This window comes from Neodiprion virginianus, chromosome 4, assembly GCF_021901495.1.
Source record: "Neodiprion virginianus isolate iyNeoVirg1 chromosome 4, iyNeoVirg1.1, whole genome shotgun sequence".
Lineage (NCBI taxonomy): Eukaryota > Metazoa > Arthropoda > Insecta > Hymenoptera > Diprionidae > Neodiprion > Neodiprion virginianus.
The window spans coordinates 5,001-58,000 of record NC_060880.1 but is presented as its reverse complement, the minus strand read 5'-3'; the positions used below and the strand labels follow the sequence as shown (position 1 = coordinate 58,000).

At 44.6% G+C, this 53,000-nt stretch overlaps 4 protein-coding genes across 13 annotated transcripts; 2 read left to right on the top strand and 2 right to left on the bottom strand.

Moving 5' to 3' along the window:
- Window positions 1–13,204: 13,204 nt before the first annotated feature.
- LOC124302223 (insulinoma-associated protein 1a-like) lies at window positions 13,205–16,655 on the bottom strand. Its single transcript, XM_046758150.1, has one exon. It carries the CDS (start codon window positions 16,116–16,118, stop codon window positions 15,009–15,011), a length of 1,110 nt encoding a protein of 369 aa, XP_046614106.1. The 5' UTR covers window positions 16,119–16,655; the 3' UTR covers window positions 13,205–15,008.
- A 6,480-nt stretch (window positions 16,656–23,135) lies between these two features.
- Window positions 23,136–31,052, bottom strand: LOC124302191 (chaoptin-like). 2 transcript variants are annotated; one of them, XM_046758056.1, is made up of 7 exons: window positions 30,926–31,052; window positions 29,383–29,545; window positions 29,121–29,265; window positions 28,707–28,817; window positions 25,444–27,871; window positions 24,857–25,373; window positions 23,136–24,732 (listed from the first exon to the last, which is right to left on the bottom strand). In XM_046758056.1, the coding sequence occupies exons 2-7, from the start codon at window positions 29,543–29,545 to the stop codon at window positions 24,398–24,400; spliced, it is 3,699 nt and encodes a 1,232-aa protein (XP_046614012.1). In that variant the 5' UTR covers window positions 30,926–31,052; the 3' UTR covers window positions 23,136–24,397. The 2 variants fall into 2 exon arrangements, with proteins under 2 accessions (XP_046614012.1, XP_046614011.1); XM_046758055.1 differs by lacking the exon at window positions 30,926–31,052 and adding an exon at window positions 30,116–30,308.
- A 224-nt stretch (window positions 31,053–31,276) lies between these two features.
- LOC124302194 (NADPH oxidase 5) lies at window positions 31,277–43,655 on the top strand. 3 transcript variants are annotated; one of them, XM_046758060.1, is made up of 20 exons: window positions 31,277–31,799; window positions 37,014–37,108; window positions 37,176–37,287; window positions 37,370–37,467; window positions 37,663–37,783; window positions 37,878–38,028; window positions 38,122–38,332; window positions 38,415–38,641; window positions 38,873–39,061; window positions 39,479–39,672; window positions 39,798–40,119; window positions 40,696–40,858; window positions 40,927–41,072; window positions 41,177–41,318; window positions 41,401–41,618; window positions 41,722–41,879; window positions 42,036–42,245; window positions 42,347–42,550; window positions 42,621–42,717; window positions 43,415–43,655. In XM_046758060.1, the coding sequence occupies exons 1-20, from the start codon at window positions 31,629–31,631 to the stop codon at window positions 43,507–43,509; spliced, it is 3,324 nt and encodes a 1,107-aa protein (XP_046614016.1). In that variant the 5' UTR covers window positions 31,277–31,628; the 3' UTR covers window positions 43,510–43,655. The 3 variants fall into 3 exon arrangements, with proteins under 3 accessions (XP_046614016.1, XP_046614015.1, XP_046614018.1); XM_046758059.1 differs by lacking the exon at window positions 43,415–43,655 and having other exon boundaries at window positions 31,278–31,799; window positions 42,621–43,399; XM_046758062.1 differs by lacking the exons at window positions 38,873–39,061; window positions 43,415–43,655 and having other exon boundaries at window positions 31,278–31,799; window positions 42,621–43,399.
- A 2,139-nt stretch (window positions 43,656–45,794) lies between these two features.
- LOC124302371 (phosphoribosyl pyrophosphate synthase-associated protein 2) lies at window positions 45,795–48,823 on the top strand. Of its 7 annotated transcripts, none has more exons than XM_046758497.1 (6): window positions 45,795–45,943; window positions 46,465–46,554; window positions 46,693–47,101; window positions 47,189–47,464; window positions 47,547–47,693; window positions 47,826–48,823. In XM_046758497.1, exons 2-6 carry the CDS (start codon window positions 46,478–46,480, stop codon window positions 47,982–47,984), a joined length of 1,068 nt encoding a protein of 355 aa, XP_046614453.1. In that variant the 5' UTR covers window positions 45,795–45,943; window positions 46,465–46,477; the 3' UTR covers window positions 47,985–48,823. The 7 variants fall into 7 exon arrangements, with proteins under 7 accessions (XP_046614453.1, XP_046614454.1, XP_046614452.1 ...); XM_046758498.1 differs by having other exon boundaries at window positions 45,806–45,943; window positions 46,441–46,554; XM_046758496.1 differs by lacking the exon at window positions 45,795–45,943 and adding an exon at window positions 45,950–46,089.
- The last annotated feature ends 4,177 nt before the right edge of the window (window positions 48,824–53,000 follow it).

The window sequence follows — 53,000 nt, the reverse complement described above, 5'->3', positions numbered from 1 at the left end:
GACGTGTTATTCCATGCTTCTTAGAATTTTCTTTTGTCTGGAATTAAAAAAAAAAAAAAAAAAAAAAAACATCTCTCCGGATAATTTTGAAAGAGTTCTGTATGATTAGGGGAAGAGAAGTTTGAAACCTGTATTCAGGAACGTTGTTTTCTTTTGAGCAAATCTAACAACGAACACGGGTGTTCCCCTGCGTAGTGCAGCAGTGTGGGGTTTCGACATCCTCCACGAAAACTGGCTCAATGGCCCTGTGCGCGCGTAACTCAGACCAGACGAGTAATCTGGTCGCAGGGCAGTACCGGCACGTGCTGACCACGTGTCCGATTGCAAATTTCCCACCTCCCGAAACATGTTCAGAGTACTCGTGCGCCCGTGCGTTGTATCGTGTATACCATTCCCATAATATGTTTCTGCACGTCATTCGAATCGTCTCCGACGACACTCAGTTAAAAGACAACTTAACTGGGCCGACCATCAAACAAACATACGACGCCTCTAGTCAGAAGGGAATAATCGTTGCTGCTATAATCGTATTAGATCAGGTTATTAGAAAAATCATCGCCATTACATTTTCCGAAGTGAGAATCGGGGCGTGAATACCACTCCGCTAAGAGAGTGCGTGGAATCGAGCAGAGCGAACCCCATAAACGTGAACCAATTTGTAAACTGCGAAGCCTCGATGACCGTCATCCCGGTCCATTCAGGGGTGGAGATATTTCCCACAGGAATTATACGGGGTCCGTAATTCCCACAGGATAGCGAGAAAACGTGGGCATGGGAACTCCGCGTTTCATCCATGGATTCAACATGCCTGCCTGCCGTACGCACGCCGCAGCGGCGGTGAAGACCGAAAACTGCACTATAGGTTATACGTGTATTAATTATACATCGGTGTCGTCAAAACAATTGCGGGGATCATGCTTTCGAATGGAACATCCTGAACAAACACCGTACCGTTTTACGTTTGGTCGAACATTAAGAAACGATTTGAGTTATAAGGCCCTGTACGGAAATTTTATGAGGAGTAAAATCAAGTGTAACACTCGGAAACTTGAGGCTTTAAGTAGAAAGAGACAAACATATATATCCGTAGGATTGAACGCGCAAAAGAATGAGATGGAATACATTACACAGCGTACCCTATACTCGGGGTCTCCTCTTTGTGCGTTGCTTCGTAGTCTCACTGCATGGTTCACTACCTCTGGCCCGAGAGTTGAATGTATGCGTATGTTTGTACGTGTGTGTTGTGTGCCTGCGTATTACGAAGTTCTGTCGCAACTTGTATACCGCTGCCGAGTACAGGGTATGCATGCTGTATAATAAATACATATAGTAGCATTAATTGTATCGATACAATGCACACAACAAACAGCAACCTAACCATCAACTTTCAATGTTGTTATTTCAAAGTTTTCTTGTACCTCTACGCATTGATAAGTGTATTTTTATGTACTACGTTTTTGCTTGAAGTAATATAAATAATCCGAATAATTACAGATATATGTTTGTTTCTCTCATCATTTTGGAAGATGCGTTCATTTACCCTCTTTTTCTATTCGATATATATCATAACTATCGTTCGTAAGGAGTAAACTCCAGTCGTGCGTCGGAGCTGACACACACACTCTTTTAGTTCGCTTTTAATTCTAATTTTCAAACCTTAAATCGCGAATATCTCGAGAACGGTGATAGATTCGGCAAAACTAACGAAATTCGGGGGGTTTCGTATGGGCGAAATTACATCGGGCGGGTAATTAGACCATTATGAAGACTTCCCTCGATTTTTTTTTATGAAAAATCAAATGCATTCAAGTTACCTTATGTATTCAATATTAAAGCTATTATTAAATCAAGCATATTAGGAGATATTTTCTAAAACTTATGAAAACATGACTTCAATTAGCGCCTGAGATGTTGTTGGTTAGATGCTTTAGCGGAGAAGTGACAGTATTTGAACAGTGATAAATGAACGTTGCCAAATGGTCGATACCTTCAACCGATTGGTTATGGCTGGAGATTTTTTTATTTTTATTTTTTTCCGCCAAGCATCTAACCAACAACATCTCAGGCGCTAATTGAAGTCATGTTTTTATAAGTCTTACAAAATATCTCTTACTATGCTTGATTTAATAATAGCTGCTTTAATATTGAATATACAAGGTAACTTAAGCGTACTTGATTTTTCATAAAAAAAAATCTATTTTTTGTTTATACTAAAGTAAGAGTAACAGCAGTGTCAATGGTCGGTGATGAGGCGGAGGGGCGCCGAGTTTCGCTTGCGATAGGGAAAAAATTGAGAACAATAACTACCTAAGCTATAGTCCGCCTATATCTCTGCTGGCATATTAGCATGCAAATTCTTTATGAGAAGTACGGTTGGTATAGAGTATGAACAACGCGCGCTCCGTACACCCAACAATTATACCTTATACTACGACGTAATATTTAGTAATTACACAAAACGACCGCGCATGTATATATATATATATATATATATATATATACATATATTATAGAAACGGTGAACCGCAACTCGCGCAACACGTTCGGTGCCTGCGGTCTAATTGGTGCCTCCGCCTCTGCAGCTGCACGGTGTGAGGAGGACCGCGATAACTGATTGCCTCTTTCCCATACTAAGTTTTATAATTTATACACATAGGTCGTACAAGGAGCGAGTTTTCGGTGTTGCACATGCGCCATGCCGACCTTTGTTACAGGCGTACGTACATCCGTGACCTTCCTCCCTACTGCAGCAAAATCAGTAGGTCGTAGATTGTTGGTGGATTTGGTATAAACAGGAATATTATACAAGTGGTCGATGTGCGGAATTTCACATAAATAATACTCGACAGGTAGCGGCAAAACGAAGTCTATTTAATAGATCACCGCCGCAACTGCAGGATGCATCACAGTCTAAAATGAATGTAATCGCTCCCCCGAGTGACGTGATGTGAGAAATACCCGTGGTGCCGGCAGCGTCGCGACGCTCCCACATAATACCCGACACCCTCCAAAGTGGAGAGTCGACGCATCGAGCTCATTTCAACCTTTACACTTCAAACACTGCGGAGCCAAACAATCGCTCACCCCTGTAGGAATAATTACAACGCAGTTTTGTTATATTTACGTGGATTAGAACTCAATGGTATTGCAACACGTATCTTATCAACGGTATACGACCCAACATTGCCGGAGGAATGAAAATTATAAAAAACTATATTCGTTGATCTAAATTAATCTACACGTATTGAATTACGCTCCCCGATGTACGTATAACGTTTCTTCGTTACCTCTAGCGAGAAAGTGGGGGTGGCGTCGAATTCAGAGTTGCCAAGGGCTATCTAGGTAAAGCGTTGATGAGGTTTCTCGGTACTCTATAACCTCTCGCCACACTTATGTGCATAATGCATTAGTGGAGGAAGTACGAAGGTACTAAACTTCGCCAGGAAGGAACTATTAGAGCTTTTCAAATTAAACATGGATGGATTCTCACCCTGCTACACAACCATCACCGACAAAACATAAGGAAAAGGTATAATTACACGTATACAACTGATACTTATCATCGGATGCACAATTTTGTCTTGTCGCATTGCCGCAAACTGATACTTGTACTGTCTCGAAAAAACGAAATCCTACTTTACGTAAATATGTTTATCGTCATTCATGCGATTAAGATACGTAAGGCATTTCACCCCAAACCGACCTACCTCTGACCGTCGCTGTCGGGGATTTTTTTTTTTTTCTCCCAAGTACGGTGTAGAGTGTATAAAAAAAAACATTGTTCAACGAGTTTTGAATTTTTTCAACCACGGGTTTGATTTTAACTGCTTCCAAAACCACAGAAACCCAATTTTCAAATTGAATAGTCCCAATCTATTGGTTTGAAATTTTTCTCACAAATTCGTTGTTAAAAAATGAAAATTTCTTAACAAGGTAGTCACCGTCACCGTTACCGTCGTCTGCTAAAATTCAATGCGCAAGGGTTACAATCCGAGAGCGGCTGTGTTTGCCAGGGCGCCCAACCGTCGTAAATTTAGATGACAGATCGCCTCGATATGTGTAACCTCAACAAGTGGGCTTACCGTGAGCCAGCTGTGAACTCCCCGTTAACAAACTCTTATTGAGCTGAGATAATAACAACAACAACAACAACAACAATAATAATAGTTTTTGGAACTCATGTTGATCATCTCACAAGCGTGATCGTAAATTCCACTACTTCTGAAATTTCGAATCGATTTTGCCACTACAGAGGACAGAAAGAGAGTTTCAAACGCGATATGCTGAAAATCTCGGTAGAATTTAAAAAGGTTCCAACTACCCTTATATGGATCTTGTCTTACATAGATGTATATCCTTATTTGTCTTGCAGCTATATTTTTTTGTTGATTCAAGATAAAGAATCTATACAATGCAGCTGTGATGCGCAAGTATTATAAAACACGTTTAATACGTGCCACGCGATGTAATTTAAGTAATGCGTTGCTTTGTTTCAGGGTGCATGAAAAACGGCTGTATACTTCCTTCGCTCTTGACGTAAAGGCAACAACATCACCACCACCACCAACGCCATCCCTATAGTTTTCCTTTCGTTGTCAATGCGCAGTTTACGGAATACGGAGAGGAGAAAGAGAGGGAGCTACTGGAATAACGATAAGGTATAAACTTTCTTCGAGAAAGTAATTAAAAATCAACAGCACGATAATCAGCCACGCACACTTTCACACTTTTTCCCCTTACCCGATGATTATACCCGACGACCATGTCTCTCCGTGCAATCGCCCACATCTTTCTAATCTCACTTTATCTATTCGTGAACATGCACACCCCACTTTGCCCTAACAATTCTGTCACGCATCCGCTTCCCTTCACTGCAAACCGGGCCTGACCGACCCGCCTCCGCGTGCTCGGCACTACCCGGAACTGTGTTCCCAAGCTTTTCTCTCAATCTTAAAACTGGACCAAGACCATTTCAACTATTCTTTTGTCCGGGCTGCTGCCACAAATTCGATTCACGCAAATAGCAAAACTTTGCGGAGGTGTTGCAGGTTATGCGACAACCGAGAAAGACTTGTCATAAGCATGGGAATAACGTGTATGTGATTGGTCGGTGAAAATACGTTTTGTCAAGGATTGGATCACCCTTCATTTCCATTCCACGCACACCGTGGGGGACATAGGGACGAAATGAGATGAACGATTTCGAAGTGGCGGCATGCAACAAGTGCCTGAAAGTGAAGCAAGGCCAGGGTCGGTGGGGGTTTGAGTTGCCGAGTTGGAGCTGGGCGGACGAAACAGCAAACCAAACACGAGACCGTTCGTCATGCCATGGCGTGCCTGCCAAAGAACTAGTCACGGCTCTCTTATCCGTGGTATTAATCCGGGATGGTTTGGTCAGCAAAGTTATGCTACCGGTACTAGCCACTACGGTATACGTATATTAGGAGTGTGCGGTATTGGAAATTAGATACCGATTTTCGGTACGGGTTTCGTATTCGGTAGTTTCGGTTAACCGAAATATCGAAATTTCCGAAAATACCGAAGAATTTCCAGTGCGTAGAGACAAAATGTCACTGCTGAGCTTCAGTCCGACCCCAACTACCCCTGTAAAGGGTGTCGTCGCTGTTGTATATTAAATGCCGGAACTAACCACCCCTGTAATTCCATCGCGCGTCACTGACTTTGAGGACCCCGGACTTGATAGCAGCCTGTTAAATGCCCATTAGCAGCTCTGCTCTGAATACCAATATCAGTGACCGGCTGCATTGTTCAAGGCACTGCCGGAGGTAACATACTCGGCGAAGCATGGTTTTCCACTGACAGTTTGCTTGCGACTTTCAGTTGTTTCCACCAATTTAACCTAAGCATCCGACTCGATTCCAATTTTTTCATAACGCGAGGAAACGTTGCAACTGTAAAATTTTGGCTGACATAGATAAATCACTCCAATTCACAGTCATCGTGTAACAACTGTGCTGCGGAAGTTGTCAGAAAAAGTCTTTCCAGTGGTATCAAATCAACGCCTAGACCCCAAATAAATCATCAGTGAATGATTTGATCCCGGTACTCCGTATCTCCCTTGTGATTTTGTCAGTCCTTCTTTCGTGCGATGATAATATCAGCGTCTGTAGAAATTCGCAAGGTGATAAGGTGCGCGATAATAATCTCGTCTGAAACATCGATCAGGCTACTACCGACGGGCCATATCCAAATCCTTTTCGATTATTTTGCAAGCATATGACTCTCCGAGGATGGAATATTCAAATCCAAAAGTCAGCGAACGCGACGGGTCTGGTCCAGTCGACTCGTTATCGAGCAACTGCTCTCTGCAGAGTTTATATGACGTTTGCTGTCATTGTGCGAAGAACCGTCTGAATCGTGGAAAGAAGTCGACATCGTCGGTGATGCCAAAAGCGAGTTCACAATTAGGCAGAGCTTACAAGTTACTTCACGGTGAGGATTCCGCAAGCGAAACTACGACCGAGTCCCAACCTGAAGCCTGTTATTTTGCGCGTAAGAAAAAATGTGCTAGACTTCTTGCCGGTGAAAAATCGCTCTATCAAACAGAACAAAGAATTTTGGAATGAGTATTTACAAATCAGGCGTCAAGACGTCATCGTATCAGAGTGCCAATCGTATGTGCCAAAATCGTCTTTCAGATATCTGAACAAACTTGGAGAGCTGGAAATCGTTTGATTCAAGAAAGAAGAGTCGAGATTCTCGTGTAAGCAGCTGGACGGAGACTGAAATGCGGGTGAAATTTGATCGAGGAGTGAGATTCCCAGGTCGGTCGAAATCGTTTTCGGGTACATTCTTCGCCTCTCATCCTGTGATGTTAAGCATTCAGAATGAGGATCACGCTCGAAGAAGATCGGCCGAATCACGTTACTTAAGTCATCAGAGAAATCGATTCGGAACCGAATCTCATAATCCTTCAATGCGCGACGTCAGCGTGGTGCGAATGACTGATTTAAAAATTCTTTGTTCCAAGCTCGCGGAACAACCCTGTTCGGATTAAAAAATTTGCAGCCATTGCAGGTTCAAGTACTGTTATTTTTATGCGGAGGGTTTTGAACACAGTTTATTACCAACAATATTTATAGAATTTGACGGAAAGAACCTTGTTCCTTCGTTTCAGTCTCGCAAGAAAATCCATTTATTGAAATATGAGAAGAAAAATCGCATTGCGACAAGAACGGCGGAGAGTTTCGAGCAAACATTGACCCCTGTGGCGTTGAATGAGAGTTCGAATGATCGTGAAGTCGACGAATGGTGGATTATATCGTCGTCGTCGAGGTCGCGGCGGCGAAAAAACAGGCCGATGTCGTCCTGCATGGTATCGGGCAGAGGTAGTTGTTTTGGATTGAATAAGGGAAATTCCGTGGCTAACAATAAGTGGAATCTTGATGACGGTAACGAAGCTACAACATTGCCTGACGGAAACAACGGAGCTTCGTTGAATGACGGGGGCGTCCTGCCAGAAGTCGCTGAAATCCTGCAGGGTAACCTGTGCAAAGAAAGGAACCGCTGTACCGTAGAGACCGTCCTGCTTGAGGGGAAAATTGACGCCCCGGCGACGGATTCGAACCCTCTATCCGGCGAAGAATACCCGGTCGATAATCGTGCGACAGAGGCGAAATTGCTCGGCGAAATAAAACGACGGATAGACCGGGATTTCGAACTTTCCTCGTACGCCAACGGTGAAATCTCTTGGCTTCGGGGGACGTGGAAATGGTCCGAAAATGCGAAGCCCTGGACAGGCGTCGATTTGATCGACTCGGGGTAGTCGACGGACATTTCGCTCCACGAGTCCGAGCCCCGGAAGCACGACTACGACGGAAGAAAGGAGGCACTTCTGCCAGGGGATGATCGGAGCCTCGCGGCGATGTGCGTAGGACCGGATGACAGATTCGTTGACGATGTCATCGATGAAGAGGTCGAAAAAGCAGTCCAAAGGCTCACCGAGGAGTTGATTATGTGCGAGAGAAGGGCCGCAGAACGGGGCCTGATTACAGATAGGGGCCAAGGCCCCAGCGTCTATCGAAACAGGAAGAAACCTTGTCGCAAGATTATACCCGCACAAAGCAAATAGAACCTTTCTAATTTTCCGCTCCTGGACCTGAGAAGTTGTATCCTTTTTCAGGCGAAGCATCATAACCACGGATATCTCGCTGGGGGCAATTATGCCTTCTCCTACAGGATACGTCAACCGTCGAGCGAGCTCGAATACTTCAAAAATATTTCTCCACCTTCACTCTGCTCCGTATCTGACCCCCCTTCGACCCCGAGGACGAATTGATTAACTCGAAAGCAGTTGTTGTTTTTCAATCCGCAATGCGGTGTATTGCAATTATAGGCCAATAAGTTGAACAGCGCTTGAAAGAGAAGATCTGCCAAACGGACAACTATAGGGACGGCCCGACCAATTCGCACCTTAGACTTTCGAGGGCCTGTGTCGCACTCGGGCTTGACCACATCGTTAGAGAAACTCGAGTTATCTCTCCTCGTTGTCGATCTGGCTATGGGGCGAGGACGCGGTCTCCTTTGAGGGTCGTTTCTACCCAGCGCAACGGGTGGTTTTGCCCGATGGTCATTCGGGCGGAAATACAAAACGATCCTGGATTCGACCGTCCTCCCTGCCGAGCAGGGAGCAAGGTATACAGGGAATCGGAGCGAGGGGACATTCTTTCTGGTAAATCATATATCCGCACAGGAAATAACGGAAAGTGTGTTCATCCTGTCCCATCATGTTCATCCGTCCAATGTTCCCCCGCTCTCGTTGCGCCATTTTAAACAATCTCATACCTGCAGCAAACCGTCAATCTTTTTCCCTCCGATACGGGTAGCGAGCATCCTTAATCAATTTTCTGCCGCAAGTCTTGAAGTGATTATATTTTACTATTGTATATATTTGTTTTTTTTTTTTTTTTTTTTTTTTTTTTTTTTTTTTTTTTTCCTGCAACAACATCGTCTACAGATTTTTACAAATATTTTCCGACAAATTGTACGAACCTCGAGGGATGGAAAGAATTCGCAATAGGCGGGTCTCTTTGTTGTTGTACCGAGTCGAAATCCGAGATTACAGTGACATTTATTTCTTTCTTTTCGACGGGATCATATTGATGGTGCATGAAGGCCGCGGGAGAAGGACTGGCGTAGGTTATCGTGATTCGAGGTATCAAAGAGCGAGGGGGAATTACGAAGACGCTCCGTGCTCACCGCTGTTGGGCACACACGCCCACGTCTGTATTTCAAGAACCCTGCATGGGATTTACGAGACGGTACATAGAGGCGCACACGCTCCCCTCGCGGCAGATCTATTCGTACTCCTGGTATAGGTATACCCACTTTTTCTCGTTTCTTTCTTTCTTCGATTCGGACTCTCTCATACCGACTGCACGGGTCATGCGAAACCCGCTGATCTCTTTCTCATGAATGCGGAGGATTGAAATACATTTTCTTTAATTCCTTTCGTCTCCACTCCTCCCGCCTCCGTCTTTGCGAAAATAATCATGCTCTTTGAAAAGACGTCGCGCTATACCAAATCTCCGACGGTCCATATAACGCGGGCGTTACTGATATAGGTACACACCGTACGTATATATCCTTAGAATTCCACCGGGGTTTCACCCTCCTCCCTGCTTCGCGTGCGCGGTGATCAAAGACGTAATTATCCATAAAAATCTATTTCTTCCTCCCTTTTTGCGTATCTCTTACCACCTACTTTTCCACTTCACCGCCGTTGCTCGCCATCCTTTCCAAATCCGCGAAGAAAGATCGATCCTTTCGTCACTCGAGTTTTCCGCTAACATATTCCAACTTCCTATGATTGACACGTTCCGAAAACCCGATCAATCGTCTCATTCCGCTTGCTGCAGCAGAAACCTGCCATTTGTTTATCATTTTGTTTTCATCGTGATAACGGTGATTCCCGTTGCGTACCCTCCATTCGTTCATGAAACTGTGGCATTCTCCCAATATTCTCGGGAATGCTTGCCGCGTAATTTGGCACATTCTCGCGAGCGAGGCATTTTGATTATCGTAGGCCACGTGGTGACAAGGAGACTCCAAGGATGCGATGAAAATCTCTCGGAAGAAGTATAGCGCGGAAAGAGGAATAAAACGAACGAAAGAAAGAAAAATCGGTGAAGAAGCTTTACTCTCTCCGTTTCCCTCGCTCGTACGGCATTACAAGCGCAATAGATAGCGCCTTTCCTGAAGCTTTCACGGTTATTATACTTGAGATATTTACCGCCGTCTACAAGGATCAAAGTGATATTGTGCAATAGCTCGCGTTACGGTAGCTTATACACACTACTCCTGGTCGGCCCATCGCAGCGGCTGTCCAAACCTCCTATTATTGTTTGCCGAGTGATAAAAGCTTCAACTCCTGTTTGTACGTCTCACAAATCCCCCCCCCCCCCCCCCCCGATTTGGCGCTGCGCATCTCAGCGAGTTCGGTTCGGTTCCGTTCGGTTCGGTTTGCCTTACTTTGCGGGCGAAGGACCGTCTTGTTCGTGCAGTGTGTATCAATTATATACTTCGAAGGAAAAAGTTAGCAAATGATCAGTTCCAGGCGTGAGGAAAAAGATGGAAATTGAATAGAGAAATGTTCGCATACAATATCCGTGGACAATTATTGTCGTTATCGATGAGAAGGTACCTTTTATAACAATCATATTACAGGTACATTGGTATGTATAACACGATCGAGAGATGCCGGCAAGTTTTCAGGATCTACGGCCGGCAGGGGGGATAGGTGGTGATTCTCCGCTGGAGCTTCAGCCACTTGAGGCTGAAATTCTATTTCACTGGGGCAAGAGCGAAGCGAAGATGACAAAGTCGAGGAAAATTGGAAAATTGCTTCTTCTAGTGGCGGGTTCCTCCACCGATGCAGTAAAGCGCCGTCTTGGTCCGCTGGGAACGAAATATAAAGCTCCTGCAGGGCTGAGTAGATTCTCGGCTTCTTTGTTGAGAGCTCGAGACGACAGACACGGGAGAGAAAGAAATTCCAACTGCATGCGGTTGATTCGCGGAGAATATTGATAAAATCTTTGCGAAAGAGTAACCTGACGTGACAATTTTAAATCAAGAATAACGGTAATAACGACGAGTCGAAATTCTGCCGAGAGACCTTAATTCGAAAGGACTCTATTTATTTCTCCCGATTTTGTTCACCCTTATTCTCACCGGACTCGATACAGACCCTGCTCCGATTCGGCGGGCCGCCGCCATGCCGCGACTTACCTTTACGGGATTTTCTGATTCGGTCACATAAAGGTTACCGGACAGGCAGGGTGCTCGCGTGGCAGAGCGTACAATAGGAAGACGAGCCTGATCCCTTGGCAATGCGTTGCGAGCATATAGGCGGAGATCTTTTAATACTTTATCAAGTCAGCCGAGCTGGACGTCCCCAACCGATACTTGCTTCGTGCAACCTCCGAACTGCTTTATCGTGCACCGCTTTCGGGATGAGATTTTCAACAGAAACCTAAGTTTCATACGTAACGTCAATTTCTTCACTCTACCTGTCGATTCACCCTCATGGAATATGAAAACATCCTTCGTACAATGGGCCGGTCGGACGTTTGTTGATGCGGCGATGGAAGGAAATGGTCGGGATGAACAATCGAGCACAGTTGATCGTGACCCGGGAAATGGAATTCAGGAAGAATTGTGCGGGAGCAGTATCGACTCAACTATAATGCTGACTTTCAGAGTATATTTATTTACGAAATCAAATCTATGTACAAATAGGGGGGTAGTCATGTTTTCTTTTGCTTATATTTATTACAGTTGAATAATAATTCTTAACAATTGACGATGAAATCGCAATAGTCGTAGGTATTTTATTTTACGCAGATGCACACCTACGAAGGTGGACGGCTGCAGGCCCGTTAAAGGCGATCGGTGCTGTCTGTTAACATCTATTTAACGTACAAATGACACGTGCGTCCTTGATAGGCCAAAATCCACCTCTGCAGATGTATGTTAGACAGGCTATTCTAATAATCCCAAGTACGCGTACAATTTTACCGTTAGTTTGGGATATTCGTACGTTTCGATACATATCACACACACACACTCATTGTATATCCGGTATACTTGTACAACAATATCGGCGCGTGGGTAGCCGCAATATGAATAAATTAATTGTATCGGTTATTTGCGCTCGGAATTAGTCGTATGTCAGCCTGTTGCACTTTATTACATTTGAAAAATTTTGAATCGCGACTTTTCGGTGATAAAATTAGTACGACCGGCAGATGCATTTCAAGTATGTTAATGCGATTCGGGAATGGGACGTTTATTATGAATAATAGGGATAATTCGGTAATGCAAAGTAAGTCTTATGTGATATCATATGCTGAACGCGACTGCATTAATCCCAAAGTAAGTTTGTTAAATATGATCAGACCGTTGTTTTCGGTAAATCATCAGTCGACGAAACTGACTAGATTCTCGATAGGTTGAATATCTTATTGCTCACATTTGATCCGTATGTTAGCTGATTTCATCGTGAAGCCGATCAAGTACAATAATTTTTATTACGGTTACTTTTTTTCACCAAACGCTACCATTCTGACTAGAAATATTGTCGCCGATCTGATATGCCTATAATTGAATCATCTTTCGATAGATGAGAGATATACTAATCTACGACACAGGATTAATTATACCGTACAGCTAAAGCTAAACATTTACGATGATTCGGTCAGCTTGACTAGAAATTATACTTGTTTGATCTACTACTGAATAATTATCCCGGTCGTTCCCGACCGAGCCGCTAGTGAATAGCTCATTGTCATCAAAACATTCCCAATTGTATATTTAATTGTATTCAATGAGTTTTCAAGGGTCTGTAGTCCCAGTTGACGGGTAAGGCATCCTCGCCGTACCTTTTAATTTTGGCAGGAATTTCGATACCTCCGCGTCCAATCCAGGGAAAGCCGGAGAGAGACAATAAATTTCCCTCTTTTCCTAATTTTCAAATCTCGGCCATAGAGGCATTTGCTCGAATTTCAAGGCAGGTAGTGAGAAACATACAGACACAGAGAGCAGACACGCGTATTCAAAAACTTTACCCAACATGCCACATTCAATTTGCAAATAGCAATTACATGTATATAGTAATTATAGATAATTACTGTCATAATTATTTTCAACCACTGTATGACTATCAACTATGTATGTACCTTTACGATATGTCCTTGGGTCGCCCAGACCATCTGTTGTTGGGTTTTAGGTCGGACGATCAACTTCTTGGCCTCTGCACCGTGTAATATGCACCTATACGTATCGTAGTGCGGTTATTCTTCTTTGATTAAAATTACGCCAATGCGATACGACTAGACAAGAGATATTTCTTTAAATAATTTACAGAAACTAGACAACGTTACACCTATGACAGACTAGACTTTTACTTTGACTAGACGTTACCGACTAGATGCGCATTTAGACGCTGAAATCACATATATCGCAGATTTTACAATTAGATCCGGTGATTCTAAGGTCGGACTTTATACGTTAAACTGTTATATGCGCGGTTGCCTTAATTATCTTTGATATCGTTAGCTGTACGACCGTGAATCAATCATCACTTACCAATCTGCATTCATTATTATCAGTAGGTACTCACCCGCGATGATTGACTGGTCCGGGTGAAAATATACGACTAGAAAAAAACGTTTTTACATACGACCATAAGAACGTAAGGTCTGTTCGAGAAGCTTCTAGAAAATTTTTGGCTCTGGTTTTTAATGGATCTACGTAACATCACCTTCCGTCAACAAGAATACTATATAATTGTCATCGATTCTTGATTATTTCTAATAATATTTTTCTCAGTATCATACTCTTGAGTAACCCACTGCGATGCTATCTACACATTTACAATGTACAGGTACTATTACCGCGTATACTATTTTATAATCTATCAATTTTTCTCGTTACAACTAATCAATGTACAACGATTTACAATGTTTCACACTCATTTTAGAATTGTTTTTCTTTCATGTTCCACAATTCTTCTTGAAATATAAAATTTTATGAACAATAATCGGGTGACAATGTCGATCCCATCGTTATACAACAGACATACGTATATGACTCTAGTGCTGACGCTGAACCGTATGATCGTTTTTGAAAAGTTGTTTATTCCCCTTATTATAAATCAGTTCGGTTGACCAGCATTGCATAATTAAACATACAGTATTAACACGGAGAGAGCAATCGGAAAATCTGGAACGGATAACCAACTGAATCGTGAAAAATAAACGATCGATGGATACGATACATGTAATTTATTCGATTCGTCAAGTCCGAATAACGAATAACTTTCAGAGCGAATGAGAAACTTATCAGCCGAACGCGTATACAATGCGCTGAATTTGACTATTTACATTTGCTTACGGGTAGATGCGATGTTTGTCTGTTGCTCAATTGAAGCGTGGCATCTCTCTCGAGAATCGCTGTTACGAAAACTGCCACAGTTGGCGAATTTAGCAAACGGGCCGAAAATATCGCGAGCAAAGGTACGTAAATGAAAAATCTGAAGGTACCGGAATGACATACCTATGCTATAATGCCGATGTGAACGTGTGGCCTAGAACGATACTTACTACACCCCGTTCGAAGCGCCATGCCAGTGGCGTACGGTGTTTCGGTAATTTGTTTGTCTCTCGGTTGACGAGAGCAAAGCATCCGGAGCTAAAAACGACTTTATCTCAAGAATAATAGAAGCAATAAGAACAGTAACGATGTAACGATAATGACAGCGTTGACGGCGGCGCTATAGCCGCGAAGCCCCTGCACGCCAGCCGAAGTCCGAAAATTTTGTTTCAGTACTCACGACTTGTTTCGAATGCCCTGAACGTCCGGTAACCCCCGCCCCTTCCACCCATCCGAAAAACCGTCCGCCTCGTCGCCGTCCGGTCTCACATAAGATCAAGACCGAATCTCCAGTAGGGTCCCGGCCTCCTGGGCAATGGTCTCGCAGGAAATTGGTGTCAGGGTGCTTCGCAGGTCAGGGCCGAAACTGCAAGGTGCGCGCCGTTTGTCCCGCTGGCCGCGGGCGCCGGTGCCGCCGACTCGGGATGCTGTGCGGCGAGGTGCTTGCGTAGGGCGGCCTGCCGACCGAACTTAGCGTCGCAGTTCGAACAGGCGAACTCGGCCCCGATGCTCGCGGGCTGGCTAGAGGGGCCGTCGGGCTGCGGGTTGGAGGTCCGGGGCTTGTGCCAGCGGCGGTGGGAGGCGAGGTTGGCTGGGCAGGAGAACCGCTTGTCACACTCCGGGCATCGGTACTCGACGTGGGCGATACGGGAGCAGCGGTGCTGCGCGAGCTGGAAGGCATCCCCGTGCAGCTGCCGGCAGAGCCTGCACTGGTAGGGCCCAAGCCGGTTCTCGATCTTTGCCAACTCGGCCCGCGCCTCCACGGTAACCTCGACGACGTTGAAGGCGGGATCGATGTCCCCGGTAACGACCGCCTCGTCGGGACCGAGGATAACGGTCCCGGATACGGGGCTGCTCGTGTCCTCGTCGAACTTCAATCGTCTCGCGTGCTTCTTCTTCGACCTCTGCGGCCCCCCCTTCTCGCCCTTCTCGCCCTTCTCGCCCTTGTCGCCGTGCAGGGCCAACGCCGGGGAGCCACCCGAGCCCGGATCCTCCCTTGGCCGTTTCCTCGGGCACTGCGGCGGCGACGGCGTGCTCGGCGGTGTCATCGGCGCGCTGATGCCCTGAAGGTGGTGTTGCGGTGTTGTCGGCACTCGCGGCGGCGAATAGCCGCTCGACTCCGGCTGGAATCCCTCGGCCACCACCGTCTGCTCCCGACGCAGATTTACCTCGGGCTCGTGGTCGATCGTGCTCATCTCCGCTCTGCCGGGGCTCGGCTTTAGCGACAAGTCCAGGGGGCTCGGCGACGCTGGCCGCTGGACCGTGTGCCACGTGGGGAACGCGTGGTGGTGCTGATCCGGTATAACCGAGTACTGCTCCGCCTCGAAGGACGAGGTGCCGGCGTAGGCGGCCGCGTATCCCGACCCGTCATCGCCGTACCCGTAACCACCCGCGAGGTACTTGATCCCCGGCGATACGAACGCCCGCGGCAAAGTCCCGTGCAGCATCCTGACCCCTCGCTCGGATCGCGGCTCGTTCCGAGGATCCTTGCGGATTTCGCGCTTCTTCTCTAAGATTAACGTTCCGACGTCGGTCGTTCGTTCGCCGTTACTCTCGAGTCACGAGCCTCGCTATCTGCCACGGGTTTCATCGAACGCGCGTTCTCCGCATTCCCAATCTCCGCTCTCGGCCAATTTCTGCACTTGACAGAAATCGGTGCCACCTCTTCCCTGATCGATCTTGTAATCTTCGACAGCCTTAGACCCGCGGTATAAGGCTCCGAGATTCAGTTCGCCGATGCGTCCGGGATGCGTAGTTCCTCGACGACGGAGCAGAATTGGAAAATGCAGATTGTCTCGTATGATTTCTGGTTACTTTGGTGGTAAAACGGCGTCCGTCACTTTTGCACTGTCTTCAGATCGTCACAGTATTCGTTGCTCGTCCTGCCGGTTCCAAGAAGAAACCCCCGTGATAACGTTCTGCAAAAGCCTCGTTCGGCTTTGCGCCACGTCGGCCTGCCTCGAGACGTGCGACGTGCCGGCGATGGCTAGACGCCGTTTGACGCCTGTACCGCGCGCGTCACCTCTCCTATACCCCGAAGCCCCGCCCCGGAGCTCCCGGCTCCGGGCTACGATTGGCTCAGCCCCCCTCCCCCCCACCCGCCGCTCCGCGGCTCGGCCGTGTCGCCGCGTCCAACCGAGATCCCCGTTATGCCGATCTACAGTAACAGTTTTGCGACGCGCCGAACCTGTAGACCCGACAGGACCACCGCGGGACACGGGGCGAAGGTTGAAGACTATTTGACAATTTTCGAACGACAGTTCAAGACTGAGCCCCGTCGGATCTGTCGGCTTTGGAAAGAAATTTTAGATTCATAATGAAACCGATACAAGTATAGGTACAGCCCGGACTTTATTCGGCTCCGATCGTCTGGTTATCGTGGCGTTTGACGTATTTCAGGGGAAAAAAACCGAACATATGCCTATGTACGTACATACGTGTATATCGCATGCAGAAATAAGATTCACTAATCCAGCAGACAAATAAGAGTCGGTACGGAGTCTGCAGACGGATAAATCCGTCGTAACGTTAAGAATTCTTATCACGATGCTCGAAAATCGAATTGTCGAATTTCAAGGTGCTCATTCAATGTACCTACATAAGTATATTATAGAAGACGCAAAGTTTTGAGAGCGATTCCAAGAGGTTTCGTTGAAATCGGTTTGTGTTTAGGGATTGCGAAACACGAAAATGTATGTTTTTTTGGACAATTTTTGTCATTTTCAGACATTAAAATTATTGCTCCTGTATGCCACATCGTCGTTACAATTTATTCATAAAATTTGATAAAATACACGACATTCAATAGTAGAAGGCTGTCAAAGTGAATATCCGTTCGTCATTGTGAACGTTTGATGCAATTTCTAAAGACGCTATGGGGGTCGATTTTCGATTCTTCAAAAACACGCAACGTTTTCTTATCAATTAATTTTCTCTTACGGCTACTTTTAGTCTTGGCATAATCCACGGTGCATAGTAGAACAGCGATTGATAAAAAATTTCTGGATTCAAACTGTTGCTGATACAAATAATTTAACTTTCGGGCAAGGTCAAAAACTAATTTACGTATACCAAAGTACGTTCAGTTTTTTTTTTTCCATTACCTGACGATTTGAAAAGGATTCAAAACCCAAAAGTTGTATCGAACAGCAAATTATATTCATTAAATTATTTACTATTACATTAGGACATGAGCGAAACAAGCGGCGATGTTGCAAACGCTCTAGTTAGTCAGTGGAAAAGTTATACCTAGAATTGTATATCCACTTTCAATTCCTTTTCTTTCTCTCATCTGTTCCATAACTATGTAAAGTTATACCGCTTCACCCGGCCCATATCTCATGACCCGTCAAGCTCAGACCGTATGTATATGCGAACGCTTTAATTTTTTTTGTAGAATTTGATGCAGCTTCAGATACCGAGGTTAAAAAATATACTTTTCCATTGAGAAAGAATAGATAAATAAATGAAGTAGAAAAATAAAAAAAATAAAAAAAAAACAAGTCGACTCGTGCACGTGTTGCTAATGGTTCCGCTTGCAATAAACGTGATACAACCAAATTTTTCTCCCTTCGAACTCTGAACATTTTTTATCCAACTTTTCTCCCCGCATCACGTTTTTTCCTGAGATATCGGCTTGGGGTGGTTGAAAAAAATAACCCTGTACGGAAGAATCTCGGACTCGCTCGTGGATGTATCTACTGGACAGTCCGCGATTCCTTCACCGCCGAGTGTCGAAGTTAAAAATGGTGATAAAATGTACCGTGTAGGTATATCTCCTCGGCTGTAAGGTTATTTGAAAATACGGCTAATCAGACGGTAGACCGGAATTTATCATCGGTGAGTTGTGACGCTGGGGTGCGTGAGTCGAGGCGAGCGGACGCGGTGTCCGAGGCGGCGGGCTGAATGACGAGTCCACCCCAATTGCCTTGGCATGCGTTATCGGGCGGCCTACGGCAACGTACGAATGTAAGCTGCACGGTTACAGCGTGATTAGGGATGCGGTGAAAGAATAAGAAAGCGACGAAGAGATGGCATGAATGCATATTGTGTGTATATAATAACTGTAGTCCACGATAATTATACCTGTACACGAGTGTAATGGATGTACTTGTACTGCAGATGCATCGCGAATTTCCCCTCCTTGGAAGCCAGCACCTAATACAGATTTCTATCTCCCAGCCGGCCTCGCTACCGGAATTTATATCAACAGGCACAACGGCTCGATACGTTTGTTTTATTTACGCGCATGAACTTCCAAGCACGTACAGTATAATTGTTCAACGAACGTCGCCACGCGTGGGTGGATGGTCACTCGATGATTGACGATCAGCACAAGCAACGAGCAGCGTGCATTCCGAAGAGCCGTATACTATACGACGGTTGGCCGATTATTGACTTATAGATTCGAGACACTCGACAACAATCTTTCTTCAGTTCCGCCGGAATTTTGGATTCGCAACAGTTTCAGTTTTACCAGTGATACCATTCGACGGTTTTACTCGTTCGATTACGCGTCGGCAGCTTGCATATATCCTCGGAATCGACCAAGTCTAAATGAGAGATAAACGGAGAGGCTTGCCAGTTATCAATGCATATGAATTATGCAGCTGAATCCACAGTCAAGTCTGGGGACCTGGACTTTTTGCAGAACTCGCTGGCTTTCCGTTAATCCGGGTCTCGCGGGAGACGCGAGACGAGAAGATCGTGCAGATGTATGTGTGCGAGACCAAACAATTGCTCCGTAATTGGACTAGGGCTGAGACCAAGACTTTGTTCTCAGGTTTTGGAATGACGAAGGAGAGGAAATGACAACTTGCGTGTTTCCCCGCAATTACCGTTGCCAATTTTGTCGCTGTTTGGGGTGAAAGAGGTGCGGTAACCCGGTTGATTGTCGACGTTTTTCAAAATTTCCCGCACTGCCTGTGATTCCTGATTTCGGTTGTAGTGGTGCTTTTTTGATGCCGTTGATTCCTGCTACCCTATAATCAGGCCAAAAGCGCGATTTTGAGCTGCTTATGGGCTTACCCGATGGATGGTGTTTACGGTGCAGCTCTCTGCATAAGCAATAACTCGTCGTTCCTGCAAATTAAAATTATCGCGGCTGAGGCACGCATAGACGGTAGATTTGTTTCGATTCCGATATAAAAAAAAAACAGAAAATTTGTAATACGACAGGGACAAGGGCTGGAATCGCTGAAAAGCATGCAGCGAATATGAAAGGCCAACTCGAGTCAAAAACAGCTACCTGCCATCGGCTTGTTTCGACGATCCGGAGAAACGATTGTCGCTGGTACTCTTATACAGAGCCGCGTGTGATTGATTTTGTTTACCAATTATACTTTGACCCTCGGTACTCGTGAATAATCGAAAACGTGTAAAGTCTAGCCAGGTTCGGTACTTTTGATATTCGCAGCCCAAATTTTGCCAAAACTACTTTGTCATTCCGCTCTTAACACTGCAGTTCTGTAAATTAAATTTATGGATGTGTAACCTATTTATTTCGCAATCCCAAGACTAAAATTTTCACACTCAGCTCCCTTTACTGTAGGTTATATTTCTTACGGGTTCGCTTGCTGTGTTACACGTCATGTGTTCCTTGCTTCGCATTATAAAAACGTATATAGGTATGCACCATTCGTCTCGTACAAGTTATACAAATTGACGAAATTATGGTATAAATAAATTCGCAGGCGGTGTTTGGACGCGTGTACATATCGTTCGAAGAGTAGATTACACACCAATTTATAGTCAGAGCCAACCCTTATATAAAAAATCACTAAAAAATACTTTTCGTGCAATACGTTTATCTCATTATAGGGTATAAATAACGGTTCTCCAAAACAGTACTTTAAAATATCCGCCCACCGCGAAGCCGCCTATAATTAGCGTATAGAGAGACGCAATTACTAACAATACGCGGAGTCGTCTATTCGGACCGTTCGTGTGCTTTGTTAATATCGGCGTAATAACCCCTCCTTCAGCCCTTAAACATTTCATACTTCGCGGCACATGTTAAAAGCACTTTTTCCTCGCGAAGATCGACGCCGCATCTATGTAGCACGGCTCAATTATGGCAATAATATACTGTAACCACACGGAGAACAATTACCTTGTACCGCGTATGCGCGTGTTTCTTTCCGGTCGTTCTCTGTGCCTTTGTGCAATTTCATCCCCGTGCACTGATTTCGCCGAGGAACTTACGCACCGAAGCCAACCTCCAAGGAAAACGTTCATGTTGGATTCATAATGCAGCAGCGATTAGCCATACGTTAGAGAAATCGTAAGCCCTTTAACGTTACACCCATACCGGCGTACGAAGCTAGACCGGCGTCGGCTCAGACGCCGCGGAACCTGCCGACTCTCCTGTAGGCCATGCATATTTGATGCGATTTTAATGTGTCTCTGGTCCATCCGCCTCCCCTCCTCCAGCATCCCATAGCTTCGACGAAGAGCCGGGAGAGTGTGCTGTGATGCTCTAATCGGCTTACCGAACCGCCCGCCCTCGCTCCCTGCGACCGGCGACCGGTGACCGGGTGTATATACCTATAGTTCATCCCTATACCTACGTGCAGATACGTAGGGCGACGTATATTTTTATACGCATATGTATACATGTATGTATAATATCTACATGTACGCGCACGCTCGGATATACGGATTATATGCGCATGTCTATATACGTGTGTGTGTGTGTGTGTGTGTGTATATATATATATATATATATATATATATATATATATATATATATATATATATATATATATGCACCTAGGTAAACACGTATACACGAGGACCCAATCTCCTCCGAACGACAGCTATTACTTTGTGGTTTGCCGGGGTGTAGCCTATGCGGGTTGGCTTACTTGCGGGATATATTTGAAGGATATGGACTCGATGCGACCCGTAACCCCGACAGCAAAGCCGGAACAGTTCCAAGACTTTTACCGAGATCGCATAAAAATTTGTTAGTGTATGCAGAGACTATTTGATTGTCGCGATAACGGTTAATTTGCAAGAGGTTTCGATGCGGCATGCCGCGTGCTGAAGTGATTCGTCGTGTTCCTTCGCCGTGGATCTCCCCCACTATCATGAGAAACTGTGATAACAGGCGGGTAGAGAAACGAACTGGATGTATCTCTCTGTTATTGTTTTCAATTGGTACCTGTACATAATTGTGGAAATGTTTTGTTACAGTGGGTACTGTACTGCGAACCCGCGGTGCCTCGGGCCAGATCGAAGACGCATTATTGGATCGTGTTACGATAAACACTTGCACGAGCCCTTTTGCAGCTTGCCAATCAGGCCGCCTGGCTTTCCTTGTTTCCACGTTCACCCCTCATCTCCGTTGCTACAGAGGACAACAACAAAGGTAACTGAGAACGATAGCAAATAAACAGATCGTAATGCAGACGGCAATGTTGAAGTGAATTAAAAGAGAATAGTACCTAAGTATCATGCAAGGTCGTCTATTCGCGGATCGAACGATCTGTAACGTCATTATAAGATACCATTAGGGCGTAGCCGGTGAAATAGATGTGTTCACATTGCTGTGTTGATCAGTACTCTATAAGTACTGGCTAGCTCGTCCGTAGCAACTTGTGGTGATCATGGCATCGCTCAATTGTTGGATGCAAACTTCTCGAGGGATGTGGTCGAGATTGCTTCTAGTTATCTCTGAAATAGCTGGACGCTTTCAGCCACGCGGCCACGTATCGAATTTCTAGAGGTATATTTGCATGGTTTCAACGTCCAGCTGCAGGGTTGTAAGATTACCTTATAACGATTTTTATCTGGAACCATTCTACCAAGAATTCTATAAGGGCCCCTCGCATTTTGTGAACATTTACTCGCGTACAGGGGTACGTTTCATAATTCGTATTGCCTGCACGGCGACTGTTAAACGCGAAAGATATGTCACGTGGGAATGATGACAAAATCCTGGTTTTCAATGCGACAAAAGGATTATATTCTAGAAAAAAAAAAAATCACGTAAAAGAAATTGTCGAATAACTCAAGCATAGCCAATCGAGATCCGGCTGCTCGGTCTCCATCCGTGTTGATCGTATAGCGTAAATTTCACACTAACAATAAATCTACAGTGCTCCGCGATTTACGCTCGTTGATGCGGACGAGCCACAGAAAAGGATCCCCATTCCCAACCAGTCGTTATTTATCACTCGAGCCACGTTCGTCTCGTGCGGTAACATGCTTCCTGCATTTGGAAAGCAGCTGTCGGTAGGTACCTGTTTCACCGACGTACGGCTCGAAGCAAAGGCTGAAAAGTGAAAGAACAAAATCTCCCCCTTGAAAAGCAAATCAAGGTACAGAAACTCTGCAGGAAACTGTGCGCGGTAATTAATTCACGTTGCGTTGTGCATGAGGATGAAGTATGACAATGCGCCAAGTTCATGTAATCTAATAATCAAACTAATGAATCAGTCAAATACCAAATAGGTGAAATTTTATTTTTCAGCTTTTTGTTCGTATGATTTCACACAAGTTGGTTGAAATAGCCTGGTTCGACACGAATGTTTTTTTTTTTGTTTATTTCTATTTTTTTTTTTTTTTTGTTCCGAAAAGTCGATCATTGTTATGTCGTGTTTGTGTTACGTGTGCGGAAATACCGCACACCGGCTCATCCTTGAAAACATTCACCTACCCAAATGTCACACCTACGTATGACAGAGCAGTGAATATTAATATTAATTCTTTCTGGTACTGCTGCGAAAGTTATACTTGGAAAAACATGTAGTTGATAATACAAGTGGTGATTTTCTTGGACAAATTGCCCGCGATATTCCCGTATGGTAACTTTTGATACAATCGTTACAACTGCTGGTATGGCATAATCATGGTCTTCGACACAGGTGTGGGCACTCTGTCTCTAAAATTGTAGCGAAGGTGACACCGACGTTGTGAACTTTTGCCGCATTTTTGCCGCTAGCGCCAGTTAGGGGGAGGTCAATGCATTTGTAGTGGTAGAGGCACTTATTGGGTGCTTTCCATTTACTGACTCGAGTCGACTTGTGTCGCTATTTCTGGTGTATTCCTTTGCCCAGATTGGCCGGTTACACCAGAAATAGCGACACAAGTTGACTTGAGTCAGTAAATGGAAAGCACCCATTATAGGCATGCACTTGTAGTAACCGGCCTCCGAGTTTGCAACGCTCCGGTCTTTGGTGCAAAAACTAAGAGACACAAGCTTCGACAAGATTACGCGGCGTTCAACGGTAATGAGATAGGAGTACCCAGACCTGTGTAGAAGACCGTGGGTATAACGTACCGGGACAATGCCTAAAAGGTTAATTAACGATGCGAACGACGCTCGCTGGCAGACAGGCAACTGAGCTTAAATCTGGGGTGCTTTGCTGCACGTAAGATGTAATTTCGGTTGCCTATCTGCTGGCGATGCGTCGTTCGCAGGCGCAGCGTTAACCTTCTAAGATCCTCCCGGTTACGTATGTACGTACATACATTATACAGATGTGTATGGTTTCAAGTTGGAAGAACTAAGCTGGGTAGCAATTATCATCTGCTTCATCTTTGATTCCGAAATTCCTGAAACAGTTCTACTATCACTGTTATCACTGGGGCGTAATAACAATTAACAAACCGAATGAAGAGAGAAAGAGGAAAACAAATTCCACCATCCCGCGCACAGTGACGCAAATGTTGGCGAACCTTTGAACAATAATATAGGCATACAGATATCACAAGGTTTTGGTTAATCCAAGATATTAACGTAAACTAGTAACGGTATGGTGGACAATCCGAGAAATCGATGCAAAGTACTTCCGTGTTGGTAGTGGCCAGAGCTCAGAGCAGAGGCCTGACAGGCAGTGTGGGGCGTCCCGAGCGTTAGCAGGACCTTATCGGAAGAATAGGAGGGTTTCGTCTCCGTGCATACGGCCCGCCCAGCCATCGTCCGTAATTGCCTAGCGTCGGATTGCGACGCTGTGTGAATTTGTCGGGATTCCCTCAACCATCTGCGGAGCCAGAGACTCAGCCATGCGATCTCACAGTCGCATTCAAGTGGGTTGCCGGATACCTGCAAGCCACCTGTAAGAGAAATTTCATATTTTTCATCTTCTTGAGGTGGTCAACACGAACGGGGAAAAAGATGGAGAAAAATGTCTGCAGATCCCGTATTTACTCGTTACGGAGGGCCAAAAAATTTAATCACCAGCCACCATGTTTGTCCCCACCGCTTCCCACGAAAGATTTCCGTATATTATTGACGGGCTGAGCTCGTTTATGTGGTTGTCCCTCAGGTCCAGAGTCAGCTGTGAGAGTCGTTTAGTCAGGGACAAAAAAATATCGGACTGGAACCTCTGTACTCGGGTGTTTTTTATCCTAAGTATAAGCTCGCCACCTTCAATGGTTGAGAATGCCTCCGAGGTAACGGTCTCTAAGTCACTCCCGGTTATTGTGAGTTCCTTGAGCTGTTTCGAAAACGCGTTCTCTATCTGGTGCTTTAGCACGTTTTCCTTTATCTCTATTTCCACGAATTTCAACGGCAGACCGCTGAGCAGAAACCGCAAGTGAAATCCCTCCGCCTGCGGCCATGTCTGCACCTGAAGGTATTTCAGGTATCGCAAGTGACTCAGCGCGTCCCTTTCTACACTTCGAACGCTATTCAAATTCTTGATGTTCAACTTCTCCAGCCTTGGGTACCTTGAGAACATTTCCTTCGTCAGTTCCTGCGGATAAATAGGAAAAAACATCTCGCGTTGCCGTTGGACTTGGCCTAAATAGAATACTGATTACTACCTCTATAATGTTCCCCGAGACGTCCAGTTCCCTGAGATGGTCAAGCCTGACACCGGGCATGAATTTGACTAGATTTTTTACGAGCCTCAAAGTCCTCAGCTCCTCGAGGTACTGGAAATCGTTATTAGAAATGGAGCTGATGCTATTGAGCGACAGGTCAAGTACACTTAAATTGGCCAGGGGTAGGATAGGCACTTTTCCAAGACTGCATTTGGCTAGGGATAGCTGTCTCAGGTCCGGCAAGTAGTGGAAGAGCTCTTTGAAATTTGCCTGCAGACTGTTGTGGGAAATATTCAAGGTGAGCAGTTTTCCAAGTGCGACGAAAGAGTTGTCGGGTAGTATAGTCAGCCGGTTGTGGGCCAAATTTAGAGAGTTCAGAAGGGAGGTTGGAAACGAGGCTGAGTCGAGATGGTCAATGAAATTGTTTCCCAAGTTGAGGTCGCGCAGGGTGTAACCGACCTCGGCGAACGATGTCGAGGGAACGACATAGAACATGTTGTTACTCAGGTCGAGTATTTCGATTTGGGTGCCTTCAAAAACGTCCCTGGGTAAGGAACGGATTTTATTTCTCGCAAGGTTGAGTACGCGGAGTTTTTTTAAATTTCTGAACTGCTCCATCATTAACTGGTTTATACTGTTACCGCTGAGGTCGAGCTGCTGCAGCGTTTCGAGACCATAAAACGCCTGCTTACTCAGCACTTGAATTTTGTTGTTCCGCAGGTTCAGGTACTCTAGATGCTTCAAAGTGAATGCGCCGGACTCAACCGCTGTGACAAAGTTGCCGCGTAAATCCAGGGTTCTCAGATTCGGTGTGCCGTTGAACGCCGTTCCGGGCAGAGACGTGATGTTGTTGAAGCTCAGGTCCAGGTGTCGCAGGGTGGGCAAGTCCCCGGGAATAATTGAGCTGATGGCGTTGAAAGAAACGTTCAGGGTAAAATCGTCGCTGCCACTTTCATGGATCGAGTCCAGGTTAAGCTTGCCTAAGTAGTTGAACTCGAGGTGCAAGAACTGGAGACTCTCGAGCTGGCTGAACGTCCCGGGGCTTAGGTGGGCTATTTTGTTCTGCGCGAGGGATACCGTGACCAATTTCCGGCACGAGCTTATCGACGATGACGTTAGAAAGTGGATACGGTTGCCCGACAAGTCGAGTGACCGCAGCTCCGTCAGGTTGTGGAACGTGTTGGATGGTATGGTCTCGAGGAAATTATAGCCGAGTTTGACGTCGCGAAGCTCGAGGTGGATCGACGAGTGGATTATCTGCTCTGGTAGGTACTGAAGCCTGTTCGACTCCAGGTTGACGTACCGCAGTTTCTGGAACGAGTAGAAGGCGGTTGTGTCGAGCACCTGGAAATTGTTGTTGTCCAGCACCATCCAGAGTAGATTCCTTAACTGCTTGAGAGCGTGACGAGGGAAAACGTCCATCGCGAATGCAAAGCTCAGCTCCAGAATCTCCAGGCTCTCTTCGAGTCCTAGGAACGCGTCATCGTCCAACTCCGTAATGTGGTTGAACGAGAGGCTGAGCTCCTTCAGCCTGTTAGCGCCCCGAAACGTTTCCGGTTTCAATTTACTCAGCATATTGTTACGCAACAGTAGGATTTCCAGGTTGGTAGCCCACTCGAAGTCTCCCGGCTGTATTGATAAAATGTTATTGTAGCCCAGGTTCAAGTGCAGCAGTTTGTTGCACTCGCTTAGCGCCCCGACAGGCACGTACTTAAGGTTGTTTGTGGCCATCGACAAGGCACGGAGGTTATTGCCGAATCCGAGAAAACTCTCATCCGAAACATTTGATACCTTGTTGTTTGCCAGGTATAGGTACGTAATGCGATTCATCGAGCGTATCGCCTCGGGGACCACGATTAGGTTGTTATTTTCCAAATTCAGGTATTCAAGGGTCTCCTCAAGGCCCTCGAACGCGTTGACGTTGATCACGCTTATGTCGTTCGACGATAGGTACAACCGCCGCACGTTTATCTTCTCGAACATTCTGGCGGGGAGTGAGGACAGTTTGTTACTGGCCATGTTTAAGTCCCGGATCTGCAGCGTCGGGTAGCTATTCGTATAATTGATAGTGCTTATCGAGTTGTCGCTTACATCGATAAGTTCTAATTTCGGGCTTTCGAAGTGCGGCAGCACCAACGTCTTCATGTCGTTTCCCCTCAGGTACAGCCATGTCAAATCCTTCAGATTTCCAATGCTCGCTGGAAATTCTTTGATCAGGTTGTTGTTCATACTTAGTGTTTGTATGCGCGGTGGTAGCGCGGACGGTTCGATGCGCTCGATATTGTTGTTGTCCAGGTTTAGCCACATTAAAAATTTGAACCGCTTGAAACAGTTCGGTAGCTCGGCAATCGAGTTGTCCCCGAAGAACACGTTGGTTAGCGTGTTCGGCAGGTGGCCCCAGTTCCCATCCAAACTCGTCAAGTAATTACTGAAATATTTCTAAGTGATTACAATATCCATCTTCGTGGCGCGTATATTTCTATTCACAAATTTCATAACGCCAGCTCGTCCCTCGCTGGTTCGGCAACACCGAAAAAATGTTATTCTTCAACTTAGTATCGTATAATAAAACTCGATCTGTTCAACTCTCACGTAGGAGCAACTATATTCTCTAGGTTCTCAGAGGACACTACCGTGAAGGATGCATGCTCTCAACCAAACTTACTTTAGTTACCAACGAAGGCCTACCACCTAAGAATTTGCTTGCAAGTAAAAAATTGAATTAACTCTCCCGTCCGTTCTCATTTGGCCAGGGTTTTACACGTTGTTACCAATCGCATTCATGCTCATAACGGCACGACGGCGTTTACACATGTCCAGTCTAAATGCCAAGTAGGATATCACATACAACGCAAACAGACTTGAAATGAATATTCTATGGTGCTGTTACACTTGGAAGATATGCCAGATATTATCGCGCTTCAGACAAAAATTTGCTACATACTTCGAGCATATAGTTAGGCAGGTGGCATTAGTTTACAACCATGCTGAAACTGAGAATCACATTTTTTTAGTGAGCTATCAAGGCAGCACTGCCGAGCATCGTCATCAAGAATCGCTGGAATGCTGTGAGTAACGATGAATCGTTAATGGGCTTATTTTCAACGATAACATCTAATGAGTATACTTCCTGGCTACCGCCGGGCTCACTCCTACAGCCGGTCCAGTCGGTCCGGGTGACAGATATAGGTATGTACGTTATTTACAATCAGTATCCCGAGTAAGCACGGTGTATCATTTAACGCGAAGTCTTCACAATTCACCTGTGCATGTTTAGCCAGGTCAACTTTTTCAAATTTCGGAACGCCTTGAGCGGCACCTTCGTTAAGTAATTGTAACTCAGGTCCAACGATCTCAGGTGGTCCGCCACTCCGCTGTGAGTAGAAAAATTACATAAAAAAACATTTCGTACAGCATTTTGAATTGTATACAGTGAGTTTTCATTGAATTTGGCCACTAAAAAAGTCCTGTAGCAAGTCCGGCACAGACGGTAACGCTATACCTGACCTGCCTGCGGCGCTCGCTACCATTCCCACGAAATTGAGCCCCACGTTATACACGGTGTACGCTTGTGGTCGCCTTGCTACCGGGTGTGGTCCAATTAATGGAAAACTCACGGCGTACGTGATTGCAGTTGTTTGACGGAGAATAGAAAAACAAACAAATTTTATACTCACGACAGCGATTTCTCCCCTACGAGCATCAGACGGTTGCTCATTAGACCGAGTGCCTCCACGTAGGAGCTGACCAGGGCCTCGTTTTCCAACACTTGCATGCCGGAACCCACGATGTCCAACTGCGCTACGTACCGAATCGGTATCTCTGAAACATACCGGCAGTCTCGTTTGATTTTTTGCCTCTTTCATTTCAAATTCGTTGAAAGGTTACGCGATTCACGATATTTCTTTCGAGAGAAAGTAACGAGGGTCACGTCCTCACCGGGAAAACGCGCGAAAGGCACGCCCATGCAGCTTACGTCCATCTGGGTATAATCGGCGTCGTCCTGAACCCAGCAGAGGCACATGGTGTTAAAGTTGCAGAGGACGTTGTAGGACCAGGCCACGTGCAGTCCCCAGTAAAGTGCGAAAACTGCCAGCCACATCTAAAACAATCGCAACGGTGCCCGTAGACACGCACGCGTAAGATGCGGGTGTTTTTCACAATATTGTAGAGTTCACCGAAGCGCAGCTTTTCGCAGGTGTAACGTGAATTAAAGGACGGGAAAAATAGAGAAAAGAAGCGGAGGACGCGGGGTGGGCCGAGGGGCCGTTTAATTAATGTTAAGCATCAAAGTGGGTCAGTACATTGATACGCTGCACCGACATCTCTGAAAAGAAAACATTATAATTATAATACTACGGGCGGGTGGCGTAAGGGTTCGGTTTTTTTTTTTTTTTTTTTTTTTTTTCTTTTACGCGCGCACGTATCGAGTACGTTTCAAGAATTAGGCGAAACCGAACGGAGCTCCGATACCGAGGTTTCGATCGTTGTCATTTTTCTCTTCGCCTCGCTTCCGAACCCAGAGATATGCAGACATCGTCCCGTAATTACAAGGCACCTTGCACGCTCTCCCTGCAGCGTCTCGTACAAGGAGCGCAGGCAGGGCATAATATACACGTAACACGCCAACGTCTCAGTGCCTACTTGCATCACGAAATTGCTCGGTACTAACCTTGACTGGTATATAATTCCTTCGAATGCCTCGATAGTTGCGTTATACACGTATCGTGCGCGAGTGAGCGCATTGGTTCACGTGACGTGACGGGCCTCGCACATTCTACGGTTACCGTGATTTTTACTCGCCCCCTTTTACTCACTCTCGAAATTCGGACTTTCCACGACAATTCCCCAGTAACGTCTCAGCACTGTAGGGCGAATCGTTGCGGGGGCGCAGGCGCGCGTTATATGGATCGCGAAATAACCGACTTTCCTCACCTCTCCACCCCCCACCCCTCTCCCGCGGATTTACCACCAATGTCGAATTGACGGTGATACTTGAAAGCTATCTCTACACTATTATGCCGTTTTCATTTCATACCGCAGCCAGTCCCGTATTAATTTTTTGCCTTCCACAATAGGTGGACGGGCTCGAGGCCCCTTAAAACTGCTTGGCGGTGATAATTGGTGCGCTTAATGTTTTGGTATTTTAGGATGGTAGTTTTCCACCGTTTCGATGCAGTGGATTTCGTATTCTTTTTCATTTCGAAATTACCGCCACAATTTTCAATATCTCTTTCGTTTTCGGCATAATCATTGTACTTTGATTAATACACTTTTTACGATTGACATCTCACTTGCCGTGCATTAATTCGCATTTATGTCACTTATGTGCTTATAATCAATGCGCATGGTCGATCTAATTGTGAGACATGTGTAGGTCGTATCCCTAAACACGGTCGTTTATGTCTCGATTGCAGTCAAAGGAAACAATAGGATTACATTAAATTTTCGTCGATCGTTTTAATACACTCTTTTGACTTACCTCAATCCGTCGATGTCATCGATATAGAGCGTTTACACGGTTGTTGAACGCCTTCGGAGATAAACATGTTGAACAATATCGCAACTGCATACGTACGAGCAATAAGTTGTTTACTTTTGGCTAATCCCGCACTTGTGCTCTCAATTATTGTCTAAATCTTTACACGCGCACACACACATTGAGATGGAATGTTGAGTTACATTACCACCATAGCAGGTCGGTCGGTGCTGTCAAAAAGTGAAAGGTTGTCTATCCCCACACACAATCTAGATTCCCCTGTCGAACAACCGACCGATTCACGGCTACCGATGCAGACATATTTTCCATTCAGTCTTTCGCTATACGCGGGTAAACTCTGTCTCCGATAATAAAAATATACTATAATGTAATACAGTATAAAAAGTGTATGCATCCACTCGTGTGACCTATATTCATTGATGTTTCACTGCGAAGTAACGCACGCGGCAATTTTTCGCGCTCCTTTACCTGGAATATAATGGAGAACCACTAGCAAGTGTCTTTCAAAATTCCCTCTCCCTTTTCCTTCCCCACCGTAAAGCCCACCCCGACCAGGCTCTGTGCTACCCGTGCCTGTGGTATAATAAAAAATAAACTACAAACATAACTACAAAGAATAACGAAACGAAACACATATCGCAGATACCGAATTTCAAAAACATCTATAGCAAACACAACCGGCGCCATGGCTCGTACGTGCAGTGCGCGGAAAAAGCCTTTCGGTCAGATCAGTATAATGGAAGAAGAGTGCTTGATTGAGCGTCGAAGAACAGTGACGTTGAAGGAGTGTTCCGAAATAGTCAACAGCAACATTCGTTATAACAAGGACGGATTTAGGAGATTACTTCAAGACGAGGTAATCGCATGCACTTAGCCTCCACCTTTATCGCTGGTATGCGATATACGTTGGCTTGGTAACGAGTTGATTTTGTTGAAAAAGAATCGTCACTTCGAATCTCACCTTTTAAACAAATTGCATTGCACGTAAAACGAGGCACGAGATTAGACGCCGCAAGGAGAGATGCTGAAAATTGTATACGTATATGTGCAATAGCGACGGAATCGATATCACGAGTATGACGCAAACAATCGAATTATTGCGGTTATCATTACATCCGGCAGCTTGAGGACGGTTACCCTACACATTGTCACGTAAGCGTGATTTCTGGTAGGTATTCTCGATCCGTAGGCAAACCTCTGCCCGAAGTAAATTGTTTGTAGCTGCGCTCTTGTCCTTGTCGTCGCCTGAACCCACGTGTCCTCTTTTCTTACGATGCGATCGTCGCTCCCAGTTTCTTCTCGTTATTCTAGCCGAACTAAAAACGACGCGAAGACAAACACGTAGCAATACGTTCATCATTCGCGGGTTAAATCAAACTTGCAAGTTTGCTCCGTTAAACATCCGAGTAAGCGTCGTCAATATCGTATACTTCGTAAAAACTAGTTCAATCGCGAATTTCACGAAATATTGACCAGCTTGATGAATAGCCAAAAGCATAACTGCGCCGATCGGTGCGGTGTGCAGTACTGTAATGGTTTTCTAAAATCGTTACGGGTTTGACGAACTTGGCGCAAATCTTGGTCACGTTAGAACCATATACACGATAGACGCAACGCGCGTCGGAATCTCGACCCTGTAACCTTTACGCACGCTTGTATGAAATTACACCTATACCTATGTAGCCAACTACGCTGTACCAGCGCGTAAGTAAATGCAACACACGCGTATTGAGAAAGTTCGCAGTCAAGTGAATCTCGTTCGTTAGGCTCAGACTTGACTGAGCACTTAAACACACTGGCCTTCGAATTGGTCAATCTTTAATCAGCTCAATCCCTGCCCGGGTGGCCCTGTCGCTTTCGAAGTTTGAATCCTAATTGCACTACCTGCCGTATCGGTGGCTCTCGCACGTTAATCGGGGCTGGGAGAAAGGACAATTGTCGCGGTTGAGGCTGAAACTGTGTACGGAGTTTACGGCGATTATTTATTATACATGCAGCTCTTCACTCGTGCGGTGAAAAATCGGATACCTAGCGAAACGAACCGGTACGACCGAGTTCTGGACCAATGTAAAATGTCTAAAATCACTTTCTCCGATGGATCGATCGATGCTTTATTGTGGCGTCAAATTTATATTATTAACACCACTTGACGCCGCCGACCGAGCTAGCTAGCGAAGTACTGACAATCGACTTGAAAGAAGTAAACGTTGGGAAAAGTATTGTTCGGAAGGACGAATGCGCGGTACTTCTTGAAAAGAAATCGTGTTCTGTCCCTGCCACATCATATTGTAATATCGACACTGATCGTAAGGCGCGAAAGAATTTGCTTTGCTGAGTGTCGGTATACCATGCGTTTTTGTTGACGCGCACCAGGGGAACCCTTATAATTATAGACAATTGAGAGTACAAGTCCATTCTGAGCAGCTCCGAGTATCGCATCAGCCGCGTGCCGACAAATAAACAGCGGACTTGTTTGTCAAGGGTAAACCTGATGGTGCGCATCCACGAAAACGCGCCGTAGGTATACACATACCTATACATTGATATAGGTATATATATTAGGGTGAGCCAAAAAAATTAACCTATCGAATCTACGGTCTTAAGAGGATCTATTTACTGAGAAAAAAAAGATTTCCGTTTGGAAAAATTTGTAGCAAAATTTTAAAAGGTATCGCTGACCATCTGAAAATTCCCACTTGAATAATACGCAAAAAAAAAAAAAATTTTCATTAAAAATGCTGTAACTATTGAAGCGTTTGGGTTGAAAAAAATCTTCAAGCATATTCTTGCAGGGCATTAAATTTTCCACAAAAAGCTCCCCGAGCTGATTTTTTAGACTCCAAATTCGTATACTTACGGGGCGTGAAAGTCGAAGAAAAGCGGAAATGTGTAGTATAGCTTTAATACAAAATTATAATCGAACTTTAACGATAAATGAAGAACAAAAACAATTTATTTTGCAAGTAGTGCAATTACATCGCCAGCAATATCCTGCTTGTAACAGACAAAATTTTATCAACAATTAAAAAGAATGGTAACGTTTAAAACAGTAATAAGAGATAAACAAATGAGTTAAAACTCTACTCCTTTGACGAATCCAGTTTATGAACAACATCTTTCGCACACCTTATTTCATTTTAGTTTGAGGTTATTCGTTTAGTATGAATATTTTCAATCGTAGAGCCCTAAAACTGCATATTTCTGCTTATCTTCGACTTTCACGGCCCGTACGAATGCGAATTTTTGAGTCCAGAAAATCAACTCGAGGGTCTTTTTTAGAGAATTTAATGCCCTCCAAGTATATGCCTTGAAAACTTCTTTATCCCAAACGGTTCAAAAGTCATAGCATTTTTAACGAAGCAAAAATTTTTTGCGTGTTATTCAAATGGGATATGTATACACACACACGCACACGCACACGCACACACACACACACACACACACGCGCGCGCGCGCGCACGCATATTATTGATACATATGTTATAACTATAACGGTCCGAAGGACCCAGGCAGCCTGCAGTGATACATTAATTATTGTGCAATGGAACATATTCGCATACGATATACAGCTGCAGTGTGCGGCAGGCTGGTACTTTGTCGGGGAGACCGGGGCTAGAGAAAGTTCGTAGCAGTTCCAAAGTAAATTTAAGTAGGGTTACTCGAATTTTCAAAAAACAAGAAAAAAAAAAAAAAGAAGCGGAGCAACGACTTGTTGTCCCAAGTATTTTGAATTACAAAAAATGGTAAAAATTATGAATATTTTTCGTACCATTGTTCTCTTGTTTCTGCTTTAATGTGAGAAACTCGGATTTTAAACGCATACTTTTGAGAAACAATTCGTTTCTCCATTGTATTTTTTCCCGGAAACCACAAAATATTCGACCTAGACACCGAAAATCCCGAAAAACTTGACCCGGACCCAGACAACCGCGGATGTGTCGTGATGGGGCAAGTTGTTGGGAAATTGTTATCACATGTGACAACTTGCCATAACCCACGATTTCCATTAAAACTGTGCATATCTTGCCGATCCGTTATTCAAACACCAGAATCATCGACCAATCAGAGCTATTTTGCTGCTGCTGCATTCAGCTGCATGATGTTTGCTGCACGTGAAAATGCAGCGTACACCGTTAAACTGAAATCGCTAACAGTTGACTCTTGGTGCACGTCAAATGGGCTCAACCGGAGGTAATGAAAGCCGATTGTGACGGTAATCTCGTTTAGTTTTTTTTTTTATTTTTTCTTCCTTTAACGTGCAAGTCCATCTCTGTTTCACATAATTTGAGATGCGTGGAAACGCTTACGTGACCCCTCTTCGAAGAATGAATTCGACCGGAATCACGACGTTTCATGCGCGTAATTCGAAAGTTTCGGTACTTTTCGATTGATTCGGTGGTACTTGCGAAAGCTTATGGTACTCGGTTCGCCTTGTACATACAGCGCAATACAGTATGATAGTAAAATTTTAGTACGCTAGCCGCATCGGTAATTTTTCTCGCACGATCCGCTCGCAGCCTCAAGGACCAGCTAAATGAATTACACTTTTCAAATCGGCTGTCTTTCATTATTTATTAACTTTGATTTACCTTGAACGCATATGCTGCAGCTCGCGCGATCGCACATTCACCGTCGCCTGGTAGATTGTAGGCATATACGTGTAAGCATTATGTATTTACACGATAATCTCACCGATCGTATTGAATTGCATGGAAATTAACGTCTATTCGATGTAGATGTATACATACACGAGTATACAAATGAGACACGCTTGACTTTCGCAATCCGTATTTAAGGTTGTTCATGCCAATGAGCCTGATTATTGTATTTCAATATACAATAGCCTTTACCCTTAATGTATCATATCATATTATACCTATGAGGTATGTTTTCTGGTATACAATGGCCACGACAACATGCGGACAGAGAATGATAGGGCGTAAGTTGATAAGAGATGCACGTAGAAAAAAACGCGTAGTGAGAGATTGACGGTGTACAGATATACCTTACAGATACTGTAATGCATACGCGCGACGTGTATTTATAACACCGACGGTATACGTTACAATTGCCACTACGGTATCTGTACGTGAAAAAAGATTTTCAACGACATTACAAAATGTCAATCGAGTCAATCACCCTGTGAGTTATTCCGGCTTATATCATTATATTCCGGCTGCGTACAACTTATACCTGTACAGTCCGGATTTGATTCTCGGTTTATTTTACCACGGCACTGTATCCCCTGAGCTATAAAAGTATTATAGGTGAGATACATGCGTTCACCGCCATCACCCGTGCAGACGAAACGATCGTTTCGCCCATAATACCTTTACCTGGCAGGGCTTCATTCCGGCGGGTATCCGTATCCCATTCGAACAACGCTTGCAGAATATCGCTGCACCGCTAATACGTTACAATCGATTTATATTCGCAGAATTATAGCACCTGTCAACCTTTCAACTTTGAAATTTTGAAGCTCGGCCGGTTAATTTGTCGCTTCGTTTGTCGGCCCCGTGCAGCCGCTCGCCTTAGGACAGGCAGGTGTACCTACCTATGATTGCAGTCACAACTCAACGCTCGCGTGCCCGTACGAGTATATCATATGAACGGCAAGCAATTTTCAGAGCAAACGCACAACCGTAAAACACACTCGCAGCTTATCCCCCCCCCCCCCCACTACCAATCAAGGCTGTACCACATCCTATGCCAGCACACCTATAATTCTCCTAATGCCTACACGCACGCAGAATAACGTTACACATATCGCGCGCATTCCAATTACTAATCCAAGTCAATAGCTCGGCTTGCTCCGATTTAACCAAGGACCGAATTATACCGCAATGAATAACCGCCCGACAGGGCGTTCGTTCGTACGCGGGCTTTTTTCATTGTCGCGGTTGCTGGAAAATATGCCCGAAGCGCCGTAAATTCGGGATTCAGAGCGAGGGCCTGGTTTACATACATTTTGAAAAAAATGTTTACGGAAACAGACGCAGGATGCAATATATACGCGCGCGCGCGTGGCGTGTCCGTGTGCATATATCTATATTGTCAAAACATGTTTCAGAATTTCATGGACAAACTGTTTGTCCTGTTCGATCACGACCAGGACGGATTGCTCATCCAGGACGAGTGGATTGAATTTTTGAAGGAGAGATTGACGTGAGTGCCGCGAAAGCAAAGACGTAATTAAAACAGTAACGATCATGTATTTGATTTATTTCAACAGTACGGAAAAGCAGATAGACTTTGCCGAACAGCTCGAAAGTGTTGCCTACGTGTTGTGCGGCGAAGAGGCAGTCACGGCGTTCACGTTTCGCCAAATTCTCAGAGCCAAAGGAGTGAGCCAACTATTGTACATATTTCCTCCACGCTGAATCCTGTATTTTTCGTACTTTGACTTGACATTTGTTTTCTTCACAGGTCGTAGACAAAATATTTCGCTTTCTCGACCTGGAAAGCGCCGGATACGTCACCGCGGGACAAATAATGGAATTCGTTGGCAGCATCACCAGCATTCGGTGAGTTTTGATTATCACTCCTCCGTATACCTAGCGAACAACCTACGTACCCACGCGCCCACCCATTTACCTAACCAACCGCCCAACTACCCGACCGCTCATTTCACTTACAGGTACAGACACGTTTTACCTACATACATTATCATTCCGTACTGATTCGTTATAGCAGATCTAAATGAAATGTATTGCACCCAGATCGCGCGCCGGATTTGACAAGGAGAGTTTGGCGCATCTGGAAAATATCTTCAAGCAGACCGTAGGAAATGAGAAGGAAATTAGAAGAGAGGAATTCAAAAAAATAGTCGTATCTAAAAACGTAAGCACACCGAGTGTATTTCAGAAGCCTGCCGCACGTCGACCAGTTAATATATTTATAACTCGATATTGCACGTCCCGTATAAAAATTTCAGCCATTCTTCACCGAGCGGGTGTTTCAAATATTCGACAAGGACAATTCAGGAACAATATCGCTTCAGGAGTTTCTCGACTCTATGCATCAATTTGCAGGGAAAACGCCCGACGACAAGATCAAGTTTCTGTTCAAAGTCTACGACATTGACGGTGAGCGCGTTTGATACCAGTCGTCATAACGAAATCACATAATACCACAACTAAATGTAATATACTTGACGAGCTTGCCGATATGTGAAACAGGCGACGGATTGATTCAGCATCGGGAACTGCAGCATGTGATGCGCGTCTGCATGGAAGAAAATGGTATGACATTCAGCGAGGATCAGATAGAGGATCTCACGATAGCGCTGTTCGAGGACGCCGATCAAGAAAACAGAGGCGCGATCACCTTTGAATCTCTGAAAAGTGTCCTGGAGAAGCACGATGGCCTTTTGGAGAATTTGTCTATCAGGTGAGTTTTATAGTGATACAGCTTTCGAGTGAATTCGTTCTTCTTTCGCGATGTCTTCGGTATAAAGAAATTGATATTGTAGCATCGACCGATGGCTGGTACCCCCGAAACCAGAACCGAAGCAGCAATCCTCTGTTCGTCGATTGTCGGCTCTTAGACCGTATCAACTTACCAAGCCCTACATGAAGAACAATTATGTCTATATAATATTCACGAGTGCATTTCTCATCGTCAATGCTGGGCTATTCGTGTCCAGAGCGATACAGTACAAGTCATCCAACGGATTTGTCATCTTGGCCAGAGCTTGCGGTGAGTTTTGATCGCATTTATGGTACTGTAGGTCAAAACAAAAATACTAACGATAAGCGCAATTCACGTAAACTCAGTCGCGGTACACTTGTTCCTTATATTTCTCTACTGATGAATTTCGCGAAGAGCTTCTACGAGTCAACGCGCAAGATATTCGTAAAATTTAAAACGGTGCCGTGTTGATCTTGCGACGAAACTTACGATAGCTGTTGCTTTATTCACCATCCATAGGTCAGTGCCTGAACTTCAATTGTGCCTTTATTCTGATACTCATGCTTCGACACTCCATCACATTCCTGAGAACGCATGGATTCAGCTCCGTGATACCGTTGGACCAGCATATCTATCTTCACAAAACAACCGGCGTGCTCGTCGGTTTCTACAGTATTATCCATACGATAATGCATCTGTTCAATTTCAGTAAGGATCATTCGCTATATCTTCATACAAGTGCATACGCCTCACTCAGACACATCTCTGCACACATGCATATTTGTATAGGCATACATAACGCGTGACAAATGCCAAAAGGGCTTATCACAGCAGCTGAATAGGGCTTTGTGCCAAAAGGACGCATAAAACAAAAGTTTTTCATGTACCAACGTTCGGCTTTGGAAAAAAATTTGTTCATACTTCGGCTTAGAATGTGTTAATAAAGCGATTGGTAAAAAAAAAAAAAAAAAACTATACGCCTTTTTGGCTTTGCAAAGCAAAAAGGACGTATAATTTTATACAAGTCCTTTTGGCATTTGTCACGCGATATACCTGTAATACCAGCCGGAAGAAACGAACGTTCACCAAAAGCGTATATTGTGGTGTCTGTTATCCAAATTTCAGAACTGATCGTCGTCAACGATTATGAAATAAATAAGGGCAATTACACTTATGCCGAATGGATATTCACTGGCCAGCCCAAGCTGTTCGGCCTTGTTCCGGGTGCAGCCAATCCGACCGGCGTTGCTCTGGTTCTTATATTGACCGTGATGATCATATGTTCCATGCCCTTCGTTAGGCGAGGGGGTTGCTTCGAGGTATGAATCGCAATCGAAAAGGCGTCCAAAGAAGTCTGGTTGAATCGACTTTGCAGGGGCACTCGTTGTACAACGAAGCCGGAAAGCTCGAACAATTTCATCATTATATGCGCAATGTGTTTTAGATATTTTACTGGACTCATTTACTCTACGTGCCGTTCTGGATCTTGCTGATATTTCATGGACCAAATTTTTGGAAGTGGTTCGTCGGGCCCTGTACCCTGTACCTGGTGGAGAGACTACGTCGAGTAGTCTGGCTACAATCGCAGCGGGGAAACACATACATTTGCTCGGGGCTGCTCCTCCCCTCCAGAGTGACGCATCTCGTTATCAAGAGACCCAACCACTTTGATTTTCACCCCGGTGATTACGTCTTCGTCAACATTCCAGCTGTCGCAAAATACGAATGGCATCCATTCACCATCAGCAGTGCTCCGGAACAGGAAGGTCGGTTTCTCAACTTGAAATTATATCCTATCGTGAAGCGTTTTAGTCCTTACACAGTTACTCGCCCGCTCAGAGATCCCTAGAGGCATGCGGATATGTACGATCGTACGCTGTTAAAAATTTCTGTGGCGAATCTACCAAAAATGTACGCGCAGAAAGCAGTATTCGGATTCGATATTGTAAATTTATTATACATATGGTGACTAATTTCAAAACCAGACTTTTGAAATTTACCCTATCGTTTGGTGAAATTACTAAACATTAGTGCGACAAGAGTAGCAAGCTTGAATATCACGATAAAATACAGGGATTTTAAACTGCCGTTTGTTGAATTCACTATACGAGTCGATCGAGTAACGTTATGGTAAATGTATATCGGAGATTTTTTTATTCAGTTACACTTTCGTCCAGTAAGTGTGTAGAAAATTTACGAATATGAATAACAGTGATATTATCGGTAGACCTGTGTGTGGAGTAGCTATAAAGTCACAAGATAAACTGTACACCACTTTGTAGATACACACTTTAAGAATGTGACATCTTTTTCTAATATTCACATTATTTGCGTGCTTATAGATTATATGTGGCTTCATATTCGTGGTGTTGGCGAATGGACGAATACTTTATATTCGTACTTTGACAGGGAACAGATGAAATTACACCGCGGAGAGGTCTTACCTGTCGAATGTTGCACCCAACGTACATCCGGGGCTATCAAGACCGTCGAAAAACTACCGTCGTAAGTTTGAGCACGACCGATTCAAATGTATCGGATGTAGACGTGACGCCGGTACGATTTATTCACAGGAATTCGGAGGTGACCTTGTGCAGAACCATCAAAACCACGGTTACTACAGGTAGCGCGGAAGAAACCAACGGTGTGGCCAATCCGAGTTTCGAAGGTGACGACGGCTGCAGTCATCCAGGAATCAATAAGACTCGCGTCAGTGGGCGTGAGTAGGGAATAATACGATTATTGACTCGACTGTAAAACTAATGTGAAAATAATTTCTCGACTCTCGTACAGTAGGTATCACGAAATGTAAAACGTTTTCAGGTGATCCCAGACACTTGTCTAAAAAAGTGGCCCTCAACGTGCAATTGCATAAGATAGTATTGAGTAACAAACATCCTCTTGAAAAATCAATTTCGATGCCCGACATGCGGATAAGGAACAAAAAAAGAGAACGATTACTCGCGTGAGTATTCAACGGTACCTGATACAGGTATATCTTTCGCGAATCCATTTTATCACCCGTTGTCGTACATCCTCATCCTCAGACTTCGTGACTACGCGAGATCCGAGTCAGAACCGAGCTTCGACGAATCGCAAATAAGGCGTGCGCGACTGAAATCATTGGGTCTGGCCTATTTGAGTCCACAAAATAAATCTTTGGCCCAAAGCTTCAGGTACATGCGAATGAAGCCGACGATAATTGCGTTCAAAACACCCAGCCTGGACAATTGTGGAGCAGACGATATGGTCGCTACTATAGATTGTGAGTTGCAAAAATTTTCAACATGTTCGCGGTACGGTTATACGTCAGGGGGAGATAGAGAAACCGCATTTCTCGACTCGACGTGATGATAATGTAATTCCAGCAGAAACAGAAGAGTCCGACACTCGCAGTCCTCCGCTGATTGCTGCCGAAGAAGGAACAGCCAATGTGCTTCATATTCAGAGTGTTGAAGAGTCTACGAAAGGGAAATCGCAGTCGTTCCACACTCCTGTCAATTATCCCGTCGGAAAACCTTTGGCGGTAGATCACTATTTGTTGTAAAATACACCAGAGCTGTTACTGTCAATCATACGTACAGTAGAGAAGGCACAGAGTTTGATAATCAATGTCCAGGGCCATCGTGAATAACAGCACACCTATAACCTGACTTTGAAGCTGATATAATTGCATTTACAGATTTATTTAGATGGGCCGTACGGTGCTCCGTCCAGTCATATATTTCAAGCGCAGCACGCAGTTCTGATCGCCACCGGCATCGGCGTCACCCCATTCGCCTCGATACTTCAGTCGATAATGCATAGATATTGGAAGGCGAGACACTGCTGCCCGAAGTGCAAATTTTCTTGGGCCAGTGAAATACCGCCAACCGTAATGCATTTGCGGAAAGTTAGTGAGAACAGAAACATTGTGTATCGAATATTGTTACATGTTTGATTTAGTTATCGCCGTCATCTTAACGTCACAACGGTTTGACGCATGACTTTCAGGTAGATTTCTTTTGGATAAATCGGGACCAGCACTCTTTCGAATGGTTTGTCAATTTACTGTCGCAGTTAGAAATGGAACAGGCTGAACTCGGAGCAACGATGGAACGTTTTCTAGAGATGCATATGTACATAACGAGCGCCTTGCAGAAGAACGACATGAAAGCGGTGGGACTTCAATTAGCAATGGATTTGCTACATGAAAAGGTTCGACTATTTTCCCCCATTTCGTACTACTTGAACGGATTCTGACGTGTCGAGTTATTTATGCTTATAGGAAAAACGTGACCTTATCACTGGGTTAAAAACGAGAACTAACGCCGGCCGTCCGAACTGGGATAAAGTGTTCAAGCAGCTCCAAGATCAAAAGAAGGGTAAGATAACGGTATTCTTTTGCGGCCCTCTACAACTAGCTCGTATCTTGCGATATAAGTGCGATCAATTTGGGTTCAATTTCAGAAAAGAGGTTTTCTAACACGATTTGTTCTTGTTATAAATCCGAGTGTAACATTGAGCTTGTCTAATTGTAAATATCGTGATTATTGGGTATACATAAATTTAGTACATACTAAACATTAACCCTCGCGGGTAATAGTTTTCGGAGGCATTACACTCGAACACGATCCATTTTACCTGAAAATGGTTCAAGAGTCGGAAACTTGCATGGGATTTTCTTGGGAGTGATCTGAAATGGATATAATTGAATTATCGAGAGCAAAGAGAATCGTGTCCATTTCAGATTCTATGTTGGACCGGTATGCAATTTTCGAAAACTGTATACGTACGATTACACTATCCTATCGTGGGGTGAAAATTGTTTCCGTATGTTCGAATTTGTAATCGAGTAATCACGGTCCGCATTCTGCAGTACGTAAGTAGTACGTGCATTAGAATCGCTAGCGAGGGCCGCATCGGTGCTGAATAGTAGAAACCGTTGAATTCTCACAGGGTTGCCATACACACATTTCGCGAACGATGCAACAAATAGCATCATATATTAGTTGCATTATTGTAGGTTGAAAATGTACAATAAAAATTTTAAATTACATGAGACTGATGAACTAATTGTACATACAGAAGTTACAAATTCCTGTTCCAAACTCGTCAGCACGCGCCGCGGAAGTCATTCAATACACAACTGGTTTGTTATTGGTAATGAAATATAGAGTTATCAATGGTTGGATCGATCTGTGGGTTATTAGGAGTTCGACATAGGCGGTTTATCCGCTTCTAATTGTAAACATAATGCGTATATCTACGGTATTGTTCAAATTATACTTATACGCTACAGGTAATAAAATCATATTTATTGACTTGTGAGACTTTGATATTGGTTTAAACACATTTTCATTAGAAATTTACCTTTTTACGTAAATTGTTTTGCGACCACTCGTGAACTGTTATCTCATCGTTCGCATCAATCTCGCCGTCTCATGCAACAACCAAATACTTAATAGTGTCGCAAAGAAGTGCATCTGTTCCTCGGTCATTTCATTCGATTTATTTATATTGCGATGTTATGTCCATTATTGTATTTTACACACCAGAATGAATGACCTGATGCGTAATAAACATCCTGAAGTAATGATAACGATAATAATATAAATTGCTATACGAGAATACTGAATACTTGACAAAATGGTGGAATCAAAAATAAATAAATCACCTTTATGCGTGAATTAGTGACACTAAAACGTTAGAGCTTGTTACGAGTATAAATCAAATTGCATACCGCGCTCTTTGGTGATTCCGGTAGACCGCCTGTGCGCACAAGCTTGTGAAAAAGTAATAGGTTTAGAAATCGAAATTTTATCATTCGCACAATTTTGAGGGATAAATTACGATCGGACGATTGGGTAACATGAAAATGCGTGGCCTGCCATTGCACACAGACCACCGGCGAACAATCTTGTGTTACACCATGACGTGTCAGAGAGATCGGGTTCTTCGAACGCTCCCGAATGTGACGTAGCTGTAGCCACGGTTTTAGGTACAGGTCTGGAAACTCGCAGGGTGGGGAGTGACCCAAATAGTGTCGCAAAAGCTAGTGCTCATTTCCGCCACTTGGCGCAGTCCAACCTTAGACTAATTGGGGTAAGTCGATCAACGCGCTAATCAAGTCGACGTAGTCTTCATTTCCGCCACTAAGAGCGGTGCAAACTTGCGGTAAGCCAATCAAGTTGAAACAATCGATCGGTCGCACCAACTGTGACAATTCCCAGCACATAAAAGTAACCGAGTATCCAGACCTGCACGTAAGACCATGGACGTAGCCGAGGACCAGCTAATAAAAACAGAGACCCGTACCTTCAACTTATTGATTACCGTCAAGTATAGAGAAACATTTAGTACCGTTGCATCGAATTGGAGTTACAATTGCGAGCTGCAGTAGGAGGATATTGATTGTGTATAAATATGTGACATTCGAAGGCTAATATTAGGCATGTTTTGGCGAACTACTTGTATAGCTACCAAGGTGTAGCGGAACCAGGAAGGAGGAGGGCTGGAGCCATATCCGCGTTACAAACAAGAGTGGGTCACATTCTAGTTGGGTCGAGTTTGTCGTTCCAAGATGGTTTCAAAAGCGATGCTCGCAGCGGTGATATCGTCTGTTGCACTGCGTCTGACGGCTGACAATGCAGAATATCGTTTAAAAATTGTACGCGCGAGAGGCGCGCGTAAGTACAGAGCGTTCAAATTTCTGATGCAACAGACGAAACCAGCGCTACGAGCGGCGCTATCGGTACTACGAACTTCCTACCAGAATGTGTCCCACCTTTGCTGTCGGAAAGAGTACGGAGTTATGTTTCCTCTCCTATGCTTTTCCGAGCAGAACAGGGAGTACGTTTCACAGACTTATTAAAGTTATTTATAAGTAGAGATAGACTGCACGGTCCGTGCGAGAGGGTACAGTTTTCACAAGTTCGTTTCTCCCATGATACAGGCTGACAACTCGGATATTTTTGAGGGTGCGTTCCAAAATTGACTGGTCGTGCCAAGAACACGTCCCTAGGACAGAGGCAGAGCTAGCCACGGTATCGGCAGCGCAAAAGTAATAAAAGATTGTTGACAGCATTGGGAGCTAATATCAGAACGCACCCTAAGTAGCGGGAATTGTTATAGTTGGGCCGCTGGTTCATTCGTTCCGTACGGAAATCTAGTCACTTCCGAAAGCGCCAATTCAGAGGTGTTCCGGCTTCACCCGTTCCGAGCTGCTTTTCACCGGCTCTCCCATTGTAACATCCGGCGCCGGAATGTTTGTATATTTCATTCCTTATTACATCCTGTATCACTAATACCAATTAACCCAACTCCAAGTGTGAGAATCTGGTGACCAGATCATTCAAAGAACCGACTAACCATCCGAAATATCTCCAGATGTGATACGACAAGAAGGATCACTAATCCAAGTGAGATAGTGCTTCTTGCCTCTACCCTCCTTAAGCCCTCAATACCGATTGCTTTCCCCGCCTGAGCATTTTCATCATTCAAATTATCATTTCTACCAACGAGAAAGAAGCCGTCCAGCCCGACGACGCGGGATTGGTAGCCCTGTGTTAGATCATCCGTTCGGCAGTCGGCAGATCATCGGTCCGGGAGGTAAATAAAAACCCCCCGCGTACGGATGACCGTGGAAGAAATTGATTAGCAATTACACCGTGTTATACACTGGAACACGCAGTTTGATTTGTAATTTTGACTTTGTACTGTCGCAAACTGCATTGTGTCATCGCAGTATTAAGCTTGCAAGTATCATTCGCTAATATGTTTCACAACAAAACAAGGTGTTTATTTGTCGAGATTTTCGTTGTACCCTTCTCGTCGGTCACTACTATCATCTAGCTCCTCTATATGACGTATGTACCTTAATTCCTTTTCATTCTCCTGCGATGCGTCTTTAGGTAATCGTGTCCTCAGTCCCCGCATGCATTTTTGTCTCTGCCAGTCACATTCGCCGATCAATCCTAATTATCCTACGCCCGGATGCCGTTAATTCATTTCTTACGCTAGATACCAACATAACCTAACCATACTATTTAATGCCACCGAAAACGTTGTCTACAAAAAATCCCCTACTTACTATTTCTCAAACGCAGACTAGTCGGTTTTCGTTTACCCAGGTCAAGTATCAAAATGGACGTCCCAATCACCTCTGACATAATGATCATTGGCGGGAATTCTCATCCTGAACTTGCCACGCTGATCGCTAAGTGAGTAGCTTTGAAACGAAATCGTCTCATCACTTATTGTATTTCTTATATTTTATCCTAGATTTGATGGTTGTGTTCTCTACTCTTGTCACATCAAGGCTCGACCCATAGCTTACTTCTTCAATTTTGTTTGCTTAGCCGACTCGGGGTGAAGAGCGGAGGATGTTCGGTCTATCATAAAACAAATAGGGAGACCATGGTGGAAATCGGGGACTCTGTACGGGGCAAAGATATTTACATAATACAAACTGGATCCAAGGACGTCAACAACAATATTATGGAACTACTGATAATGGCCTACGCCTGCAAAACTTCATCGGCCAAGAATATCGTCGGTGTTATTCCGTACCTACCATATTCCAAACAGTGTAAAATGCGAAAACGAGGATGCATCGTGTCCAAGCTGCTTGCCAAGATGATGTGTAAAAGCGGTTTGACCCATGTCATTACGATGGACCTCCATCAGAAGGAGATTCAAGGCTTCTTCGATTGTCCGGTTGACAATTTACGCGCCAGTCCATTTCTTTTGCAGTATATCCAAGAATGCGTAAGTGAGGAATCATGGCCCTATGTTCTGTGACACTGGCTTAAAATACAATACAGCAAGGATTACAAATTGACTTTCTCACGGCAGATTCCAGATTACCGCAACTCGGTTATAGTAGCCAGAAATCCAGGCAGCGCTAAAAAAGCGACAAGCTATGCCGAACGACTGCGCCTCGGTATTGCTGTGATTCACGGAGAGCAGAGAGAATCCGAATCTGATATGAACGACGGTCGGTATTCCCCACCTGCCGTCGTCCCTTCACGTACAATGGAGGTGGGAGTCGGAGTCCCGGTGCATCCGGCTAAGGAGAAGCCACCGATCAACGTGGTAGGAGACGTCGGCGGACGTATTGCGATCATGGTGGTAAGCTTGATTGTTTTAAAGGACACAACCCTTTCGCCATTGTAAAACGACCGAAATGGAGATTTATTAACAAGTGTTACAGGATGACATGGTCGATGATGTACAATCGTTTGCCGCTGCAGCTGAAGTTCTGAAGGAGCGAGGCGCCTACAAGATATACGTACTTGCCACTCATGGTCTCCTTAGTTCAGATGCCCCCCGTCTTATCGACGAATCGCCAATCGACGAGGTTAGTCTGATATACAGTTTATGACAAGATGTTACACCGATCGAGCATGAGGTTGCTCGAGAATGTTCATCTCTCGTATGAAGTAATATCGGGTGAACCAAAACTACGCTTCACGACTCTTTAACGTTACAGGTTGTTGTTACTAACACGATTCCTCACGAGCTACAGAAGATGCAATGTCACAAGATAAAGACCGTAGACATCAGTATTTTGCTCGCTGAAGCGATAAGACGCATTCATAACAAAGAGTCTATGTCTTACCTCTTTAAAAACGTCACCTTGGAGGATTAGGAAAGAGAATAGCGCCCGACAGTGATACAAATATTACCACCAAACGAGTGACGTTAAATGAAGATGCCGAGCTTTCATAGAACTTCTAATTTTCCAATTATTCAAACAAACTTCAGTTACGAATAAGAATACACAAACGTCCGTAAGGCTTTTCGTAAATTACTAAGCGGGTATGAAACTACTCCGACGCCGTTTCTTTCGGTTCGTTATTCATTCTATTTTTATACTCTCAAAACTATGATAACTCTGTTTGAAACATTAATTTTCTGCGTATAATTTCTAGCGTTGTTTTTTCATTGATTTATCACAATAAACGGATACGGATAGAGGGAAAAATTAAATTGGATAGAAAAGATGATATTTGAGGTGTCACAGTTTGGACATTTTCGCTCATACGAACGATCGCAACATGCTCGTGCCGAGCCACTGTTACAGCTCCACTATGTAAATTATAGTAAATGTAGAAATAGCTTACGTCACATGTACTGTCCTGAAAACTTTCGTTCACATATCCGATCTTCGAAGATATGCTTCCAAAAGAGCTTCTTTCCTAGGTTCGAGGTGTCAGAGAAAGTCCAAACAGCTGGCCACCTCTCGTAGATTTGAGAAAAATGATACATTGCATTGCATTCGTTATGGATACTCATATCGATCATCCTAAATTCTCAATCCGCGTCCGTGAATATTCTTTGTGCTTACACCAATCACAGTTGATTAGATGTGGTTCGTGTTTTACTGTTAGATGTAGACTTTTACTGTCCACAACTTAATTGTCGCTGAGATGTACAGCATTCTAAAGAAATATCTTGTAGAACAGATAATAAATATGCATTCACCTACATCGACTCTCACCTGTTATGCAGGGATATGTGTATATATCGTTCAATGTCAAGCTCTGGCGAACCTTATTCCAAGCTTATACCGAGAGTCTAACGTGGAAGTCGGATTACAAGCAGCGCGGGTACCGTCAGCTTCAACACAAGCACAACCCTTACCGAACAGAGCGTAGTAGACAAGTGCTGCGGACGAGAACTTGTGCATATGTGGCGCTAGCAGTGCCACGTGGCAAGAAATAATTGATAATTACACAGATATTAGTCACAATTGCCACTTCTCGCCATAAGAATAAACAGATCATACCAAGGGTTATACACCACATGAAAGTTCTATAAAATTGAAATTGAGAGAATATTACAACGATGACATTATGACGACAGTAAATATTGTATACATGCAACCCTGAGTGACAACCGGTAGACTTCAAGAGAAGTCGGTGGCTGCAAAGAAAAAGTCGGAATCACTTAAGAAGCAGCCGAAATCACAAAACGTGACAATCCAAATTCTCGGATTCAAGCATGCAGCTTTGGTTGTCACGATCGAGCTTATACGCTACCTAGCGGTGACGCCTAGAGGCAGACAAATAAAGATGGCTGCAGGCCGAACACGACAAAAGCGTCCTCCACATTTATTAAATGGCGCAGTCTGGACTAGACACTACTAGTGATTTCGAAGACGCCTCAGACGTCACGGTAAATCTAGAAGAATCGACGAACGAGAATCGCTCAGTCGATGAAGCACTTGCTGGAAGAAAAAGTGACGAAGGAAACATGGCACAGCACTCGAGCAACCTGAAGCCGCCAGAACCTCTCTCATTTAGTGGGAATATTTCAGAAAACTGGAAGAAGTGGTTCAAAAAGTTCGGTATATACCTGCTAAACACGGAATCGAATAACAAAGCCGCTGAAGTGAAAATAGCCATCTTGCTTCACGCCATCGGAGAAGAGGCACAAGAAAAATACGACACGTTCGAGCTCAGTGTAGCGGACGCGAAGAACTACGACAAAGTCGTGAAAGCATTCGAAAACTTTTGTGTGCCAAAGAAGAATGAAAGTGTGTGCCGACATGTGTTTTTCCAAGGAAACCAAAAACCGGATGAATCGTTCGAAGGTTTCTTGACGGACCTGAAAAAGTTGAGTCAAGATTGTTCGTTTGGGGCCTTGAAAGATAGCCTGATCAAAGATCGCATCATCAGTGGCATAAGAAACGCACAGCTAAAGGATCGGCTCCTCCGAGAAGAAGAAAACCTGAGTTTCGAGAGGTGTACGCAGTTGTGTAGAGCAGCCGAGCTAGCCAATCAGTGAATTGAGACATTAAAAACGACCGAGAAAATGGATGTCGTCCAAACAAAACAAAAAGAAAAACAACAACCGTCCAGTAGAGGACGCAACCAGCCGCGTGGCAACAGAGGCAGAGGGCAGCAGACACAACAGCAGCAGTAGCAACAGCAGAGTAGCAGCGAAGGCCAGCCATCCAGACGACAACAAAACTATACGCAGCAGCAGAACAACGGACAGCCAAATCAGCAGCAGCAGAATCAATCGTCCTGTGAACGATGCGGGTATCGACATCAAGCGAATAGATGTCCAGCCTTCAATAAGCAATGCAAAGCGTGCAATGGGTACAATCACTTCGCGCAGGTATGTGTAAGCCGTCAAAAGATAGACGCGGTAACCGAAGATTCAACGAGGTGCGAAGTTGAAGGTAAGACTGAAAATCTTGTATTCTACGTAGTTGATTGCGAAAAAAACGACACCTATCATGCGGTTACCGAGCATTGTAAAGTCAAAACTGTTAACTCGAGTAGCGAATATAAGTTCAAATAAGGCTCAGGGAACAAAGGGTTTAATTCAGGAAAATAAAGACTTGTTCGAAGGCATCGGCTAAGTCAGGTACGTTTACGATTTCAAAATGAAACCAGGATATATAGGGAACATCGAACCTTGCACGAAGGTACCTTTTGAAGTATTAGAGGCTTATCGATCTGAACTTGAGGGTATTGAACGTCACAAAATTATCAGGCAAATAGACGAGCCAACAGAGTTCGAGAATCCAGATGTACTTGTGGAAAAACCGGATAATTCGCTCCAAATTTGCTTAGACCGTCAGTACCTGAACTCGTGCCTGCTCGGAGAACATTACAAATTGCCGCCTTTCGAAGAAATAGCTTTAGAGATGACAAACGCGAAGATTTTTACAGTTCTGGAAGTTGGGTTTTCTTTCCCTAGGGGTTTTTTCCAGGGTTTTTCTATTCCGATTTTTTTTTTCTAGAGTTTTTTCCTTGGGTTTTCCCTGGATTTGATTCCCTACGGTTTTTTTTCCCCTGGAGTTTTTCATCTAGGGTTTTTTCCTCGGGGTTTTCTTCACGAGGGTTTTTTTTTGTTGGGTTTTTTCCCTCAGGTTTTTTTCCCTCAGGTTTTTTTCCCAGGGTTTTCTCCTGTAGGGTTAGATATCCTAGAGTTTTTCATATTCTAGGGTTTCTCAGCTAGGGTTTTATTCTGAGGTTTTCTATTCTCCAGGGATTTTTTCCTAGGGTTTTTCACAAGGTTTTTTTCCCAGTTCCTTGTCGTCCTGCTTGTGAGCGAAGCGGAAGTGACGTATCCGTATCTCTTGCGGGAAGATTACTCGTAAGTTGGTATTCCATTCATACTGAACAACTTCAATACACTAGTTATGTACTAAAAAGTGTTAGGTCGGGCTTGGGTCAGGCTTAGGTCAGGCTTAGGTAAGGCTTAGGGCTTGGGGATTGGGGATTGGGGATTGGGGATTGGGGATTGGGGATCGGGGATCGGGGATCGGGGATCGGGGATCGGGGATCGGGGATCCGGGATCGGGGATCGGGGATCTCGGGGATGTCGGGGATCCTCGGGGATCTCGGGGATCTCGGGGATCTCGGGGATCTCGGGGATCCTCGGGGATCCTCGGGGATCTCGGGGATCTCGGGGATCTCGGGGATCTCGGGGATCTCGGGAATGTCGGGAATGTCGGGAATGTCGGGAATTGTTGGGGATTGTTGGGGATTGTTGGGGATTGTTGGGGATTGTTGGGGATTGTTGGGGATTGTTGGGGATTGTTGGGGATTGTTGGGGATTGTTGGGGATTGTTGTTGGGGATTGTTGTTGGGGATTGTTGTTGGGGATTGTTGTTGGGGATTGTGGTTGGGGATTGTGGTTGGGGATTGTGGTTGGGGATTGTTGTTGGGGATTGTTGTTGGGGATTGTTGTTGGGGATTGTTGTTGGGGATTGTTGTTGGGGATTGTTGTTGGGGATTGTTGTTGGGGATTGTTGTTGGGGATTGTTGTTGGGGATTGTTGTTGGGGATTGTTGTTGGGGATTGTTGTTGGGGATTGTTGTTGGGGATTGTTGTTGGGGATTGTTGTTGGGGATTGTTGTTGGGGATTGTTGTTGGGGATTGTTGTTGGGGATTGTTGTTGGGGATTGTTGTTGGGGATTGTTGTTGGGGATTGTTGTTGGGGATTGTTGTTGGGGATTGTTGTTGGGGATTGTTGTTGGGGATTGTTGTTGGGGATTGTTGTTGGGGATTGTTGTTGGGGATTGTTGTTGGGGATTGTTGGGGATTGTTGGGGATTGTTGGGGATTGTTGTTGGGGATTGTTGTTGGGGATTGTTGTTGGGGATTGTTGGGGATTGTTGGGGATTGTTGGGGATTGTTGTTGGGGATTGTTGTTGGGGATTGTTGTTGGGGATTGTTGTTGGGGATTGTTGTTGGGGATTGTTGTTGGGGATTGTTGTTGGGGATTGTTGTTGGGGATTGTTGTTGGGGATTGTTGTTGGGGATTGTTGTTGGGGATTGTTGTTGGGGATTGTTGTTGGGGATTGTTGTTGGGGATTGTTGTTGGGGATTGTTGTTGGGGATTGTTGTTGGGGATTGTTGTTGGGGATTGTTGTTGGGGATTGTTGTTGGGGATTGTTGTTGGGGATTGTTGTTGGGGATTGTTGTTGGGGATTGTTGTTGGGGATTGTTGTTGGGGATTGTTGTTGGGGATTGTTGTTGGGGATTGTTGTTGGGGATTGTTGTTGGGGATTGTTGTTGGGGATTGTTGTTGGGGATTGTTGTTGGGGATTGTTGTTGGGGATTGTTGGGGATTGTTGGCGATTGTTGGGGATTGTTGGGGATTGTTGTTGGGGATTGTTGTTGGGGATTGTTGTTGGGGATTGT

Coding starts and splice junctions, on each gene's coding strand:
- LOC124302223 (XM_046758150.1), bottom strand. CDS start 16,118: ATGCTGCACGGGACTTTGCCGCGGGCGTTCGTATCGCCGGGGATCAAG.
- LOC124302191 (XM_046758056.1), bottom strand. CDS start 29,545: ATGTGGCTGGCAGTTTTCGCACTTTACTGGGGACTGCACGTGGCCTGG. Junction 28,818..29,120: donor GTAGGGGAGAAATCGCTGTC/GTGAGTATAAAA, acceptor TTCTACTCACAG/CGGAGTGGCGGACCACCTGA. Junction 25,374..25,443: donor TCTCGGGGAACATTATAGAG/GTAGTAATCAGT, acceptor ATTTATCCGCAG/GAACTGACGAAGGAAATGTT.
- LOC124302194 (XM_046758059.1), top strand. CDS start 31,629: ATGGCTCGTACGTGCAGTGCGCGGAAAAAGCCTTTCGGTCAGATCAGT. Junction 37,468..37,662: donor GGCAGCATCACCAGCATTCG/GTGAGTTTTGAT, acceptor TATTGCACCCAG/ATCGCGCGCCGGATTTGACA. Junction 38,029..38,121: donor CAAAGTCTACGACATTGACG/GTGAGCGCGTTT, acceptor TATGTGAAACAG/GCGACGGATTGATTCAGCAT.
- LOC124302371 (XM_046758492.1), top strand. CDS start 46,109: ATGTTTCACAACAAAACAAG. Junction 47,465..47,546: donor GACGTATTGCGATCATGGTG/GTAAGCTTGATT, acceptor CAAGTGTTACAG/GATGACATGGTCGATGATGT. Junction 47,694..47,825: donor ACGAATCGCCAATCGACGAG/GTTAGTCTGATA, acceptor TTAACGTTACAG/GTTGTTGTTACTAACACGAT.